Below are 72,089 nucleotides of genomic sequence, written 5' to 3'. Positions count from 1 at the left end.
CTGGGCTCCGGGGAACCCCAGGTTCACACCACGGCTCACGTGACAGGTCCCTATGTACACACAGGGATTAACTCCCTTCACTTTGCCACAGCCTGCTGGGAAGGTACTATTATCCCCATTTTTTACAGACAAAGAAATGAAAGCCCAGAGAGATGAAGCCACTGGCCAAGAGAAAATGGCATGGGTAGTACATGACAGAGCTCGAACTTGAACCCAGGAAGTCCTGTATATGGCACCTGTATATTGAAGAGTTGTTCTCTTCCAGCAGAAAGAAGAGTTACGGGGTAGATGTTGGATTGTCTCTGGGTCCCAGTGCCTAGTCCAGGCCTGGTTTCAGTGAGCCTCCAACACTCAGGAAACATGTGAATTGGGGCCTTCCTGATCCCACCCAAGAGCTATTTTTGCAGAGTGAGCCCTGATGTGTGGAGAAAGGAGAAAATGGAATATGTCTGCCCTTGGAAAGTAAAACTTCTAATCCAATGAGTTTATCTGCAACGTTAACATAAAGCCCTTTATTGTATGTTTTCTGGAAACTTCCCTTTTGGGCAACATGGTCAAGTGAAAGGAACGTGGGATTTAGAGTCCAGAGAGCTCTGGGTGGCTTGCCCCATGGGTATGCCCCTAAACATACCTTTTGTCATCTCTACAATGGATACACTAATCCCCGTGCCAGGGGCGGTGGTGGTGCAGATAAATGGGAGGCACACACAAAAGCACAGGGTGCCCGTGAACGCCCTTCCTGTCCTCCAAGTCTCACAACAAAGGTGTGCGGCGGAAGGTCTTACTCCTGTCACTGATGAGGAAACTGGCCCCCGAGCTGCGACAGCTCTCTACTCCAACATATAAGGTAGTCTGACCTAAGGACCGTGGGAGCGATCTGAGCTAGGTGCCTCCAGAAGGCAGAGGTGACAAAGGTCATCTTGAGCTGGGATGATGAGACACTCTCCCAGAGAAGTCAACCTGCAACTGTTGAAGCAAGGGGTGACTTTGATGGGGCGTGAAGAGAGGAGGGCTCTGGGGAAGAACATGTGAGCTAAGCAAAGGCACAGGGAGAAGGCCCCAAAGGGAACGGGACACTCTGAGAATGTGGGAACGTGGGGTCTATGGCAAAGGCCATGGGGTCCTATAAGACCTGGAAGCTGGATTCAAGTGGTCCAGGGGAGGTGGAGATGGTGGAGAGGGAGGGAGGGAACTGGGTGGGTATGTGGGGAGAACAGAGAGACACTTCACTTGGAAATAAGGAGCTTGGAAGGCTCTAGTCATCTTTTGTCTAACTAGGAACTGAAAGTCAGAGGGGTGGCCAGCACTGGCTACACAGAAGAATCGTCTGGAGACTCTCTAAAATCCCAGTGCCCAGGCTACGCTCTGGACCAATTAACTCCCAAGTCCTTAGGAATGGGACCCAGGCACTGTTCTGTATTTGTCAGAGGTCCCCAGGTGATTCCAAAGAACAGCCAAAGCTGAGAAGCATCACACAAGGCCTTTGGTCCAGGGCCAGGAAGCCACGCTGAGGTCATCTGGACCCCACCTAGGTACTTTCAGCCATTCCCAGCGCTCCCACTGCTCATGTCCTGGAGCCTGCTGCTTAGTCTGCATGTGCTCCTTCACTTCCTGACCTTGGCCTGAACCAGGCCTTTGTGGAGTATCTGGGCTGTGGTTTGAGGATATGATTCCAACTGTCTCATTTACCCTGTGCCAAGTCTCGAGGGTTTGGTGGCCCCATCCCAAGGTGACCCACTTGACAGGGGCTGGAGACAGGTGAGCTCCTGAGGCCTCCCCACTCCCAGCTCACCTCCGGCATGACTAAGGTCTTTCTGTGGCCAGCCCCTCGCTTGAGTGGCCCAGGGACATGGGGATTGGGATGGGGGTGCTTCTTCCTATGGCCCATGGAGAAAGAAAGAAATGGTATTTACTTAGCACTTCCTCTGTGCCCACATTGCACCATGGGCATTATCTGCACTCCAGTTAGTTTATCCTTCTTAGACCTTATGAAGCAGGTGTTTGGAATCATCCTCTTCTACCCTTGGAAAACACAAGGGCTCAGGGAAGTAAACTGACTTAGGTTTCACGAATGGGAAATGTTAGAGTTGGCTCTCACCCTCAGGTCTGCTGACTCTAGAGCCTGAGCTTTAACGCTTAAAGTTTCTGTTTCCCACCTGTGAAGTGGGGCTAACAGCATTTTCTCCCTCATAGGGTGATTGTAAGCATTTGAGAAGTAGCACGTGAACCTGTATAAAGCCGCAAATAGGGTGTTCAGAACTCAGCTGATGCTTAATAAATATGGCCCCGATTCACCTTTTAAAAAAGAACTTCAGGGGCACCAGGGTGCCTCAGTTGGTTAAGCGTCTGACTTTTGATCTCAGCTCAGATCTTGATCTCAGGGTCACAAGTTCAAGCCCTGCATGGGGCCCCACACTAGGCATAAAGCCTACTTAAAAAAAAAAAAAAAGGAATATAAGCTAATGTGTAGGTGTTTTGAAGAGATCACAGAGCCAAATTTAAAGAAAAAAAGTGGGTCGAAACCAGAGTATTCTTCACCTCCCCCCTCCCCGTTTCCACTTTGATTCCTTATTCTCCATGCTCCCCGAAAGACAAATGAGCTTGTTACCAGTACTAACTAGCTCTTGTTCTGGGCCCCAGTCCACAGGAAGACGTCCAGTGTCAGCTAGATCTGGGGTCCTCAGGATGAAGGCTTCAGATCCACGGCAGGGCTGTGTCCCCCGCTGATGCGGGGGTCCACCAGGGCTGGCATCCCCTTGGTGGCAGAAAGAACACCCGTGAGACTCTGGACATCCAGACACTGCCCAGCTGCAGTCACAGAGGTGTTGCTTTCAGTGTTTATCGTTTTGTCTGTCCATGTCTTCTTCCTGTTGTAAGCCAGTCTCCCACCAGTGGGGCATCTTAGAGCCCACAATGAGAAAATGTGTTACAAATGTTCCCAGACCTTGGACGGAGCCTGGCTCAGAGGAGGCGCCTAATAAATATTTGTCGAAAGAACATACATGTGAAAAGTTATTCTAAGTCTCCAAATTTCCACAGTGAGTGCCTGTGAGTTTTTCAGTCATTACTCACATGGGTGGCAATGGTAGCTGCTCAGAGCATGAAGCTTCCATGGACCTGAGACCAAAGAAGACCTGTCTCTTCCCCAAAGGCCGGGGAGATGAGGTCAGGACTCCAGGGAAGAAAGTCTGACCTGGGCACACAGGTTGGTCCTGGGGCAGAGCGGGAGGGGAGTGAGGGTAAAGTCAGGGAACAGAGGACAGGGACCTGCAAGAAGGTCTTGCTCATACATGTGCTGCTACCCGACCTGAGCTGGCTGCAACTATGGAGCTTTCCAGAATAGACTGCATGGGACCACTGCAGTTAGACACCCAGAGGCGACACCCACAGTTAGACTGGCCATGGTGAAGTCTTTGAACAAGAAACTTCTCTTGGACCAACACTCAAGAGTGCAGACCAAGTTGAGAGTCTCAGAATCTTTCTCTACCTTCTCCCACATTGGCCCTTCCTTTTGACCCTTCTGGAATGGCAATATTTCATTTTTTCCAAGAAAAACCATCAGCCCAAGACAGGAAACAGAATAGACAGGCCACCTTCCCAATTCTACCTAAATTTTCTACCTAAATTACCAAGACAAATATTTCAGGAAACTGTACTTGGCTGGAATGGTCGGGTAATTCATTTTATTTACCATCTAAATGCACTTGAGAGCTGAGATAGATTCATTCAAGTTGCCGCTTCTTAGTCGGATGCAATTCACGGCAGAAATTGCTGCCATCCGAAGCTTCCATAACTTCCAAAGGGTAATGGATTTTTTTCAGCCCATTTTTCTTCCCTGCTCATATTTGCTTGAGGATTCCAAATGGATTCTATTTACTGTAATTACTGTTCTAACTGCAGCTCACTTGCAATGCATCAGGTTAATGTTAACAAGATACACAGCTGATGCTGGTAATGTGTATTCATTGTTCAAACTCTTTACCCACCCCCTTTGGTGTTGTCTCAATTCTATTTTCTGAACCCAAAGGGGAAGGAGCAAAGCCAAGTAACACGGATGGTTTTTTTGTCTGTCTCATTCTTCTCTAATGCCATGGGCTTTTTTCTCAATGGATATTCATTGTTTTTGGGTTTCCCTACCCATATATTTACATGGCATTATTACAAAGGTTGTGCTCTGTTTAAAAACTGATTTACATGCTTACCTTCTCAAATTTTTTCACGTTATTAGTGTCATTAAATTTCACATTAATATCTGATTATTAATGATATGAATAACATCCACAAGGGTTCTGATAATTTTCAAGACACAGTTCTCCTATGTGTTTCTATAATAAGAAGAGAAATTCATGGCCCAGTGTATCAAGAGTCTTTATCTCTCAATTACTGGGTAGTTTCAGTTTACTAATTTGTGTCTATGGGAAAAGCACACACTTCAGAGCAGAAGACTAAGGCTTCAAATTCCAGCTTCATCACTTCTGCTACAAAAGCTTAGGTGAGCCAAATGTTCTGATTTTCAATTGTTTCATCTACAAAAGGAGAAAACGAATATGAAATTAATCACGTTGTTGGAAGTTCCCTGCCACAATAGGCACTGAAATAATATGTTATTATTATGTCCTATCAATAATTCCAATTACATACCCAGATCTTAGGACCCTAGCACACACAAGTATGAGTGTACTTGAGAATGGTCAATTTATGACCTTCAAAATAGCCTTACTGAGCTGCAAGGATCTCAGAAATGAAACCCTTACTATTCAAAGTACAGTTAAACAAACAAACAAACAAACAGCGATATGGGGCTCCTGGGTGGCTCAGTTGGTTAAGCATTTGACTCTTGATTTTGGCTCAGATCGTGATCCCAGTGTCATGAGTCTGAGCCCTAAGTCGGGCTCCACACGCAGCAGGGAGCCTGCTCAAGATTCTCTCCCTCCCTCTCCCTCTGACCATCCCCCTGCTTGTGCTCTCTCTCTAAATAAATAAATCTTAAAGAAAAAAAAAAAAACACACAGCAGTATCCGCATCATCGCAGCACTTCTTAAAATACAGATTCTCAGGGCACCTGGGTGGCTTAGTAGGTTAAGCATCTGCCTCCGGCTCAGGTCATGATCCTGGGATTGAGCCTGGTATGGGGCTCCCTGCTCAGTGGGAAGCCTGTTTCTCCCTCCCCCTGCCTTGCTCTCTCTCTCTCTCCCTTTCTAACTCTTTTTCTCTCCCTCTCCAATAAATAAATAAATAAAATCTTTTAAAAAACAGACTCTCAGATCCTTTTCCAACAGGGGGAAAAATGTCTAATTATAACTCCATGGGGTTGACAGAAAAAGAGATTGTCCCTCCAAAGTGTTCTGTCCACCTAGCTTCAGTCTGAAGGATATAATGGAGGTGAAGAGGACACATTGCCAAATGAAACCCCTCCATCCACTCTAGCTTATTCCATTATGCGACTTTGTAATCCTCCACAGAATGCTTTACCCTCTGTCTCCCTAATAGCGAGGATCATTATGCATGAGGAAAACGAGCACCAGCTGATTCAAGTCTGAGGCATAGTGCTTTGACAGGTCAGGCAGTTGCCCTCCAAGTCTGGGTAATCCCTACTGCTTCCTTCTAGCTTACCTCTTCTTTCAAATGAGGATGACCATAACTACCTCCCAGGGCTGTCCAAGCGCTCAGGACGACGGTCAGCACACGGTAGGCACTCAGAGACAGCTGCAGCAGCGGCAACCTTAGTAACAGTAACGGCACGCCTATTTGCGTGCGTACGTGCGTGCGTGCATGTGTGGGTGTGTGGAGTGGGAGGTAAGGGCTGGAGCCGCCACGGCCCTTATTACCTCCTCTGTAAAAGGAGCTACAGTGTCCCTATTCCCAAAGCCAAATTCTTAGTCACCTCCTGTCATTAGGGGGAGGCCAAAGAGAACTGGTGTTGGAATTTTTAAAAAAATCACCTTCTCTTCCTGTCTCGTACTTAACCACAGACAGTATCACTTTCCTCATCTATAAAATGGACATAATACCATTTCCCCTGACTGCCATAGGGATGAGGTTGAGGAGCTCATAAAATAATGCATCTGAAAGTGATTTGCAACCATATAACCATGCAATGCCAACTGAACAAATGTGAAAGAGCCCTGTGATCCCTGCTTCCTCCTGGGCCCCGAGCCCTGATCTCATCTGTTCTCTCTCATTCTTCTTGCTAGCCCTTTCCCACCAAGCCGCCAGCCTTTGCAGAGGCCTCCGTCTCCACACAGGCCCTCTGAAAGCCCCATCCTGGCTTTTAGTCTCTCCCCGCTCAGACCAATTTGCTTATCACTCGGGATGGATCTTTCTTAGAAACTGTCCTTTCTTCTCCAAAGTCAAAGGTGGCATTAGCAAGGGAAGGGGGACGCTTTAACCTCCATACACCTCCATTGGTCTCTGCTCTAGCCTGCCCTCCATAAATAGGCTATCCAAGTAAAAAGTGTGCCTGCAATGCACGTGAACCTTCCAGGCTGGTCCTGGAGCCCTCTGGCCTCATCCCCCAGCCCATCACAATGGTGCCTCTTCACTGGTCCGACTGAGAGATGTTCCTTCCACCTGTACCAAACCCTCATGACTTCCCATCCATTTCCTGAACAACCACTGAAGAAGCACTTAGTATGTCTATATCTGAGGACAAGGAGGTAACACTGACACAGTAAGCTCAAAGATAATGCAAGGGACCAACTTGACTGGCTGACTGGAGAGCCAGAGTTCTTGTCTTGACTGAAGGAGGCCTACGGGGATGGAAACTTGTCTCCGTGCCTCCCTCAAGGAGGACCTCACTGTCATGGCACTTGTTACACTCTTTGCAGGTGGGTCCTGCAGAAAGCCACACTTTCCAGACATTTGTGTGACCTTTGGCAAGTTACTTCTCTGCTCCTGGGCCCTGTGCTTCTCTCAATCTCTGTTTCCTCAGCCATTAAAAGAGCTTATCTCCAGATTGGTGTGAAGCTAAAATGAGGTTAAACTCTGTACAACACAGCTAGAAGAATGTGGCATATACAAGATGTTTAATTATTGCTATTCCCTGCACTTCCCCTGACCAAGCCTCAAGGGGCCCCTATCTTCCCAGGGTACCTGGACAAAACCATTTTTTGAGCTTGTATTTTTCCAAGATTTTATTATTTATTTATTTTAAACAGACAGAGCATGTGCATGCATGAGTGGGAGGGGAGGAGAAGAGAGGGAGAAGGAGAGAATCTCAAGCAGACTCCGTCCTGAGCACAGGGCTCCATCTCAGGACCCTGACATCATGACCTGTGCCAAAACCAAGAGTCAACACCTAACCGACTGAGCCACCAGGTGCCCCCTCCAATTTTTTGAACTTTTTGTACCCAACTCTAGTCATTAATCTTGAACAGAGTCATTCACTGATGTAAGAAAGATATACTGACTATCTCTCCTATTTGTAGAAGGTTCCATGCTAAGGACATAGAGGTGGACCATGGTAATGGTCTCCGATCTCAGGAAGGACCCTAGACCCTACCAGCAAGCACTGTCTCTCCAGGAACACATTGAGCTCAACACAGTCTCCTTCACTGACATCTGATGCCAAAGCACAGGGATCATGCAAGACACCTTAGAGCCAGAAGGAGGGGTTCGCTAACGACAGCAGTTAGAATCTGGTTCCATCACTTGCCAGATCCATGACTGTTCTGGACTTAGTGTTTGTGTGCCCTCCTCCCCCACCAAAATTCCTAGGTTAAAGGCCTAACACCCGACGTGAGGGTATTTGGAGATGAGGGTTCTGGGAGGTAACTGGAGTTAGATTAAGTCATGAAGTGGGACCTGAACATCAGGATTAAAGGTCTCCTAAAAAGAGGAGGAGAGAGAGAGGTCTCTCTTCGTCTGCCAGCCCAGAAAAAAATGGCATGTGAGGGCACAGCAAGAAGGTGGCCATGTGCAAGCCAGGAACAGAATCCTCATGAGAAACTGAAGCGGCCAGCACCTCGATTTTCGGACTTCCCAGCTTCCAGAACGATGAGAAATAAATTTCTGCTGTTTAAGCCACCATATGGCATTTTGTTACGTTATGTTAGTCAGCCCAAGCTGACTAATACAGGAACCTTAATTACTTATCTCCATATGCCTCAGTTTTCTTACCTGGAGAGGGGGGCTAATTGCAACCCTATCTCACACTGTGCGAGTGAGGATTAGATGAAATAATATAAAATGCTTAAAACAGGGGCTTGCTGAATAAAGAGCAGTGATTATCCTCAATATGTCCAATTAAGAATGCAAATCATAGGAGGAGGATAGAGCTGGAAGGAATCCTGTCAGCCCCCTTGCTGAATGGAGGAAATGAAGCTCTGAGGGGAATGGTCTGCCCAGGCTCTCAGTGAGGGAGAAATCTCCTCTGGGGGCTCTCACCGCCGCTCCAGGTCTGTCCCGCTCTAGGGCCCGGGAAAGTCTCCCTGTCCCTTCTATCACCCACCTCAGCACTGCGCTCATCCCTGACACTTAGCACACCCACTTGAAATTGTCACCTCTCTCACGTGGTGAGTGGCTCCTGTGTGAGGTTGCTAGGAGATGAGGATCCATCACTGAATTCTGCACCTGGAAATTCTCTTAAATTAGGTTGTCAGAATTCTTTGAAGAAAACCCAAATAGGAAAAAAAAAAAAAATTCTCACTCATGTTTGCCTTGAAAAATGCAGTGGGAAGAGTCAGAGCTGGGCTAGCAAGTGAGGCACATTTATAATAATAGCCAAACCCCTTCCACTGGTTTTACCCTTTATGGTTTGCAAACTGCATCTCCACAGACTGTTGACCTGAGACCCCTTGTCTGTTCATTCGTTCATTCATTTATTCATTCATTCATTCATAAATACAAGTTTAGCCCCTTCCATGCACCAGGCACTATTACAGGTGCAAGGGTTTAGCAGAGAATAAGACAGAAACCTGTGACTTCATGGGGTTTGCACTCTATCAGGGGAAACAGATAATACATAAGCAAATTAATAAATAACATGTTTTCAGATACTGGCAAGTATTATGAATTTAAAAATAAAGCTTGAGGGTCGCCTGGGTGGCTCAGTCAGTTTAAATGCCCGATTCTTGATTTCTGCTGAAGCTGTGATCTCAGAGTCCTGAGACTGAGCCTCCAACAGGCTCCCCACTCAGCAGGGAGTCTGCATGAGATTCTCTGTCTCCATCTGCCTCTGACCCCCACACCCCTAACTCATGAGCATGTGCAGCTTGTTCTCGCTCTTTTGCTCAAAAAAAAAAAAAAAATTAAAAAACAATAATAAAATTGGAGAGGGGAGAGAGAGTTGGGGAAGCTGTTTTGAGTGCCCAGGAAAGCCTTCTCTGAGATGCATTCTGGATTGTTAATATTACTGAATGAATGAGTGGACCCTCGTTTTACAGAAATGGAAACACGGTCCAGACCCATAGCAGTAATGCAATAGAGCAGGAAAGAACACATTTTCTGTCCACCCTCGCCTGTGACAATGCCGAGGCTCATGTCTGGATCCATGAAGCCAGACCCGTGGATGAAGGAAACTCAGACCGCATGGAGATCGAGATCCATGTCCTTTCCAATCACACCGCCAGTATCACTGAGAGCCCAGCTCTGGCCTGGGCACTAGGACTAAAGAGATGAGCAGATATGGTCCCTGCCCTCAGGAAGCTTCCAAGCTAGTGAGGAATGTAAAACAAGTTCACGGATAACCCTGAGTCTCACTAGAAAGCACGTATCTGTCCGCACAGGTCCTTCAGAACAGGGCTGCTGTTCGGCGCACACTAAGTAAAAGCACTTCAATCGCCTGGATTTTCTCTTCCCTTCAGTCAACTCACATGAATGAAGTGCTAACTCCAGGTTGACCACTGATAGTGATCACCTGGGCACTGGGCGTGTCTTTGTCACCCAGCACGTCTACCCCAGGGGAGCGCCTGTGGGCTGGAATGCTGGAATGCCTGTTCCTGGCCCATGACCATCATCCCCTGCCAGCACGTTTTCAACAGTGCAGCCAGAATGATCCTGTTGAAACTTACATCGATCATGGCATTCCTCTGCTTAGAACCCTCCAATGGTCCCCAACTCATTCAAGGTAAAATTAGATCCTTACGTTGGCCTATAAGACACTACATGATCTGCCCCCACCTTACCTCATTTCCTTCTTCCTACTCTCCTTGCTTCCTTCCTTCTGCCACACCACCTTCTTGCTCTCTTCCCATGCACCAGGCACAGGCCCATCTGCCTGGAACATTGTTCCTAACGGTATTCACAAGACTTGCTCCCTTACCCCCTTCTGGTCTTTGTTCAAGTTACACCCTATTCTGATTTGCAGCTTCTACCCCACGCCATCCCCACATTCCTCAGTCCTTGCTTTCCTGTCATTTATCACCCCATCTATATGGTATAATTTCCTCACCCATGCTGCCTGCCGTCTGTCTCCCCTTACTAGAATGCAGGCTCCAGAAGGACAGAGAATATTGTCTTTGTCTCGTCTTTTTAAGTGGCCAGAGACAGTGGCAGGCATACAGAATCACAGACCACTTTCTCTACCACCAAGCCTGGTTCTCCTCGGATATCCCTTCCTTCTGTTAATGGCATGGTCACCTCCGCCATCACCTCCTGGCTCAGGGCAATGGTTCAATGAGCCTGGACTGGAGCTGAGGAGAGGACAACTATGCTAAAAGCATGGGAACAAACGAGAACCTGGAAGTCACTCCTCAAACCCAAACTGAACTTGAGCCTTCTAATCTGTAAAATCAAGATAATAGTCCCTGTTTCATAAAATGAGATCACATGCATACAGGTCCCAGGAAAAATCCATGCCACACAGCAGATGCCTAATACAACATAATTTAACTGGCACTCAATTCTGGGTAGTCTGGCTCCTGAATATCTCCCACATACATCAACCTCTCACCCTCATTCCCAGCCCTGCTGCCACCAGGGTCAGTCAGGAGGCTGGAGGGAGCAGTGCTTGGAGGAGAAGGGGGCACCCAGGGTAGGAGAGGCTTATGGCAAGGGTGGCCTGGACTATCAGCAGCTGTTTGGTTTTAGCCCAATGCCCGACCCAAACACAATCAGCAGTCATGGGCACAAGGAGCCAGACCACAACTTTCTAGGGCACAGAGCCCCGGGCTCCCATGGAACCATGGGTGCCCTCCTCCCTTGGGTCTCCCCTGCCCCACTCATGCCCAGTCCCCCATTAAATAATCCCCTCTCTCCAAATGGCTTCCTCAAACACCGCTGCCCGGTGACATCTGTGGGAAGAGAGACCACACAGCATGACTGTCTGCAGCTAAGTGATTGGTGCAAGTGGATGACAGCAGGACATGCAGCCCCCATGGCAGATTAGGGGCAGATGGTTCCAGGCAGACAGGGAGAGTGAGGCCAGGGTGGACACCTGCCTCTTGCCCTCTCTGACGGCTGCTGGTTAGTCCCACCACAGCCTCCATGCTGGCCTCTGAGTGCTCTTTCCACAGGGACAGAAAGGAGAGAGAGAAGGAAGGGATGGAAGAGCGAAGGGAGGGAAGGAGCAAGAAGGAGTTACGTGGACAGCAGAGACAGAGGAAAGAACAGACCTATAACAGACTTACCACCATGCACCAAACCCAAGTACCCTGTGAAGTCGTAGGAAGGAAAAAAGACAATGCAAGGGACAGAGAAGATGATGGGAGCCCCCCATGGATGGGCACCCCCTCTGGCCTGGCAGCATGAACAAGAACAGTCCTACATATTGGGATAAATCTGCCTCTGGGTTAGGGGGTTGGTGAAGGGGAAGGGACGTGGAGCTCTGTGGGCCCTAAATACTTTACTTGACTGGGGAGACAGGCAAGCAGTAGGCATCATGAAGGCACAGAGGAGCAATGGCCACCATACCATAAGTGAGAGAGCCACACATCTCCCTCCCTGGGCCAGATCATCTCTGACATCCCATGACCTTATTATCCAGTTTAATTTAGTTTACATTTGTTTTCTTTGGCAATTTTCCTTCCCTTCAAATCTATCTGCTAAAACAGATTTTACAGGGAAGGCTTCTGATTGATGATTTGGAGAGAGAGTCTTCATTGTGATGGTCAAGCCCGGGATGGTGTTCTGACCTAAGCAATCTCACTCTGGACAGACTTATAATGTGGTTTCTGGGAGCCGAGGTCGGGGGGGCTGGGGGTGGGGAAATAGCCTTCGCCTTGAATCTGACACACCAGACTCGGTGAATTGCCTGACTTCCTAAGTCTCATCTGTCACTCCACAAACATGCCTCCTGGAGTAGTGACGACCTCTAATGCATCACAGTTTATAAATGAGTCTGACGTGCCTCCTGCTACATGAGAAACACTTATAATCAATCAGGCAAATCAGAAATGCTGTAAAAATGGCTTATAGCTTATGGACCTACTGCCAAGAAATGCTACAAAGGAAATACTCATGATCAACTGCCCAGAGATATGTAATTAAAGTAAAAGAACAAGAAAAAATAAAGGGGTGGGGACTAGACAGTGCACTACAATGGTAGGCAGCAGGGGCTAGCAAACTCTGGCCTGGGGGCCACACCGAGCTAGCTGGGGTTTGTGAATAAAGTTTTATCGGCACAGGGCCATGAACATTTGTTTACACATCATCTCTGGCTGCTTTCCTCTATAACACAAAGTTGAACAGTTATGACTGTGCAACCTTCAAAACCTTAAATATTTATCATCTTGGGCCTTTACAGAAGAAGTTAGCTCCAGGATACAACACAGATCTCCCACTTTTTGTTCATAGAGGCTAAATCCAGGGCCTGTTGTTTGTTTTCAGTGTAACTCTGGTTTTTCCATGTACATAATGGATTTATACTGTACATTTGCATTTGAGAATTAAGTTTAAAAAAAGTGACATAAAAGCACTTTACACTCTGGTTGGCACATCAGAAGGTCTCATCAAATGGCATCCCTGTATTATCAACATTATGTTGCATTAGTAGCACAGCATAATCTTATGCTATTTCTGAGAAACAGGTAAGTTCAGGGAAGGTGAGGCTAGTTGACAAACTGTACCCAGGGTCATGATAAATAAATCCCAGGGAATCTCGAAGGAAACTAAGGGAAATGGACACTTAGTGAATGGTACTCTCTGCCAAGTTTCTATTATTTCAGTTCAGATTCTCATAAGAACTTGGTGTCATCTCACCAGGGAGGATGATGAGGCTGAATGAGGCCACATGAAATTATAAAAAGCCAAGGAACGCATCAGCTCTGCCTGCTTCAAAGCTTCTCCATTGTTTTGTGTAGTTCAAGGAGCTAGTGGCATTTTACTTAGAAAATGGTGACACAGTAGCCTCCCTCCAAATCCTTCAGTGTTTCCGTGTATAAAAGGACCTTAATTTATAGTAGACCCAGAAGACAAAACCAGAACTATTTCTGATTGCTACTGAAAAATTAAAATTTCAGGGATACATGATAATTCTCAATGCAAAATGTGCAAAAAACCACAATAGAAAACAAAAAGAATTTTTAATCCAAAGGGTATAATTCTGTCCAAAAGATAAGATGGCATGAAGAAAATAATAGTCTGTGTATGCAGAGTATTGGTGAATTACCAAGAATTTCCATATATATGACTTTATTTGATCTTGACAAAAATCACAAGGTGATGACAGTTATCAATACTGTACTGTATGCTTGTAATTTACTAAGAGGACAGATCTTAAAAGAAATCTTCTCATGCCCCCTTACACACACACACACACACACACAATGGTAACTACAGAGGTGACAAATGTGCTAATTACCTTAATTGTGCTCATTTTGCAAAGCGTATGTATATCAAAGGTATCTCAATAAAGCTGTTAGAAATAATTCATGATGCAAATGTACAATATAAATATTTAGAATTTTTTAAAAGGCCCACAGAAGATTCATTTAAAATTTCATAAAAGTACAAAAAAAATTAACATGGGGAAGGTAAGTCACATGTCCTATCCTCCCATTTTACAGAGAAGGAGAACAGAGACCTAACAAAGGGCCTTAGCCAAAGTCACACAGCTAGCAGGCTATAATCAGAGCTTTGGCTCAAAGCTGAATTATCTGAGACAGAAGTGATGAATCACGGGGCCTCAGCAGAACAAATTTACACAATTGAGTGTTTGTCAAGATGAGAAATGAAAATTACTCTGATCCTTTTAGCAGCCAGAGTCAAAAACTTGCAGGGAAAAATAAAAAAGCATTTTCTATCTCAAAGACCCAGATCTGGCAGAACCTCTTTCGTATTGCTGAGATCTACAACTCTGGAAGCCTTCGGAGTGTAGCCAGCCGGGGGAGGGCGGGGGGTGGTCTGTGAACCACCTGGGTGGTGGGTCTTTTCAGTGGTCAGGAGCATCTGGGCAGAGCAAGGGCAAGGTGTGGGTACCAGCCAGTGTGTCGGGTCCCCATCCCTGCACCTAGACATGGACCCAAGGAGAGGAGAGAGAACTTTCCTTTCTCCACCCTCAAGCTCTTCATCGACTTAAGAGGGATAATAATTGTTCCTATCTCTTGGGTTGCTGTAGAGACCAAATAAGTGAATGCATGTGAAATATTGTCCAAGCTCCTGGTGCAGAGTCAAGAGTAACACAGGGCAGTTACCGCCACCAGCAGCACACTGTCTACAAGACAGCACAGCAAAAGAACAAGACTACTTTTGGGGCTGCTCAGACTCCCCGTCTGACTCTACTCACGACTTGACCCCAGTTAAGCCATATAAGCCCCTTGTGCGTCAGGTTTCTCCCTTGTCAAATGGAAATAATAAGCCCCGTAATATTTGTCTAGTGGGGTCATGAGGAAGACCAAGCAAGATAATAGATATAAAAGGGCTTTGTAAACAGTAAAGTGGTATTCACAAATAAATCAAGGTCATTACCATCATCACTATTGTTAGTTCTGAATGATGGAAGTGTTCTTGTACTGGATAAGGCAATAATCTGCAGAACCTTTTCAATTCATGTTTAGATCTAACAGAAAAATGTTTTTGGTGGTTTTGGGGGTTTTTTTGGTTCTTTGTTTCACGATCTGGTACTTGCTCTCAGAAACCATTTCCACTCTATATCCATATATATCCATTTCCATTATATATGCACAACAGATATTATAACATAATGAGAGCTATTTTTTTTTGATGCCTACTTATCTTAAAAGATTCTTCTTCTGTAACATCAGAATGCTGCTAGCGAGTGGGTGTTAGCCTTATTTTACAGACAAGAAAAAGCTGCCCCAGGACCCAGGCAGAGACCCTCTCCCCGTCCTTCTCCTTGCCCCACCCCAACAAGCCAGAAGACAGAGTGGATGCAATGCTGGCTCTGCCATGTGGGAGACAGTCCATCAAGTGAAAGGGCAGCCCCCTTGAAACGATCCACTGCACAACACAGTAACTAACACGCCTTGGCTGAGGACCATAACCTCCTATTTAGAAGTTTCTCGACCAATGGCATGCTCTCAAAGGCAACACGTTCTTTATTTTTTTTTTTTAAGATTTTATTTATTTATTTATTTGATACAGAGAGAGAGAAATCACAAGTAGGCAGAGAGGCAGGCAGAGAGATGGGGGTAGGCAGGCTCCCTGTTGAGCAGAGCGCCCGATGCGGGCTTGATCCCTGGACCCTGAGATCATGACCTGAGCCGAAGGCAGAGACTTAACCCACTGAGCCACCCAGGCGCCCCACAACACGTTCTTTTAAGTGTCCCCAAAGATGCACATGCTGCAGATTTGGTTCGAGATATTCCTCCCTCTGTTCTGGGGCCACTTACATCGCAGACTCTGACATCAGCCTGACTTCAGGACAGCTCTTTGGAGAAAGATATACAGAAGAGGCACACAGCCTGGCAGGAAGTAGCAGGGCAATCCCAAGCCAGGTCCCAGGGCATACCAGGAGGCTTCATATCACGCGCAGACGTCCTCCACTCCCACGGAGCATCCCCGCTCAACTCAACTAGGAGGACCCAAGTTCTATGGACATCTTTATCAAGAGCAGAGTTGATCATCCCTGATCAGGTAAGAACCTGCCCTGACCAAAACCCACTGCCTTGGCACTTCCCGAAACATGTGTAAAGCAGACATTTTAAACAGCCGAGTGACTACTGAGAGCATAACTGCAAAGTGCCCCCTCTCTGGAGCGCAGCGAGTACTAAGTCATTCTAGGAAGGACCGCTTGACACCAAGCTCCCCTTCCAAAGGAGGAAAGGGGAGAAATGTAACCGATGACTTTTGGGGGGATCAAATTTATGCCTTGGGTGGATAACCCCTTAAATTCTCTGCCCCACTTCTAGCAACCGCTCCCAGAGTTTCATGTGTCCGAGTGTGGTGTGTGTTTTCGGGTAAATGCGTGCTACAAGACGCACCACAAGAACACTCAGTTCCGGGAACATCAAAATAGCTCCTGTATCACTAAGCATTAGGTTAATTTAGAGATGGAAGTAGACTAAATGGAATGGAAATGTTTCCACTTTGAAATGTTAACACAGTAATTACCATGCCCAGAGACTGATTTACCACGATTTGGGGCTGCCCTCAGAAACATCGCTCCTTCACAGCACTCCCCTCTGAAAGGCTTCAGGACACAGCGAAAACCAGGGCTATAATCACAGCAGTCCACTAGATGAAGAATCTTCCCAAATGCCTTAAAATTATTACTTCTTCATCCACTTAGAAAACTGCCCCCTCTAACATGGGGTTGACAATTTCAGGAAATTAAATGATAAATATTTTAAAAATGACCTTTAGCACAGTGCCAGCTGTGTAAATGCCAGTTATTACATCGTGTTGCTCAGAGGCCCGGGAAGCCATGATGATGGGGCAACCTGTGAGGTGAAGGTCTCTCCCCAGGGGGCTCTGGCCGTGACCAGGGCTGGGGACGCTCAGAGGCTCGGGACTCGAAGCAGAGGCAGGGAGTCCTGTCATTCACCCGTGGACCCAGTGAAAACTGTTCACGTCACCACATGGGGAAAGCAGGATACATAACTGTACATGAGGTATGGTCATGGGAATACCAAATTATGTATTTTTTTAAAGGTTTTATTTATTTGAGAGACAGAAAGCACAAGCAGGAAGAGGGGCAGAGGGAGAGGGAGAAGCAGACCCCATGTTGAGCAGGGAGCCAGATGTGGGAATCTGATCCCTGGACCCTGAGAGCATGACCTGAGCTGAAGGCAGATGCTTAACCAACAGAGCCACCCAGGCGCTCCCCAAAATTATGTATTTGTAAAAAGCTGCATTCAAAAACCCGATGTGGGTAGTGAGGCTGGAGGTTTAGGTCTTCCTTCCTTTCCACTTTCTGTTCTAACTTCCTAAGCTTCCTCTCTCCCTACTCCCCTCCCCTCCCTTCAGTCACTAAACACTAACTGAACACCCATTATGGGACAGGCGCTATGCTACATACTGATGATAATACAATAAAAATGAAAAAAAAACAACAACTTTATTTCTCATTGTACTTTTATGCATTTTAGCAAGCTGGATTTCTTAAAAAAAAACAGAAAACAAAAACAGGAAGGTTCATTTTCTTTTTATTGGCAGAAAAAATAAACCTATTATTAAAAATAACTGGTTGTGGGGCATCTGGGTAGCTTAGTTGATTAGGCCTCCGACTACTGATTACAGCTCAGGTCATGATGCCAGGACTCTGAGATCGAGCCTGGCCTCCAACATGGGGCTCTGTGCTCAGTAGGGAGCCTGCCGTAGATTCTCTATCTCCCTCGCCCCCTCCCCGCTTCTCTAAAACAAATAAATCTTTTTTTAAAAAATTACTGGTTATGAAATTCTATAAGACAATCAGGCCATTGAGTGAATAGCTGATGTTATGAAGGCCTTCTTGACGATCCGTGACACCTGATCATAGCTTTGGTTTATTTTCATGGTGAGGAAATCTTAAGTTTTTAGAAATGCATGCTGAAGTGTTTACAGATAATATTCCCAGTATAATCCAATGGCCACATATTGGTAATGGTCAAAGCTGGGTGGTATGCACACAGGGGTGATTATATTAGGCTCTAGTTTTGTATAAGTCTGAAATTTTTCATAATAAGAGCAAAACAAAACAAAAACTAAAAACGTCATATAAAAATAAACGGGACAAAGTCTGCAGGGAAGTGCTGAGGTCCTGGAGCATGGGGGTGGAGAAAGGAAGGGTAGGTACTGCAGCTAAGACTTAAAAATGGTGAAAAAAAATTTTTTTTTTTTTACCTCCCTCTGTTTGCTCATTTTGATAAAAATTATCATCATCAAAGTCTCCTCAAATAGAAAATAATCCCTCGGCTACTCAAAATCTCCATACAGAACCTCTCGCCTTGCTCCAAGGGTCCCCACAGTACTATGTACAGTTCGAAGATAGTATTTATTTTTCCATATCGTAGTTTATTTATGTGTCTGACTTCTCTGTTAACTCTGGGAGGGCAGAAGTTCTATCTTTCCATTCCCAAGTCCCACTTCCTCACACTGGGCTGGCCATACAGTGAATGCTTTATTAAACGGATCTCCAAAAATCCTGGTGCAGCTCGTAAGTTTTAAAATGTCTCCCTTGAAATTTTAATAATTTAGGTGGTAGGTCATCAAAAAAGAGTATGTGCGGGGCGTCTGGGTGGCTCAGTGGGTTAAGCCACTGCCTTCGGCTCAGGTCATGATCTCAGGGTCCTGGGATCGAGCCCCGCATCGGGCTCTCTGCTCAGCAGGGAGCCTGCTTCCTCCTCTCTCTCTGCCTGCCTCTCTGCCTGCTTGTGATCTCTCTCTGTCAAATAAATAAATAAAATCTTAAAAAAAAAAAAAAAAGAGTATGTGCATGAAATACAAAAGCTGACTGGCCTTTGTTTCCACTTGGGATCAGCATGTTGATTCCGCCCACACAAAGAACCTCTCCCTTCTCAGCTGAAGTAGGCATGTGTCTGCTGGCAAGTTTGTAGTCAATGAAATTACCAAGGACCATGCAGGGCTGTGTTATACCATCTACTGACCCTCAAAATTGAGGAACTAAAATGAGGATGACAGTTAGCATTCATGCCAAGAGAAACCACTTCAAGTGCAGAAGCAAATCCCAGTCAGTCACAACGGTCAAGTTGAAGAGTCTCTGGGATAGGAGTGGCTAGATGGGCTGTCCGATTTTCAGCCATCTGAAGGTCTAATTTTTTTGAGACTTTATTTAAAGGTAACTTTTTACAAACAAGCTAGTAATGAAACCTTCTCATTATCTATAAGGTATCATCATAAAGTAAGAAGGGGAATTTCTTAAATTAACCCTCTCATGCCTACTTTGCAAATGTATTCCAGGAATCTCACACCCATTATGTCCCCAAATGGACTAAAAATGGTCCCCAAGTGATCTCTGTCTCCTGTGGCCTTACCTGGATAAAGAGTGGCAACTACCCCACCCCTGTTGGGTGGTTGCCCTTGCCAGGCCTGCCCTGCCCAGTACCCTCTAGGCCTTGTGATATAGCAGATCAAACCACTGTGCATGCCACAACTTTGGGTCACATTACAGAGCTGCAGGTGACTCTGCGTGAATAATGAATAATGCCTAACAATCATGGTGCAACCTGTAACAGCATGTCGAGATGGCACCCGGGGCATCAATCCCAGAACCCAGATGTCAGACCCCAATGACATTTAAGGCGACTTTATGGGACTTTTGGAGTACTGTGGATGGAGATAAAAGGTCTGAGGGATGTAATGTCAGAGCCGCTACTGTGAAGAGTCTGGGAAGCTTGGAGAAGGGAAGCTCAATGACCACCCCAGACTCCTCTAGCATCTTTAGCTGCAAAGAGATCCTTGGTGTTTATTGCCGTAAAATGTAACTTGTTGGAAATGTATGAGTTGAGAGTGCTCATTTTCACCAAGCTTCAAACCTGGTTCTCTGCTGGTCTCATTCCCTTCTGCACCATAATGTCAGAGTGACAACTCTGAAGTATGAACCAAACTGTGCTTTCATAAGCTTCAAACCCTTCAACACATCCCTATCCAGGAACTGCGTTCTCTGGTGCCAGCACTTGTGTCTCCCCTCACCCCTAGGCTCCCCGCTGTTGCCAGTGGCTGGGATCTTTGCCCCTGCTGATGGGGCCCGTCCTTGCCCACGCCTCCATAAGTAGTCCTCTCATGACACCCTCTTGGGTCACCTGGTTTGAATATGCCATCTATTTGCTGCTGAGACCCCCGACTGGCAAAAAAAAATAGATTACTTTGAAAAAGAACAACAAAGGGTCAGTGGCTCTTCCAAAGAGCAAACCGTATTACTTACTCTGTTCAAGATGGGGGTGGGGTGGGCAGATGAATATATCAACAGAAGTGAGGCCCTGCACATGTTGGATTTGATATAGGCTGGAAGCAGCCATTCAAATCAATGCAAGGAAAGAAGAGATCACTCAAAAAATGAGGTCAGGACAAGTAGCTTGCCATGCAGGAAAATAAAATCTGTACCATACCCACCAGACATATGCTTAATTACCGGTTACATCTAAACACTAGGTCCTGAATTCCTCAACACTTTTCGCATATTCAGAGACTCAAAGAAGCACAGACATTGGAGCAAAACCAGATGGATCTCAGAAGATCTTCTGGACCCGATCCCTGCATTTGATTAGGGGAAAAAGATCATTCCCATTTGATAGATGAAGAAACTAGGCCCAGAGCAATTAAATGGCTTGTGAAGACTCACTTGAGAAGTAGCAAAGGGGGCATGATCGCTAGGGCCTGGCCTCACACATCTTTGAACTCAAGGGCTAGACACGTCACTGGGAGCTCTGTACCATTTCCCCTGGCATCCCAGTTCCAGGTGCAGAGGCTTGAGCACAAGGAGCGCAGACAGCTGCTGCATTTCAGCACAGGGGGAAATACTACCTGTTCATCAGGGAGCTAATTCCACAAAGTGCACCATCTAATCGGCGCCATAGACACATAAATAGGATGCTCTAATCAGCGGGAAGGCATGAACTGCAATCTATCCCTCATGGACCCAAAATATAATGGAGTAAAATTGAAGGTTTTACGATGCACAAAGCACTTTACTTGGAAGACTGACGCTTTTCCAGGCAAAGCGTTCATTTCCAGAACAAGTTCCCACACTCTCTGACATCCAATCCTGGGGAACAATGGGCACTGAACAAAGGACGGCCTGGGTCAGCTCTTCAGTAATAACAGAATCCGTGGGAGACAATACAGGGCAGAGGTTATGGGTACAGATTTAGAACCCAGACAGACCTGGGTTCAAGTCCTGCTCTGCTATTTCATAACTCTGTCCCTCTGGGCAAATCTCTTAAATTCCCCGAATCTGTTTTCTCACTAGTAAGAGAAGAATAAGAATATCCCACAGGAGTGCTGGGATAGTAAATAAAGTAATGTAGACAGTGCCAGCACATACTTAGTAGTCAATGAGCTTTAACGGTCACTCTTAGACTGATTTCCTTCTGTGGCCCGCTGTTCTGTACCAAACAACAGTCCCAAGAGAAGGTTCTAAAATGCTAGCACTGGCAGCTGCTGGAATGAGCACAGTACCCCTCAGAAAGCAGCCCTGACCTGTTTTGCTGGACTTGTATACTTTTTTTTCTCTTCTTTAAGTCACATTAATTGACAAGAAATTAAAATCCTAGTATTTCACATAAAAATCTGGATTTTCAGTTTGTTTTGGAACCTTAACAGGCATGGTGACAAAACACCCGCATTCCCTTTCAGCCACGGTGAGCTGGAGCTGAACGGCAGCGGCTCCCTCTAGAAGGCCTCCTCAGATTCTCTGCTGCGGCAGTCCCCACCCAGCCCCCTTGCTCCACCCGCCTGATCTCGACAGGCGTTTGAGTTGGCGACTCCTCTTGATGTGAAGCTTTCTTCCCCCAACGTGTATGTAGAAAAATGTGCATCTGAGAAAATGTAACACTTCCTCAGAAGACAACTTATGATGTCAGGACTCTACCGATTTGGAATGTGGCCTGAGTTTGGCGTTGGGCTCTGACGCAGCCCAGCTGTGTGGCCGTGGTAAAAATCTGTCTTTGAAACAGCTGTCCCTGAAGTTCCCATCTGAAAAGGAGGAAAAGCAGGGATCAAACATTCCCCTCCCAGGGTTGGTAAGACAAGGAGATGAGACAATGTACAAAGTGTCTGGCACTGTGGCTGGCACAGAGCAGACTCTCACTCAGGTGTAATTATCATAGAAATTATTTGGAGAAAAAAAGAAGGTGGCAGGTCCAAGGTTATGAATAAACTTAGGAAATCTCTTCATGTTGTTTCACTGAACTAAGCTAGAAATAACAGATGGCACATATAAAAAAGGCCATTTTATCCATCTTATTTTTGTATAACATACCCTATCCATTTCATTTTCATATTCCAGTCTTTGCTAGCCAGAAACACTTCAGAATCTCCCTCCCACATTGTTTCAGTAAAATGTCTGTGGACTTTGATTAGTCGCAAGCAATACCCAAGTCAGAGGAATTTTTCTGGATCTGATCCTCTTCATAATGAATATAATGCTTTTACCTGGAAACAACACACTTGCTGGGCACTGGGAATAAAGAGGGAATAGGACAGACATGATCCTTGTGCCCATGGGCCACAGGCCCTTGCTGGAGCATGTCAGGACCTTGTCACCCTCCTCAGAGTCAGCACTTTCTATCTGCGTCTGGGCCCGCCATGGGGGACTGGGCCTTGGAGGCACAGGGGAGAGCTGCTCTTCCCCTCTCTCTCCTCTACCTCGCTCATCAACCTTAGTTTTTCCCTTCCCAAGGCTGAATTTCTCTCTTGTTTTGTTCTACGTAGCTCCATCAAGAGCATTATCAAGATGCGTATCTATCTAACTAAAATCCTCATAGGTGTGAAAAAGATACTGTAAAAATATGAAGGAGGCAATTTACTGGTGGGCAATACTTTGCTATATGATAATATTAATCACAATGACAATAAAAATAATGAGCATTTATCAAACATCTGTTCCTTGCCAGACACTGCTCTATCTCATTTCGTTCTGCAACAGCTCTTCGACGTAAGGTATTAAAATCTCAATTTTACAGATAAGGAAACTGAGGCTTAGGTCACGCCAAGGCTCAAAATCACAGTGCTGCAAACGCCAGGCCACTCTGCAACTCTTACCAGTGGCCTCATCTACTACATGAGTTGTCCTGTATTTACTCTAAAAATCGGTCTCTAAAATTTCTCTTTTCTCAAGTAGACTTACTGGGAATACCCAAAATCACTCAGCTAGAGACGTTTGCAGTACAACAGATACGCTGCTTTTTCTTTAAGATGTAGTTGTTTTGAAGAGGAAAACAAAAACCTCTGGGAGCCATGTTTCAAATCTTCCTAATGAGGTATTTAGCTGATAATCCACAATGGCTTTGATTGCAGGATAAATATGGGATTGCCACTCAGACTTTCGGCAAAAATATATGTAATTAAACAAAGATTTAGCAAAGTATGAGGAGCAAATTGTTTTTCAACTCCTCACACTTAGAATCATGGCATCAAGAGGCTTTGGGCTGGGGTGTTAAGCATGGTCTCTGCCCCCCCAAATACCCATTAGACTTTCAGTAAATGCCTCTCTGTTGTGCCAACTTTCTTCCCAAAACTGGGATAAGGGGTTTGTATGGTCTTTGAGGAAGTAAAAGTGCCAGCCCATCGTCCCTCCTCCTTCTTAAGACCATCCCAGCCCCCAATGAGTCAGCCAGCCTCAGAGCTCCTAACAGTGACTAGACTATGAATGATTCCAGCTTCTTCTAATTGGGAGAGTTTTGAAATCATGAGATTTTTAAAGCAAACAAGACCCTGGGTGTTTAAATGCTGCCAGATGGAAGGAATCCTGCAGGGGTGGTGGCTAAGTTCATGGCACTGATTGTGTGGATAGTTTCATGGGTCCGTGCTTCCTGCCAAACACAGCAAGTTTGTATGCACCAAACAGCTACAGCTTTTTGTCACTCAGATCTCAGTAAAGTGGCTTAAAAATGGGATAAGTGATTACTTGCTGGATGTAATGGTGTACCAAATGTGGTTGAAGACATGTTCCCCGGACTAAAGAAGATTCTCTTCAAGAGTGACTAAGAATGGTGACTGTCTTGTCTCTTCCCTTTTGACGGTTGGGAAAACCAACCCGAAGTAGTCCCCTAATCAAATATCTTCTGAGTAGTTAAAAAAAATACTCTTATCAGAGACAGAAGTCTGATACCCATAGGAGACTGACCTCCACTATCTTCTAACCAGACTTCACTCCATTGCATCATCTATTCTAGAAACATTTTTGCCAAGCTGTGTGCCCCGTGCCAAGGACACAGCGATGAACATGACAACCATAGTTGCTGCCCTCTGGACCTTACACTCCCAAGGGGAGACAGGTGTTAAAACAGCTGATTACTGGGTGAGGGAATCTGTCATGATAAGGACAGTCCAGAGGGAAGTAGGAGGAGTGAGCACAGCATAAGAACAAGGGCAGCTCCACCAAATCTTGGGATGTTTTGAGAAGATCAGGGAAGGAAGTGTCATTGCCAAGTAACACGAGGATGCCCGGGATGGGGGGGAGCGGAGACTGTGGTGGGGATAAGCCTGGTGGGGCAGCAGGGTGCTGGGTCCTACAAGGTTCAAAAATGTGTTAAGGACTTTGAACTCTATTTTGTGATCAATGAGAAGCCACTGATGGGCTCTGAGCAGGGGAGTCCCCTGGGGAGGTCAACATAGCAGGGGAGTGGACAGCGAGCTGGAGGCCATGGAGGGCAGCAGTGGGCCCCACACTGGAGAGGCTCATCACGAGCTCAGCTCCTCTTCCCAACTCCACACTCAGCAACATCAGTTCGGCAGCATGAAGTCAAGCATGGCAGGAATATTTGCATGACAGAAATGAGAAAACATTTCACATCATGGCTCCCCTCTGCTTCAGAGAGCTAGCTGCTAAATATTGACCGGTGCATCACCGGCTGGAGAGGACAGGGATAGTAGTGAGAAAATAGGAATAGTACTCTAGAGGGTGGCTGGGATGAGGGTGGGGGCAGGGGAGGTGAAGAAAAGGGGGTGAGTGTGTGTTTATCTATCACTGTGTCTGATAAAAGGGAGAGATGGACTTGTATGTGTCACAAATGTTTCCTAAGCCCCTCATAAGTCCAGGCTGAGGATACAAGATGGAGAACATGTCCTCAAAGAGAGAAAAGCCATGTTGCAAGTATTTTGGTTCATGGCGGGATACGCCAACCTTCAGGACACAGGAAATTCCACAAGATACATTCAAGCACTAATAGCAACAGTAACTACAATACTTACTGAGTGCTCACTACGTGAAAGGGACTACCCATTGCTTCATCCCTATTACTCAGTGGAGTGGGTCCTATCATTCCAATTTTACAGATGAGAAAATTGAGGCTCCCTGAGGTTGAGTAACGTTCCCAAGTCACCTATTGGTATTGAAAGTGTAGAGGAAAAGGATACCATTTCTCAAGGTTGGTGGCTTTGAGCACAGCCTTGAAGGATAAGGTGAACACAAGAAGACTGCAGGCAGAGGGGATAGAGTGAGCAAAGGTAAGAAGGTGGGGAAACAGGGCTCTGTGGGCACACAGTGCATTCTCTGTCCCTGCTATCTGGGCCACAGCTGCCCGTCCTACCATGGCAGCACTAGCCACAGAAGACATACGAATACACAAGTACGGCCATGCCCCAACAGGACTTTATCTGTGGGTGCTAAAGTTGGAATTTCATGTAATTTTCACATGTCACAAATATTCTGCTTTTTTTTTTTCCTAACCATTTAAAACATCAAAACTCTCCTCAGCACATGGACTATACAAGACTAGGTGGTGGCTATATGTGGCCCCTGAGCTGTCATTTGCAGACGCTGGTCTGTATCTGCACTAAGAAAAATAAAATGTGAGCTGCGTCAGTAACCTAACATTTTCTAGTAGCCACATTTTAAAAAGTAAAAAGAAATGAATGGAATTAATTTTAATAAGAGATTTTATTTGACCTAGTCGATCTAAAATTTTATTATTTCAATACGTAATCTACATGAAAAATTACTACTGGGAAAGATGGTGTTTTTTTTTTTTTAATTGGTACTAAGTCTTTGAAATCTGGTTTCTATTTTATAATTATGGAACATCTCAATTTGGACCAGCCACATTCAAGTGCACAAGAGCCATAGGAAGCAAGTGGATGGCAATTAGGACAGTGCAGGTCTAGACTCTCTAAATGACTAATCTGTTTAATCCTCAAAGCAACAGGCACAATAGGCTACAATGTGCCCATTCCATAGACCATGTATTTTCCACCAGACCTCCCCTCATTTGCTTCACCCCCAGCTCTGGCCCTGGCAGGATCTCCACTGATGACTCAGGACAGCATGTGTGAAGGTACAGAGCTTTCCTGTCATTCTTCAAGACTCTTCTCTGGAGTTGCCTGCTCAACGTCACCTTCCTGATGAAAGCTAAGGCTGGTCAGGGCTCCTACAGCCCCTTCGAGTAACTTCACCAAGGTATTTGCCACCCTGCTTGGGGGCAAGTGCATGGCAGAAGCATGTTTCTTATGCAGCTTCAACTATACTGTCTGCAGGGGCTCGCAGAGACAGACTCAAATACTGGAAGCGACCTGCCAATCCCCCAGAGCCATGCACCTGCCCTGGATTAAGCAGGTGATAATGATGGGAAATGTAAATCCACAGTTCCCTAGAACTCCTCAAGGTGTAAGCATCTCTCTTTTCAAAGTTTTCGAGGGTATTATAACCTACAGTCAATTTTTACCTCTGGCCCTGACATTAGATGTTAATTCCACACCCATTACCCGCACCCCCCCCCGTATTGTGCCTGGCTGTCAACTTCCCTGACTCCCCCACATTCACTGTAAGCTTCCTGAGGACAAGGGATGTGATCTATTCCCCCTGGTAACTCTAGGCCTTCTAAGCCAGCCAGCAACTGAAATATATCTGAACATAGGAGAAATGATGTTACGATAAATGGTTGATGGATGAATAAATGATACCAGTTGCTACAGAAAGGCCGCTATCATTCATTCCAGAGAAGTCACCGGGCCATAGATCAGTCAACAGCCGGGCACCCACTCACAGCTCCCATCTGAGACTTAACAGTATTTTCTTCTTCCTTGGATCAGAAAGCAATAATGATAATAAGGTGGGTATCATGTACCCTGCTCTGGCAAAGAAAGAAAGAAAGAGGAAGGGAGGAAGGAAGGAAAAGGAAGGAATTCAAGGTAGAAACAACACTTGGAATTCTCAAACCTGCGTTCACACCCTGATCCTAACAAAGGCTGGTTGACTCACCTAAGATAAGCTTTGCCTTGGGCCTTCATTTCTTTATTTGTGAAATGAGAGAATCAGGGTCTAATTTGCCTGGCAAAATTGGGAAGCAAAAATGAACAACTCTATGGGTAAACATCTGCAAAGGAATCCCTGCTCAATAAATGTTGTTTTTTCTTTTTTTCCTTCCGACCTTAATATCTGCTTGTCTGCTAGAAGCTCTGACACTCTCATTGGACGATGGTTTTACAAGCAGCCACTTCCCGTGAGTCAGCCAGAAAGAGGACATTTGCACAGTATGGTGCAAGATTATTTTCATTCTCTCTCCCTCCCCGACTCCCTCCCTCTCTCTCTCTCCAGGAGAGTCTAAGCAAATGGTTCCTTTAAACATCTACTCCTCTTGCCAGGAGTTAATACCTATCACACGTTCCCCGATGAACATCTGCTATTGATTAGGTACAATGGAAGAACTGCCATCATTACATCTATAGCTACTTGTGAAAAAATATATATATATAATTTATTTGCTTATAATTTTCTTGGCTATATGAATTGGGGCTTTGGAAATAACTTATTTATGCTAATCCAATGTGTCAACGGCCTGCTGAAATCATCTGAAATGGAGCAATTTTATCATCACTCTGATCCAAATTATGGGAAGAAAAGGAAAAGGAGACCGAACAAATGTGACATTCAAATGGCCTGCTTTGACCAAAAAAACAACCAAAAAAACCAAACTTCTTTCTTGAAGGCTTCAGAAAGCCACAATGTGGATAGTTATTGATCTCTCCTTTTGGGGGGTCTTTTATGTCTTAGGATCAAGAGTTTCAAACCTTCTTTGTGTCAGATTAATAGCAATAATAATAGAGATATTCTCTTGCTGTAACTAGATCTGACTGAAGCAGGTGGAGGCTGGCATTTCTTTAGTCAAAAAGAGCCAGCATGATGTTAAGAGAGGCAGAGTCCTGTCGTTTCTAGCTTGCTGGGTCCTGTGGGAAGAGGGGAGGTGTGCCAAGGCCAGAGCTCTCCCTACCCCCAAGACTAGGGCTTCTCCAGGGCGAGAGCTGGGCAGGCCTCATCCCTTGTCCCCCAGCACAGAGCAGCCTGACCCACTATTTATCGAGCTGATCTAGCCCCCAGGAATGGGTCCATAAATGTAATGAACGCACCAGCAAGTGAAACCATTGCACTTAGAAAGGGACCCAGAGCCACAATTAGCAGTGTGATCTTGGGCAGATCACTTGACCTTGATGAGCTCCGGTCTCCATCTGCCTCAACCAGAGACAATGAGAAGGAAATATACAGCACCTGTGAGCAACAGGAAGCGTGCTCACTCTGGGCCAGCGCTCAGTAAACAGAGGCCTGTACTGTTACTTGTAAGTAGTGTCCTTATCAAGCAAACGAGTGGTGGGGTATGGTCGCAAAGGTGAGGATTTTTAGAGTATATGTTAGAACTGCTTTCCAGGGCCGCCTGGGTGGTTCAGGGGGTTAAGGCCTCTGCCTTCCACTCAGGTAATGATCCCAGGGTCCTGGGATGGAGCCCCGCATCAGGGTCTCTGCTCCGTGGGGAGCCTGCTTTCTCTCTCTCTCTCTCTCTACCTTCCTCCCTGCCTACTTGTGATCTGTCTGTTAAATAAATAAATAAAATCTTTAAAAAAAAAAAAAAAAAAAGGATTGCTTTTCAACCCCCAAACTAATGGACAAAGCATGGGACTTGGAGCCAATCTGTCTGTGTTTTAATCCCAATGCTGCCCTTTACTAGCCAAGGGCAACATCCTTAACCTCCCTAGGCCTTACTTTCCTTACCTGAAAAATGTGCATTCCAACAGCACGGCGCTTACAGGGTTACTGCGAGGACTGAGCCAGTTCATCCACGGCAAGAGCTTAGCCTGTCTGCAGATAAATACGAACCATTGTCATTATCACCCGCATTGTCCCGGGCTAGTTAATTAAACTAATTTCTCTACCTGCACGATGGGACCGACAACATCTATAAGAACAGACTACATTCAGGGGCGAGAGGTACCTAGTACACACTAAATGCCAAATAAATGTTCGTTGTTGTTTTGTTTTGTTTTGTCTTCCCCTCCATCCTTTCCCACTTCCAGCAACGAGTCAGCTCCATCAAGAAGACCAGCGCTGGCACGGCATGGGAACCCATTCCTGCCTGCTTTCATTTCTTTGCAGGATCTCTTCCCCACCCTCTTTTCTCTGAACAGTTTCGGGTCTCCAGAGAACAAAAAACAGGTCACATCCTAGCCAGGAATGATGTTTTTGACTGGGAACCGTCCTTGCAGCTGGCAGGGCCAGGAGTCGCTCGAAAGGACGCCAGCGAAGGACCAGCTGGTCTCCGAGGTTTCCGGGAGAGGCTTCAGAAGCCGGGCCAGGGCTGCAGCACAAATCCCCCCAGCCCTGGACCTTCTTCCACAGCAGCCGTCGCCACTCCCCCACCCCCCGAATTAAGTAGTGAATGAAACCAGCATGTGTAACTGCTCATCTTCTGACGTTCAGAGAGAAGCACTCCATTTCAGCATGATGAACGCTGCGTTCCCTCTTTTTTCCCCCCTCTTTTGCATTTTCTCTTCCCAAGAACCAGTGGTAGGGTTCAAAGAAACAGACAGGGACAGAGGAGAGTCCTGTAATAGAATAGGTGCTCAGCTTTAAGTGAAACACTCAAAGGATTGATAGTCAAGGAAAGAGATCTTGCTTTCCTTCCCCTCTGCTGACTTTATAATTTACCAGCAGGCCTCCCTGGGCTGAGAAAGAAAAAGAACAAGGTGGGGAAATGACTAACCTCTTAAACCCAAGATCACAGTCATCCATCCAACATCCATCCATCCGTCTGTCCGTCCATCTACATCATCCATCCATCCATCATCCATCCATCATCCATTCAACAAGCTCTCCCTTCTCAACTAGGTTAGGTTATGCTCATCTGTAGATTTCAGCTCATTTTCCCCCCTAGAACCTTCTCTCATCTGAGTAGGTCCTATTCCTCCAAGATCTAACAGCTCTAAGCATATCTCCTTTAAAGTAGTGACTACACTGGTAAATACACTTATTGATATAATTATTAAATTAACAGCTGTTACTAAGGACTATCTGTCTCCAAAGCCTGGGATCTTTCTAAGTGGAGCAGTCAGAGCTCTGGCCTGCATTTAAGAAGCCTGGGTTCTAGCCCCAGATCTCTAACTCACAAGCTGTGTGGGGTTCCACAAGGAATCTCACCACTTGGGGTCTACAGACAGGGTGACATTCAAACTCCCTCATCCTGTTTTGACTTTCTAGGATTTGCTGTCATGTCGAACTCACGTGTATAAGTAACAGGACCTGTGCGTGAAGGCCAGCAAATAACGAGCCCTTCCAGTTCCCTGAGCTAGGCTTCTGCTCACATCCCATGTGGCCCTCCTGCCCAGAGATGGGCCCACTAAGAAGGACTCCTGGGCCCACCACACCATTACCAAGACAGCACAGGCCTGTCTTCTCCCTCTTTTCCACTAACCTTGAATTTCATTGTCCCTGCTGTGCCTGACACCAAGGGTTATCAGATTTGAGTAGAGGTAGGGGCCACAGGCCTCCTCATCTCAAGCTGTTATCGCCGCAGAGCTCCTAGGGGACACCTCCAGTCATTAACCATTGCCTCCATGATGTGAGGTATGAGCACCCCTGAAGTTCAGAAAAATTAAAAAATGGAAAATTTAATTAAAGTCCTCTCTGCATAATTGCCTCCCTATTGGCTTATGGGGTCCTTTGAAGGAAAGAAAACAAAACTCTTTACCCTCAATTTCAGCCTGGGATTCATAAACTTGAGCCCTCTGCTAGCAGGAACACAAGGCTGACGCTCTCTCTGCCTCCATCAGTTTTTCAAAGAAAATATAGTATATCTTTGTGATCTGCTGATAGGAAAGCAATTCTCAAAACCCCCAAATGCATACATTCTAAGATGAAAAAGTGAGGAATTGGATAATCCCAGAATTAAAGTATTTGCTCAACAAAATTAATAGAGGAATAGAGTATGGGAGAAGGTACTTGTCTAAAAGTGACAAGGAATTAATACTTACACTCCACTAGAAACTCCTTCCACTGAACAAAGAAAAATGTCAGGAACCCTACCTGACACATGGGCAAAGGCTATGGAGAATTCAGTAAAGAGAAGCCCAAAGGGCCAGCATGCTATGCAGCTATTCAGTTATTTATAGTCAAATAAGTAAAAACAAACAAACAATAAGCCACATCTGCACCCATCACAGTAGCAAAAATAAAAAGTTCTACCCAAAGTAGCAGAGAGTTTGAAGGCATGTAGGAAGTAAGGAGCCTCATAGGAAGGTGAGCCCAGATCAACCAGGGCAGCCTCGGAAGAGAGCAATCTAGAACTCCTCAGTCGAGCTAAGTCCGCATGTGCTCTCTCTCTCTCAGTACACAGACTTCAACAATGCACAATCCCACACAGGCCCGTTAGGGGGCACGTGGGAGGAGGTCCATTGTAGCGGCAGAGAGTGAGATGCCATCCCGGTGTCCCTGTCTGGGGGGATGCGTGTGGAAAGGTAGTGAACTCACATGGGGTCGCAGTTAGAAACAACGGGCTGAAGTGTATACACGGCAACACAGACGGACCATGAAGACCAGGTGCTAAAAGCAGGAGGCAGAATGAGGCCTACTGCACAATAGCATAATGTAAATCAAAAATGTCCGAACACAAAACAATAGCTGTTTGAGAGAACACACATAAACAAAGGGATTCACTTCAAACATGTGGGGGAGGGAAATAAGAGTGAGGAATGGGGATAACAAAGAACCAATATGTCAAAAAAGTGGGCTTTGCAAGGCCCAGTGCTGTTGATTCGTACCAGGTGAGGTCTGAGCGTGGAGCTCCACCTTCAGCACCTGAGCTCTGAGAACAGCAATAGCACGGACAGGTCTGGGCTGGGTGCTTGGTGGCTTGGTCTTCTCACCCACCAGAGGTGGGTGGAGACAGGCACTCAGAGAGCAGCATGGACTGGCTCCCAGAAGCCTGCAGCCCTCTCAGGATGTTCCAAGGCAGCTCCTGGGCCCCGGGGGCACAGGAAGGGCCTGGAAATCAGACTGACCCGGTATCAAGTCCTCTCCGTCATAAGACAGCTATGGTACTTGGCCACGCTACTGAACCTCCCCTAAGGCCCACTTTCCTCCTGGGTTGGGGGCGGGGGTGGTGGTGGTTGAGCCCACCCCTCTTTGAGTGATTGTGAGATTAAAATTAGATATATATAAAGCACCTGATCCATGGCCGAACCCTGGTCCACGTAAATGGTAACCTCTCTCACCTCTAAGATGTCCAATGTCCTCATGATTTCCACCCCATTCCCCATCCCTAGCAAACCCACCTCTCCAGAAGGATCTAGAACCCACCCTAATCACCATGATTACTACTCTCTTTGAGGCCCATTAATCCAAGGGTATAAAAACATCAGGAAGTCGGTAGTGTCATCTCTACTCTGTGCATGAGGAAATGGGATGACAGCAGTGAATTCAGTGACTTATTCAGACTGTACAATCGGTTCATCACGTTAGCAAATCTCCTGCGGGAATGAGGCTGGGAGTGAAAGCTGCTTTCTCGGGACCACAAACTCCAGCCGGCATCATACATGTCTGTACCTCATGAGGTCAGTACATTTTCCAGATTAAGCTTCTCTATGCTGGGAAGCCTTATTTGCTATTGCATCATTTCCCTCTCAGAGAGGAGGCTTCACAGTAAGGGCAGAACAACAATGCAGATATTCTTTCACTCCACAAATGATGGCTGAGCACCTACTGTATTCTGGTAGACACAGTTCCGGGCACTGGGGACATAGCAATGATCAAATGATCATCCTTGGTCCTGTGGGGCGTGGATTCTAATGGTGGATGGCAGACCATGGGCAACAATGATCAGATAAAAATCCAATGTCAGGGAGTGATGATTACTACGAGGAAAAGGAAAACAGGGATAAAGCCAAAAGAGGGTAAGTAATGGGTACTATTTTAGAAGTTAGGACAAAACCCTGACCAATTAAAAACAAGAAGGGCAGGGCAGGTGGAAATGAAGAGTGGAGGGGGTATGACTGTACTTCTCCACCACTAACTGATTGAACTTATAGTACATCTTGCAGTAAAAATGCTTCTCCCTCACCTCAGGCGTGTTCACGGAAACTTCCTCCGTTGGCAAAGTATCTTCATTCTTATGTTCCAATCTGATCCAAACAAAGCCCCTCTTAGTTAGAAGTAGTCTCTGCTTTACAGGTGCAGGAACAGAGCTCAGGAAAGAGAAACAACTTATCCAAGATCACCCGGTCACTAAGCACCCATCAGAACACCTGCGCCAGCCTCCCTTCTACCAGCTCACACTGCCCGACTTGCTGATCCATCAAACAAAAGTGGTTTGCAAGCTCGGCGGGCCGCACCCAGGACAAGCATATCAATGATCATCATGTTGCACAATCACCTTAGCACTACAAGGTGTTTTCACGGCACAAGTTCACTGAACACTTAAGGAATGGGCTGGGCAAGGGCCAGGCTTGCTCTTGGCACTGTGACTGGAAGCGTCAGGGACTCAGTTCTAAAGCTCCAATGTGCAGAGAATATATCAGCTTTACCAGTTTGGCACGGGCCTCACTGCCAAGACAAGAGCATAGGAAACCCTTAAACACAGGGCTCACGGTTGGCTTTGGGCAGAGGAAGCTATCTCCTAAGATTCATAGATCAGCTCCTTCCACAACCCCCCACCATGGGCTTTCTTACCTCCTCTTCTAGAAGCAGAAAATCTACATGAAGGGTTGCCCTCCACCACAGCCCAGCACTTTTGCTCCTGCTCTCCTAGCAGCTCCTCTCCCTGATGGGTGAGCTGTGGTGCCCAAATCTGTGGGTTTCCTTCGAAAAGGCACAAAGGAAATAAGAGCTGTTATTAATTCAATGATGGTCCTTATTAGCGAAGGCAGAAACCTCTGGACAATGCAGATAGAAAATGTGATCACCCAGATCCCTCAAGCCTCTGTAATCCTGAAGAAAAGAGACTTCATTGTAGCCCCCAGGCTCAGAACTATGCTTTTGTCCTGATGACTGGAGCAAATGGTCCCTAAACAACATTCAGCAAATGCTCAAGGATGAGAGGAGGCCAAGAACAGCAGTTGCCATTAATCGAGGAAGAGCCTCCCGATGTCCGGGGCCAGAACTTGGATTTGGAAATGGCAATGAATCTTTTGGGAGCTACACCAGCCAAGGCTCCTGCTCTGCCTCTACTCCCCGAGATGCCCAGATGAACTTCCTGGATCTTCACAAGGGTCACAAAAAGTTGGGCATAGACAGATGGACTTTTGTATCATTATCCCAGCTTATGAAATATGTTTTGAGTGGTGATTTTATTTTTATTTTTCCAATCTCAGTCTCAAAAGGTCAATCCAATACTTAATAGATGGATATCCCAGGGTCTGTAATAAAGCCAGGATCCATATGATGGGATTTGGATGGCAGGACCATTTTCTTTTGCAGTAAAATGTAATAAGAGAATCTGCAAGAAGGGGAGGTTAAAATTATGTGTGGAAGGTATAGGATAGCTCTGCTGTGTCAGAACCAGCTCCTTTCCAAAGGTTCCTGCAGTAAATCAGCAGGGCACGGGATAGGGAGATGGGCCGATCCCTCAGCCCCTAATTACTCAGGTGTGAAACCAGAAGCCAATCTTCTCAGAGCTGACAATGTAGGCACAGAGGACTGCAACAGAATCAGTTAGTGGGCTGCATCCACCAACTCTGAGAACCTGGACACGTCATCTGACCTCTCTAAGCCTCAGCTTCCTCTGGCACAAAATGGGAACAAACTGCTTCTCTGGCAGGATACACAAGCTCATGAAGAGGGGCTCAGCACGGGGTAGGTCCTCAGCAAAAGTCAGGTTCCACATGACTCCCCTTACTTTTGACAAATTCACTTACAGGGTCATACACAAAAGAGACGGAGAGTAAGCCACAGCAGTGTGGATACGAGCTGACTTGGGCAAGGGTCCTGCTTCCATAGCCTGGTGGGCACTCAGGCATGAGGCCCATGACAGGAGAGATGGCTAACTGCTGGGAACAGGACGTTTTTGGCTATCTTGTTCATTAGGGAAGATTTTTTTTTTAATTATAAAATATACATGTACAAAAAACCACATTAAGTATATAGAAGGAAGAGACATTTGTCTTTTTTTTTTTTTTTAAGATTTTATTTATTCATTTGACAGACAGAGATCACAAGTAGGCAGAGAGGGAGGCAGAGAGAGAGGGGAAAACAGGCTCCCTGCTGAGCAGAGAGCCCGTTACGGGGCTCGATCCCAGGACCCCGGGATCATGACCTAAGCAGAAGGCAGAGGCTTAACCCACTGAGCCACCCAGGCGCTCCAACATTTGTCTTTTTTGTTCACTATTGTATATGCAGTGGTTAGAATAGCTGCTGATACAGTATAGTAGCTGCTCAATAAGCATCCACGGGCTGTATGTGTGGATGAATGAATGAAGGAAGGTACAAATGGACCGATACGGGTGAGTGAATGGTTGGGGGTGGGGGGTTGTTTCAAAGAGGAGGTGACTGCAAGTCAGCAAGGAGACACAGAGAAGGAAAAAAGGAAGAAAGCAGGGAGGGCATACCAGATGACCAAATTCCTGCACTTTCTCAGCAACACAAATGATCATTTTATAAAATAAAAAGTATTTTGTTATTCTAAAAGATGGTGAGGTGGCTGATTCCTAAAATAGTTCTTTTATATAAAGCTCCAACTCACCAAGGAGTTCAAAGTAATCTCCAAGAAACCATTATGTTAAAGGCCAAGATATTTACTTCAAATCTCAGGGGTATGATTGTTACTGATTATTTTCAACTTCATGGATTCTCAGGTAGAGGGAAGGAAGTATTCCAGGGCATTCAGGGTAGAGGTCTGGCCGAGGCTGGGGAGCTGGGTGCAGGTGGGAGAGAGGGGGGCATGGAGGCCAGCCAGGGGGACAATCAATGCCCATCACCAAATACAACAGGAGAGAGATCATTTCTGTGAATTCACACCAGAGCCAAGGGTTGTCTGATGATTACTGAGATGAAATTCAGGGAAATGATGGGTACTCCTTGAGGACCAAAATCTTCAAATATTAATCTTTCCACTCTGTGACCACATTGACTGGTCCAAGTCACCTCCAACACAATTACATGGTTATGAACATGTAATTAATAGTGACACCATGTGCACTTTGGCAGGGATTATTAGGTGGGTGCAGAGAGGACATCTGTGTCCTTAAATGACAAAGACATAAATCTTTACACATAAATCTACATACATCTACACACCAACACAGAAACTAAAACTAGGCAATAAACATTTTACATACTATCTCCTGTTATTTAAAACCATCACTTCCAAGGGTTGCTTTTAGTCTACTGACCGAACACAATTACCAGAAAACCTACTCCCTTACTGCTAGAGATTTATTTATTATGTTTCCAACTTTTCTCTATTATAGTTGGCAGTGTAATACTACCTTTAGGTATAAAATCTGTTTATGTGGGTTTTTTTTCTTGGATCATATCCTTAAGGTAAGGGTTCAAAAATGGCATTATTGAGTCCAGGGTATCGATCTGTCAACCAGTTTTCCAAAAGGGTTGGGATAATTTATTTTATATAAGGATGCTAATTTTGCTACAGACTCACTAACAGAAATTATTACTGAAGTTTTCTTTTGGTAGTTTATTGGGAAAAATAATAACAGGCAAATTTCTATGATAGCTGTAATATGAAAGGCACAATACTACAAAAAAAAAGTTTTAACAAATTCTAAGAATGCATTACAAAGAAGGTAAATGCAGTTGAAAGTCTAGGATAATTAGTAAACATGCACACGCTTCAGGGGAATTCTGTTCTGGCTAGAACTATGGCACGCCTTGAACTCATTCTACTTTCAAAGACTCTAAAGCCACTTTGCCCTTTTTTCTGGGCATTAGTCCCTGTGGGAATTCCATGAGAAAGGCTGGAAAGGAATGAGAGAGAAGGATTTCAAATATTCCCTTTGTCCAGCTCATAATAAGGATTATTCTAAATCTTTTGTCCAGCACATAGAAGATACCACAGCAGTTAATGAATAAGTTAATTGGTTAAATCATTCTAGTGGGGACCTCCAATTCATTCCCAGTAAGCCCATAATGTGTGTGTAAAAGATTAGGACTATATGCAAGAAAGGAGCAAGATAGCAGATGACCTAAAGTAGCCTTATTGATATTTCAATTTTTAAAGTGGTAGGTTCTCATTAAAGAAAACTTGGAAAAATTTTAAAAAAGGAAAACAAAACAATCATCTTAGAGCTTCACAATCCCTAGCCAATATGTGGACAGGTTTTTAAGCAAATATACATGAATTTTATAAAATTGAGATTTGGTAGATTTTTACTTTGCCTCTTCCATTCAACATTATAAGCTTTTCTTTTAAAAAATAAAATAAAATAAAAAATCTTCCCAAACATATTTAAGGTGAAAGACAATCACCTAACACAGATGTATCATGAATGTTAAACCATTTACTTTATGAAATACTTTTGAAGTTTTCTTTAGACATAGAGTTATGGAGTGGTATGGACTGGGTCAGCAAACAGCCTGAGACTCCTGTTCTCATAATGAAAAACGTTAAGCAATTAAAACACCTCTGTAAGCGCATGAGAGAAGTGCCTTAGGGTGAGGCAGTGAGGCTGGGAAGGGATGGCAGGGGCTGCAGGAAGGGGTGGTGGGGGAGCCTGTCTGGGCCGAGGGAAGTGCGTGGGCAAGAGCTGCGGCTGTGGGGTGGAAGGACACTGTATATCTGGGGAGTGCAACCTCGTGGGAGGAACGCGGGTCATGCTGTGCTAAGTACGCTCTCTCTACTGAGCATCGCACTGCCGTCCACCCGGCCAGAAACACGGGAGGTACTTTCAGATTTTAAAGGGAAAGGTGTGTTAACACTGAGAACACAATGGGGCTGGATTTCTTAGAGCTGACGAGCCTCTAATGAGCAGCCAGTCGGCGTTCAGATTTCGCGGCTGCCCAGTCTGCTCGTCCGTCCACTACAGGCCACCTGTACGGGACGTCAGCGCAGCATCCAACTGGGAGACCAGCCCGGCCATCCCGCAGAATCTGTCTTTTTATTCTCGGGGGGCGTTTCACCCAGAAGGACGGCTGTGAGGGAGGAGGATACCAGGTACACTGCAAACAGGAACAAGAAAAAATACCTGCTTTCCATGCCCTCATCCAAGATTCACTTCTCTCTGAAGGGGACCACGGGGCCACCTCCACAGGCAGAAGGCAGGTCCAGGCCCCATCACATAGCTTCAGAAATGCTGCTCTTTCCCTCTCTGGGGTCCACCTGGCCAACTTCTACTTATGGGGCAGCTTCTGTTCAAGCAGCGCCTCCTCCTGGAAGCCTTCCTAGGCAGGCCTGAAAGGCTCTTGTCAGCGGCGGGTTCCTCTATCCCAGCGCTTGGAGCAGTACATCTAATAGTCTCTTGACCAGCTTCCTTGTCTGGAATGTGGGACCCAGAGGGCCGGCCAAAGGATTTCTGCTCAGTAACTTTTTGATCAAAGGAATGAGTGAACTGTGGTCCCCATATTTCAAATTTAATTCCCATTAGAAGCCAAACACAACTCCCTTCATGAGGATGACAATGTCTCCCTGCCAAGGTCTTGCCCTGCCTTTACTGGGGCTCAGTGTCCCTTCCGAGCGGCTCACATTCGGCCCTGCTTCCCCCCCAGCCACAGGGGCTCCTGGAACAGGGTCTGTGCGTATTCCGTGTGCAGCCCCTGGAGCCGGCGTGGAAGGCGGAATAATGACCCCCTGGAGCCTAGAAATGTTATCCTGTTTAGAGAAAGAGTTTCTGCAGATGTGATTAAGAATCTTACAATGGGAAGATTATCCTGGGTTATCTGAGTATGCACTAAAGGCCATCACAAACGTCCTTGGAAGAGAACACAGAGATATTTCACTTTGGCGTGAGGAGACAATGATGGGAAGACAGGAGGAGGGAGAGGGGAATGATGTGGCCACAAACCCAGGAAGACCTGCAGCCTCCAGAAGCTGGAAGAGGCAAGGAACAGACACTCTCCTAGAGCCTCCAGAGGGAGCCCAGCACTGTTAAAACCTCCATTTCAACCCAGGGACACTGATTTTGGACCTCCAGCCTCCAGAACTGTAAGAGAATACATTTCTGCGCTTTGAGCCCCCCAATCTGTGGTATAATTTTAGTGGCCACTGGAAACTCATACAGCTGGGGAGTGCAGAGCTCTGTGGGTCGAGACACCTGGGGTGTCATCCCAGCTCTGGGTTGCTCTCAGCAAGCGCTCTCAGAGCAAGGATTCTCAGCCAGGCTTCCTCTTGACTGACAGCCCACCCAGGGCAAGCTTTAGCTCGCTAGCCAGTGGGATGGGAGAGCAACAGTCACCTCTGGCTGACTGGCTGGGGGTCTGAAGGGACTGCACCCACCAGCCCTGGGCACTCACCAGTCACTCCACACAGATGCCTCCTGCTCTCCCTTTATTATCACAAAAGTCATAGCATGGCATGGGTTAAGCACTTACTGTGTGTCAGACACAAGCCAGGAGGAGGTTCTAGCCAGCATTTCTTAGAGGGGAGTCTGAGACTTAAACGTACTCCTCAGAGAGAGGTGTTTTGACCTCTCTAGAAAGCCCAAGGACAGAATGGGATTTACTGAAAAGCTACAATATTCCAGAAAGAAACACAAGCAGACAGAGCCCTGTCACAAAATACAGAATTTTTTTTTTCCTCTTCTGGGGTCCCCTTCCCCATCCTTTTGTCGCCTGCCCAGGGTATTTTCCCAAGAAGCGTGTGTGTGCTGTAACACAGAGGTGACACTCAAGACACCACACACAACTGAGCATCTTCTCATTTTGTTACCTCTACACTCTGTGCCTTCCTTGAGAACTATTTTGGGCTCACTGGTTTAAAAGGAAAAAAAAATTTTTTTTAAATAGCAATAGAAAGCTTCTGGTATCGCCCACAAATTTGGGAGCTAAAAGGAAGACCGTTTCTCCCCTACATACTAATACTTTGCTCTCTTGCGGGAATTCTCACTCCTGCCCTAGATCCTAAAGATGTGGAGAGAACCTGTCAAAGCCCCAAACCTGTCCTCACCTACAGGCTGTCTGGCTCCTTCTCCTGCTTGGCTTGTAGCCTGAATGTGGGAGCAAGTCCTCCCACGGGGCAGAGGCAAGCAACGGAAGCAGATGGATGAGATCAAGGAAGACAGGCAGGGAAGTAAGGTTCCATAACTGCCCAGCTAAGCGACTGGTGTGGGAGGAAGGATCCAGCTCTTTCTTCAGGATTCCAGTCCAGACTCTCACTCTGGTGCAAGCCTTGCTCTGATCTGTTTTCCCACCTCATTTAAGTTCAGGTTCAGCTTCCCTTAACAAAGGAGACAGAAGAGCTGGGTGGTTAAAGGGTGGATTGCAGCCCCCCCGGACTTCCTGGGTCCGAATCCTAGTCCTTGGGAAAGGAGCTCAGTTTTCCCATCTATGAAATGCGGATGATAAAAGGAAGATGGGAAATGTGTGGCTCTGCCAGGCTTTAACTTACTCCGCCTTTATCCCTCCTTCTGCACATATTCTGGGAACAGCATGGTAAACCGAAGACCCCATCCTCACAGGTATTACAGGGCTCATAGGTGCTTGACAATACATGAAAAAAAAAAAATAAAGTAACGACTACTATGAGGAAATGCACATTTTGTTGAAAAAGTCACAGAGGAAGGCCTGTGTGAGACAGGGTGCTACAGATACATGAGAGAAGAGGGAGCCATTCAAGAATGGGCCAGCAGTATGTGCAGATTCTGCTACATGACCAGGGGCCTGGAGGGGTTAAGGAATGGAGCAGAGGTCGGAGTGCCTGGGACAGCACAAGGAGGGTGAGAATGGCACAAAGAAGGTCAAAGAGCTACCTCACAGGCCAGGTCACATCTGAGTTGTTGAAATTTCATTTGAATTATGATGATAAACCTACTTGGACTATTGTGTGCAGCAGAATGAGGTTGTCAAATCTGTGCTGTGAAAAGATCGCTCTGGTTGCTGGGTAGAAATGGTATTAGAATAAATGGGACCTGTTAGGACACTATTGCAATGGCTCAGGGAGAGAGGACAATGGTCTGGGCCAGGGTGACACCAATCAAGACAGAGAGAGGAATACTGATAGTATCTGACATTCATCTGAGTGCTGCCCAGCACCGTGTAAAGCACTAAGCATTCACTCTCTCATGCGATCCTCCCAGCAGCCCTGTGAGGTCAGTCCTCCTATTATCTCCAGGTGAGAAAACTCCAGGCAAGGACCAGAGAAGTTAGGTAACTTCCTGAAGACCACCCAGTTAGGATGTGGCAGAGACAGGATCTGAACCAGGCCATTGTGATCCAGAGCCCACACACCCAACTGCTGTTCCTGCAACCAGGCCTGGACAGAGGATGGGCTGAGGAGGGTGAGGGAGAGGGCAATCCGGATGCATTGCACACTTCGGGCCTGAGGAACTGGGCCGCTGGTGGTGGTGTTTACAGATGAGCATAAGTTGGGTAAGATTCTGGCTTGCAGGGGCAGAGTGGGGGGCCAGTGGAGTTCAGGGCTCTGCTTTGGCCATGTGGCAGTCCAGCTGCCTGCCTTCATGTGCTCCTTTCCCCCTTCCTGTTGTCTGAAAAGCAGTCAGTGGTAGAGGACAAGGTGGGGCACAGGGAACTGCGACAACTTATCTGTCTACATGACCCTCTCTCCCCCAACACATACGTGTGTGAGCCTCCCCATGTCCCTTTATAAAAGGAGGTAGGATGGCAGACATGTTTGGAAATGCAGTAAACACTTAATGAGAAACGCAAATCAAAATCCCCCAAACGAGTTCTGATTTTTGTTTTTCTTATAAGTTCCTGGTAGTTCTTGGGAGCCCCATAGATGGGCATTTTCCATATTAAGACAGGGTGGAACCACTGGCAATGAGGGATGATACATGTTTCCGAATCCCAGAAGTGGGAGTCCCAGGCTCTTCCAGGGGCTGGGCCGCGTCAGGCAGGGTACCCATCCCCGGGGGCCCTTGGGCTGGGTCAGATCTTGGGAACAAGGCTGACATACCTATTTCAGTCTTTACTTAGTTCTGCAGGAAGTGAATAGAAGTTAACAAAGGTTCCCGGTCACACAGGCTTGGGGAAAGCTGGCTCCATACAGCTTCCTTACCGTAGGTCGTTTCAGAATCTTGAACCTGGGAATGTGCACTCTGACTCTCCCAAGAGGACAACTTCCCAAACATATGTGATCACAGAATGCTTACAGTCAAGCACCTCATGGCACAAGTGTCCCAGTGAAGAGAGCTGGGGAAATGGAGCTCCTCCCGTGCATTCTTAAGGGAACAGCAGCAGACCCGTTACTCAGAATTGGCTACTGAGGCTTCCTCAGTGGGCTCCTGGAAGTCTAATAAGGAGTACTGAGGAGTAGAGGCCATGCGGGAAGGCTTGGGCCCAATGCGTGATGTGTGACCACCGGTGGGCTAACGGAGCACCCCAAATCTGGATTTCTCAGCTGTCTGTTGGGGATAAGAATGACACAGAACAGCGTTCTGTGAGAATTCAAGGAGACCACTTATGCCAAGGCCAGCTGCGGGAGACCAGCATGCAGTAGGCATCTCCAGAGGCTCTGAGATCCCAGGCAGGCCCCGGACCGTCCTGACCCTGAAGCACAGAATAGTCCTGCTGACTTGCCGGCAGTACCAGTGCCACCTGTCCTTGGCGACAGCCCTCTTCAGGTGGCCCAGCTCCATGCCATCAGCAGGCTTCTCAAATGGTCAGTCCCGGGCAGCTAAGTCCAACCTGGAACTTCCAAACAAGGCCCCTCAGGCAGGCAGGGACTGTAGCCAACAAGGCAATCATACTCCAGTGTAAATGGCCTGAAAATACTTCAGGAGGAAAAGAGCCAGTATGCACAGCTTTCTAAATGCATCGGGTTTTCTGGAATGCTACAGGGCTCCTCGTCTAGGACAGCCAGAGCTTCCTCAATGGCTCAAAGACGTAAGAGCTAGCCCTGAACTTCAGGAATCCCAACCATTTGCTCACCATTCTGTCATTTGTTCAACACATCCTGACGGCTTCCCTCTCTGTAGGAAACACAGGGCTGGCCATGGGGGTACAAGGACCTGCCAGGCTAGTGGGGAAGGCAGACAAGTGAGTATGTGGCTCCAAAGTCAGCTTATTTACGAACATTTGGCATATCCCCAATGATAGAAGATTTTCACATCAATCATCTCAAAGCAGACACAGGAGACAAAGGAGAAAATAGAGAATCAGAGAGGGAAGGGAGTTGCCCAAGGCCACGTAGCACATTAGGGGAGGGCTGAGATTTGAACTGAAGTCATGGGCCTGGGCAACTCCTGAGCCAATTCACCTGCACCCCTGCCAGGGGCTTCTCTGAGGATTAGAGAAGACAATCTTGGTGAACACCTTTCCTTAACCTGGGGGCTCCAAACATATATCCTTATTTTTCTGCCTCCTTTTTCTTCCCTCTGCCTTATATAGGCTTTGCTTTTGGTGGAGTAAAAACCTCCTACTTATGCACGTTCCACCCTTAGTCCAGAATTCAGTCAAAACGAGCAAACACGAAGTTCCTAAAGAAGACTTCACCATGCTCTGAGAGTTCCGTAACTCCTTCAGTAACTCCACCACCAACTCCCTGGTAAGACTTCCTCAAGGAAGCTCCCCACGAGGCAGAATCGAAGGGATCCCGAGATCCAGAGCAGCTGGGGCCAACACACCTGAGCCCTCAGTGGGCCTGGAGGCTGGGGGGAGAGGACCATGAGATCTCCTCCCCAGAAGAGCCTAGGAGCCTCATTTCCAAAGGCTTGGTGTTGGCTCCAGGCCTACAAACAAAACCACTCCTCACTTGTGGGGAGATTCCTTAGAGGAATATTTATGAGACATTAAAACCACTGCCATCAACTCTTAAAAAAAATTCCTGTACATGTAATTACGGGTCCAGGATGAGATTCCTGGATATGATATAATTACTTCCCTTATACTCACATTCCCCAGGGACTGAGGGCAGGAACATTCTGCCTACAGATCTATCTCCTTGACCCTGGGTCTCTCCTCGCCCCTACAGACTTTTTCCTGCATATGTGGGGCTGCTTCTCCAACTGGCCCCCACCCCAGCCCTATATCCAGGGCCCCCCTCTCTCTGCCTTCACAGCCAGGGAGGATGTCCCAGTGGGTGCACCTTCGGGGACTTTGCAGGCCAGCAATAGCACCTTGGGCTGATGGGAAGGTACCAGCAAGAGATGGGAGAGCAGGAGACCAAGGGATTTCTTACCTGCTCCCTCCCTGTTTTGGTGCTACACCCTCCACAACCACAGGTCCTGCCTACAGCCTCTTCAATGGGACACCCCTCCCCCTCTCCTGCTCTCTTTGGCCTCCAGAAATTTCACTTTCTGTCCTCACCCCTTTAGACCTGGGTGGTTGGGGCTCTACCCACCTAGATGTTCTCAGCATCTCTTACTTACTCCCTCGACCCTGCCTGTCCCATATCTGCTAAACAGTTCCTCCATTAAAGTCTCCTTATTTGAACCATCTGGGATGAATTCTAATTTTCTGACAACAGGCAAATTGGGAACGGCCATATTTCAAGCTCACACCACAAGCGAGGTAAGTAATACACTTGCTCCGTCACCACATCACTGGGCTCTGGAGACACAGGTGCTTGGCAAGAGAGGGTCGCCTACAGCCAGGGAGAAGCACCCGTTCTGTCTCTCCCTCCTCTCTTTTCTTCCCCTCCCTACCACCCCCAAGTGCACATATATGTTCCTGTCTTTTACCCTCATCTAAAGCAGAACCACAATACCCACGTCTTTGGTCAACAAAATATTAGAAAGAATAACAGAGATTGTTCAATTCCTCATTCATTCAGCCAACCTGCCTGGAGAACCTTCTGTGTGCCAAGCCCAGTACCAGCCACCATGGTACAGAGCTGAATGGCCAGAGAAGGCAGGGTCCATGCCCTTGAACCCGGCCAGACTATTGAACTTCCTATATCTACTGACTGACCGAAGAAACCTTCTCCACTAGGATAAAGATAACCCGCCCCTCACTCTACCCTTCCCACTGAGTCATCTGATAAAACACAGCCAACCAGACATATACATGCCCACGTGCCCTTCAGCTGAGTGACTGAGGATCCTGGCCCAATGCCACAGCAGTCCTAACCGGCAGCCTTCCCGACCCAGGCTTCAGGATGACACATGGAATATGCACATAGCAGAGGGTCCTGGGGTGCACAATTCTTTTGCTTTCCTCAGTAGGACCTAGTCAGTGCTTCTCTGGTGAGCAGAGTCCTAACATAATAGTAATGGTACGAGGCTTTACAGGCATGCCTCGTGGATTCATTTAGCATCAATCACAGGTCATCTGATTCACGCCCAGCCTTGGGCTTGCTCCTCACACGGAGTTTCTCTGTTCAGCGTCCCTGCATCCAGTGAAGGGCACCCAGTTCTCTCTCCTGCTCTTCATCCCTGCCTTCCTGCTGACCCTTGCCAGGTAAGGAGCCCCCGTCTGTGACTCAGAAGGCGTGGGTTTCAGTCACAGCCCATCCCTGGCTCACTTGCTGGATGGACACGCACAAGCCACTCCCTTTCTCCGATCCTCCATCTCCCACCTGCACAACACGGCGTCTGAAGGGATGGTCGGGAAGAACCCCTTAGTGAGAAATCACTGCACATCCCGAAGCCTGCGGTCCCTGAACAGGGACCACGGAGAATGAGTGAAAGCTGCCTAACGACGCAAGTGGGGACTGCCACCCAAAGCAGCATGGACTGAATGAGAAGGCAAGTCCCACGAGAGTCAAGTCACTCCATTTCAGCTCATCAGGTTTAACTGCGACCGTGTCTTCTGCTTGCCAGGGGAGTTTTTAGGAATCCTGATGCCCAGGCTGCTCCCAAGAATAATCAGATCAGAATCTCCAGGGCTGCCATCCAGAAACCTGCTTTTTTTTTCAAAGCTTTCTTTGGGATTCAAATGTGCAGCCTTGGCTGAGAACCACTGACGTACGTTCACTGTACATATTTTGGGTGTGTTTCACCAGATGGTCAATAATGTCCATTTAGAACATATAGTTTCAACTCAGACAGTAAAGAATTTTCAATCATCGAAACCTGGAAGAAGCTAGGTTATTAAGGGCTCTTTACTTATTCCTCATCTGCAGAAAGTATAATCCTCTGTTAAGAAGACAATATATAGGGATTAACTTCTATAATCAAAGAATGTAATTAATAACCTGGTTAGAACAAGATTTTGAAGAGCTAATAATCCCTAAATACAAATTATGTACCCTCATTAAATCTGTTACAACACTACTTAACAAATAACCCCTTGTTTACCAATCTGCTTTACTTTTATAGCTATAGGAAAACTAGTTTTCCCCTGTCCTATGAGATTACCTCCCTAAAGTTTTTCAAAGGTCCTAGGTCATGGGTTTCAACCTGGTTTCGTAACACCTCCCTCTTAGTGTGGAAGCACAGGCTCTAACGGTCCTTCCTTCCTCCTGATTACCCCACACCCCTTGCCCAGCCAAGCCCCGTTTGCCATTTGGACTTTGAGCACCTGCCATGTCTCTTAGATAGCACTCCTACCCAAAGACAGCATTCTATGACCTTTCATCTTTAGCTTGCTCCGAAATCACTTTCTCACATTCTTTCCATTACAGAAAAATGCAAAGAAGATACACTTTGGAATCAGCTCTGGCCAAAAACTTTGAGCCTAAGAGTCCAGAAGGAGACTCGCAAATGTGCAGTCACCTGGTAGCTGGTAAAGATGACACTGAAGGGCTGTGAAGGAAAGGTAGTCTTTTCCATCAATGTTGCTAAGTCAATTGGGTATCCATATAAAACAATGAACCTTGACCTCTATTTCACGCCACACAAGAAAATCAATTCCAGATGGACAGCAAATCTAAATGGAAAAGGGAAAATAATAAAACTTTTACAAGAAAACTCAGGAGAACATCTTCTTGACCCTGGAGTAGACAAAGTTTTCTTAAACAAAACATAAAAATGTGCTGACTCTACAGGAAAAAAAAAAATTGGAAAGCTGAACTTCATCAAAATTAGGAACTTCTCCTTATCAAATGATACCATTAAGAGAACAAAAATAGGGATACCTGGGTGGCTTAGTCGGTTGAGCCGCTGCCTTCGGCTCAGGTCATGATCCCAGGGTCCTGGGATCGAGTCCCATGGCGGGCTCCTTGTCCAGCAGGGAACCTACTTCTCTCTCTGCCTCTGCCTGCTGCTCTGTCTGCTTGTGCTCTCCTCCTCTGACAAATAAATAAATAAATAAATCTTTAAAAAAGAGAGAGAGAGAGAGCAAAAATACAAGCCACAGAATGAGAGAAGAGAATGTCAATATCTGACAAAGGACTTGTGCCAGAATATGTAAAGAATTTCTACAAATAAATAAGGGGAAAAAAGCAGACGATCTCATTTTAAAAAGTCTTAAATAGGATATCCAAATAAGTCTTAAATAGGATATCCAAATGTTCCAATAAGCACATTAAAAAGGGGCTCAACTTCGTTAGATACTAAGGAAGTGTCAATAAAACCACAATGACACGCAACTATACAACCAGCAGCATGGCCACAATGAAAAAGGTAGCTGTTTGGAACACACAGAGCAATCAGAACTCTCATACACTTCTGGTGGGAGTGGAAAACTCTGGAAACCAGTCTGGCAGCACCCACAAAATCCAAACATATGTCCTACAACCAGCAACGCCAATCCTTGGATGAAATCAGTGCCAAAAGACATGGAAAGAATATTGATTGAAGCACTATTTGTAACAATCCCAAACTGGGAAGAAACCAAATGCCCACCAACAGTCCAGGGACTGAATTACTCTATGTTCACAGAGGCGAAACTACAGTGTCCTACAACCATGTGGAATGACATGATGCGTTTCAGACATAATGCTTAGTCCACACAACAGACATGGAGGAGTCTATGGCCCATGACTCCATTTCTAGGAAATTAGAAAACAAGCAACACTAATCTGTAGCATTACAAGGCAGGAGAGCAGCCATCCTGGCTGGGACTGAGGGAAGATAGGATGAGAGGGGCCAGAGGAGGACCTCGGGAGGTGCTATGTTTTTTCGTGATGCAGGCTCTGGTTACACAGCTGTGTTCACTGTGAAAAGTTCCCTGAGTTATGCACGTATGGGCAGTGCACTTTGGTTTGTGTATATTATATATTGGTAAAAGGTTTACACACACACAGAATTTGGCTGCTCTTCCCTTTAATTATGTGTGACTCTGGGCAAGGCACTTAATCTATCTGGTATTCAGTTTCCTCTTCAGTCAAAATTGAAATTAAAATACCACCTACCTTGCAGGATTGTTGCAAGGATAAAATGGAAAAAAAAAAAAAGGGTACACACATACGCGGCACCTGGTACACAGAGCATGCACTCTGTCAGTGAGTTTCCCTCCCTTCCCCAGTGTAACTCGGTGACGGTCTCTTATAACCTGGGACCTCAAGGGACCATCACTTTACCTTTAGTGTATTTAAAACTAAACAAGCAAAACAAAACAAGACCCGGACAGAAGATATGCTGAGGACGAAAGGTGGCCAGGCCCTTCCACAGGCAGTCTTGAAATGTTCGGAGAGCCTGTGTGTGGATGGAAACAGTCCCACCTCCGGGGATGTGAGAACCAGGCGAGGGTCACCACCGCGGAGCTGTGTGCCAGATCGGGGAGAAGCCAAGACAGTGACGGCGACGACTGCATTGAGATGACAGAAAGAACACAGCAGGATGCTGCCTGCCAACAAGGCAGCCACACTTTCTTTTCTTCTAACCACACATGGGCTGAGTTTTCCAGCAGCAACATTCTTCAGAGACGGAAAAAAAAAAAAAAAATCAAGGAAAAACCACTGTTTCCTTAAAACAAGCGCCAAGTCCCAATGTGAGAAAGTGCAAGTCACAGAAAACATGAGATTTCCAGAAAATAAACTTGTGATTACCAGGAACTGGAAAGCAAGCGCTGCTGCCCCCTTTGTCCCTAGAGCATCCAGATGCTGTCCTCTGCTGGGGGCAGGCTTTCACAGGCGCAGGGGCAGGGCCCACCCCAGGGCCTCCGGAGCTGGTTCCTGCCTTCTTCCCTTTGCCCAGTGAACACTGATTGAGTGTGGGTGGATGGTGGCCAGCCTGGTGTTGGCTGGACACTGAGTATTCCAGGGAAAAGAGTGCCTGGGCCCTGTCTTCCCGGGGCAGACAGTCTGGAGGATTCCAGTAGGTAACCGGCAGTGACAATGCAGGCACTGCTTGCTAACATGCCCAGAAATACAAGGGGCTCAGGAACCAGAGAGGAGAGGACACCTTCCCCCAGAAGAGAGCACCTGGGCTAAAGCATAAAGGATGAAGAATTACACATGGACATTCCCAAACAGAATGTCAGTGTGAGCACCAGTGTGAGCAAAACCCAGAAGGAAGAAACTGCCCTTGGTGTTACCAGAATTGAGGAGAAGGCAAGGAGTACCAGCAAAGAGGCTGGAGAGGTGGGTGGCACCAGATGGAGGTGGGCCTTCCACAGACTCTGTCCTGCAGGCCAGTGGTTCTCAGTCCTGGCTACACATCAGAATCACAGAGCATCTTCCAGACATACTCATGTCCCAGCCTCGTGCCTACAGATGCTTGCTTAACAGGCCTTGGGTTGCTTCTAAGAAGAAGTTCTTCCAGCATGCAGCCAGCATGGAGAAGCATTGCTACAGTTCAACAGTGTGAGGACTATAGACCTGGGGCCAAATCCACTCCTTGGTGCTTGAGAACTAAGAATGGCTTTACCAATAAACAACTACCATCAATTCACGGTAGCAAACATTACTAACTCCAATTAAGCAAACTTTCATTTGAACTCCTATTAATCAAAATGGTCTCTCTCCTCCGACAAATGAAATTCCATCCCTCTCATCCACACACCTATATTACAAAAACGATATTCAATTATTATTATAGTCTGAGCTTCATTAATAAAAAAAAGTATATGAAGATTTGTTTTCTCTCTTGTTACGTAAGTATTCACATCATATCCTCAATGTTGCCTCTTGGATGGCCAACTCCAAAAGATTTGCTATCTGGCCTTTTATAAAAAGAGCTGCTGACCCCTGCTATAATTGATGGGGAGAGATGGAATGGTTTGGAACAGAAGAATAACATGTGGGTTTGTGTTAGGGAGGCCAGGGAAATGGCCGTCATTTTAGTGTTGGTCCAGGAAAATATGGCATGAGCCAGAGCAATGGGATGAAGGTGGGGTAGGCAGGCCCAGACTGCAGAGGTTAGATGAAAGGTGGCATACACAGGGCTTTGTGGCTGGACAATAAGGAAATCCAAATGTCTTGGGTACCACCAAAGACCATGCAGAACCATCAACACCGCAGTGTCTCCATCCTGGCCAGGGAGGAGAACCCTGAGGCTTGTCCCAACACACGTAGGGGGAGACAACTAGAGCCCCCTTGCCCTCTACTCTTCTTCTGAAATATCCCATTTGGTCTTTGCCACTCTCTTAAACATAGTTCTCTTCCTGGTACATCTTTGCACACACAAAACGCAAAGAACCAAACCATGCCTTAAAATCCTTTAGCTCTCTGAACCCCAAGTACCACCCAGTATGGCAGGGAGGGTGGGTATTACTTCCCGATTTTACAGATAGGAAACAGGCCCAGAGAGGAGCTACACTTTGGCCAATGTGGAGTCTTCTGACACCCACTCTATGTGCTGATGTGTCACCAAGACCACCTGCCTGGCCCCTAACCGTTCTCAGAATGCCCTCCTTGTCTCTGTGTCACACACATAAGTCCCTGAATCTCCATGTAAGTTCCTGGATGCCAGCACCTCTGATCTCACTCCTCGAGATCCTTGACTCCAGTGCTGGTCGGCCCTGGGTTCAAATCCTGCCCCTGCCATGTCCTTACTACTCTGAACCTCAGTTCCTTTAATGAGGAGGTGAAGGTTGTGATTCTTCTGCGTATGGTTGTTGAGAGGCTAAAGGAAGATAATACAAAGCGCTTAGTCCAGTGCCTGGTGCAGGACAAGGGCTCAAAACGCATAGTATTTCATTAGGACAGTTCCCCTTGGTGTTCTTAGTTCCTATCACTGCTTGAGTCTGGCTGGAGTAGACAACGTAGAGAGGCAGCGCAGCTGAAAGTATGAACTGACGAGGGGCGCCTAGGTGGCTCAGTCAGTTAAGCATCAGTCCTTTCAGGTCATGATTCCAGGGTCCTGGGATCGAGCCGCACATTGGGCTCCCTGCTCAGTGGGGAGTCTGCTTCTCCCTCTCCCTCTGCTGCTCCCCCTGCTTGTTCTCTCTCTTTCTCTGTCAAATAAGAAGGAAGGAAGGAAGGATGGATGGAGGAACTGAGGAGCCAAAATGCTGCAGACCCAAGCCTTGCTCTGCCACTGACTTCCTGTGTGATCTTGGGTGAGTCACTTACAAAAATACCTGATCGTGTCATCATGAGAATTCAGTGAGTTAAACTATGTAGGACACTTGGAACAGTGCCCGGCACTAGTAAGCGTTCTGTAAGTATGAGCTGTTGTCATTGTTTGATAGTTATTTTCATTTTCTATGGTAATTTTAACAACTCGGCCAGCTCCTGGGATCCAGTGGGTCTCGGGGCAACAGTGAGCCTGCTGGTGCATGTACCCGCCCAGCAGTCTGCAGGTCCTGCCTTGGTGCTTGGCCCGCGATGGCCTTCAGGGATGCGGAGCTGAACGAGGCTCCCCCAGGCATACCTGAGTTCCTTGCGCCTTCACAAACTACGGGAAGCTGATTTATACAGCCTTGCACGGCCAATCCTCATCTCTGTGTGGATTTATATAGTGAGGTAGTAAATATTTATCATAGAGCCACAGGCTCTTACCAATCCTGACCCTCCAAAAAATTCTCAGCCCGAAAGATTTTTCATTTTTTTTTTTTTAATTTTATTTTATTTTATTTGAGAGAGAGACAGTGAGAGAGAGCATGAGTGAGGAGAAGGTCAGAGAGAGAAGCAGACTCCCCGTGTAGCCGGGAGCCCGATGCAGGACTCGATCCCGGGACTCCAGGATCATGACCTGAGCTGAAGGCAGTCGTCCAACCAACTGAGCCACCCAGGCGTCCCAAGATTTTTCATTTTTTAATAACTCATTTGGTGACAAAACCTGACTTGAAGTGATGTGAAGCTATTTATTGTCTTTATTTCTCCCACTTAGTATGAACAGTTCACTGCAGAAAATTAATGGGTTTGATTATGGAGCACTGCCCAGGACTCCACGGGGGTATTACATAATATACAGTATACGCACCCTAGTTCCTTGCTAAAATCTAAAACCATGCCAATTTCCAAAACACATCTGACCCCGAGGGCTCAGGATGATAGACTGTGGACATGCACTTATTATTTCCATGGGACAGCTGTAATCACTCCTCTCATCCCTTCAACCAAAAGATACAGCAAATTGGTGTTTGCCCATAACCAAATGACTTTTTATTTCTCTTGGAAAAAGAAATCAATAAGGAGTGTTTTCTGGAGAGAACCAAGAAATAAAATCGGCTTTCCTCTTTCTATGCAGGGGATGGTTCAAAAAACATCTACCTTACAACCAACACAGACGCCAGCAGACTGTTCTCAGAAAGAAAGCTCCAGGCCTGAGGTCAAGGGCATCCAGTGTCTCTGTGGCTTAGCCCCCAGCACTCTGCAGGATGGGTGTGGAGGTGGAGCAGCGGCTAGGGGAGTGGGAGCCTTCAGCTCAGTCTCACAGCCCTGCGGTCTCACCCTCTCCTACGGATGTTTGCTTGCTGGGAAATTCGGGGTGGATAGAAGGCTTGCGCGGAAGGAAGTGGGGCAGGAGGGAGGCAGGCTGTGCACTTGGAGGCAGAAGGAGAAAGGCAAATGAACAATTACTTCATAGGCCAATTGGGAGATACCCACTCTGTAAATTGCTAATAGCCTTGGGGCATTGAAGTGACAGGCTAAATTAGCAGGCAAGATGGCTGGGTTGCTTGCTAGTGAAAGCCCTGTATAATGATTCTATATATGCTCCCGGATCACAAAGGTTTGGGGTAAAACACACACACCCCAACCAGGAAGTGGACAATATAGGGCCTCTGATTCCCAAAGCACTATCTCCACCAGCACCACCCCCACGTCCAGCCCCAGCACCAGCCCCACATCCCCTGACCCCATGGCACACAGGGTACAGGGTACAGGGTACTAAGCTGGCAATGGGAAACATGGGTCCTGACGTCTGCTATTCACTTGGGGAGTGACTTGGAGCAAATTGGAGGGTAATCTGCACAGCACCTCCCCAAGCCCAGAGCACCAGGCGTAGATCTTTGTGCTTCCTCCTCACGGAACAGCATTCATTCTTGGGTAGCTTCAAGCACCCAGCCTGCCCCTTCATCCTCCCTTTTCTCCCTTCTCACCCCAAATGCAATATGGAATCGCCAGCACTGTAACACTGGCATAGTGATTCCTACCTGATGCGGGAGCGAAGAGCCAGGAAGAACTGGGGGAACATCCACGCTGACTCCATGCCTGTCCACCCAGCGGGGCTCCGTGGGGGACCCTGGCTCCACCCGTACTCTCCCACCCGCCCCCCAGTGCCAGGCAAGTCCTGTCGTTCCTTCCACCACACCCACAACAGCCCAGCTTCCTCTCCTTGTAGGAAACAAAGGTTCCCTTTCCTTCCACTGTGAAATCCAGCTACAATGGACTGAGCACTTACTCATGCTCACAGAGGTCATTGGGCCTGGTCCTTCAAAGAGGCCTGTGCAATAGAGGTCATCCCCTTGTAGAGAAGGGGCCCCGAGGCTCGCAGACGAAGCGGCTTGCCCAGAACGACTTGACTGGCAGGTGGTCGCGGTCACAGGCAGACTCAGGCCCGCAGGACGTTGCCAGGCATCTGTGGGCCCCCATTCCCCATCTGTACACCACGCCGGTGCTACCTCCTTCTCAGGGTTCTGTTCAAGACTAATGGGGATGTCGCCAAAGCCAAGCATCCGTCCTCGGCGGCTCTGAGTGTCATTGTCTCCCAGGAAGGGGTGAAAGCACGGCTTCTGTTTCCCATTTGTGGAGTCTCTGCATGGCAGGACTGTGCCAGCCCTCTTGGCAGCTCCTCCATCATAAGAATGGCAAATGAGGCGGGAATGAAAGAAAGGCAGGCCTAGAAAAAGGGCCCTGGGGGAAAGCTGTCCCACAGGAGCAGAGGTGGGAACTCCAAGATGTGTATGGGAAGCAGAGACAAGCTGAGTCTGGGACGTCTGGACAGAAGGGGGGAAGGGATGTTCCAGAAGATGGGGGAACCAGGGCAATCTGGGCTGTGCCCTGGACTGTGTGGAGCTGTGTCAGGGAGTGAGGACCAGGATAAGGGTGGGCCCGAAGAGGTGAGGGAGCCCAGACAAGAGGGAAAGAAGCTTTTGAGGCCTGAATCTTGCCAGAAGCCTCAGCCTTGTTCTTGGAAAGGAAGAAAATGAGAATTTTAACCCCGGCTCCCCTCAACCTGGAGTGAAATCAGCACCTCACTCGCAGAAATGCCCACTGACTCGCTATACCCTAGTTCTCCCCAAATTCGGTTTACTCTCTCTGAGACACTCTGTAACTGTCAGGTTTGCTATTCTTGATGGCTCTTTCCGGAGAACGAGCAAGTCCTGGAATGCAATTGGAGTCAGCAAGCATTTACAGAGAGCGTGGTTCTCCTGAGGGTCCTGTGAACGCTCTGGGCACGTGCGGAAGGGTGACTGAGCCGGCCCGCCTCTCAACAGCTCCCACAGGTCGGACGCGCAGGAGGAACATGCCCGATCTGAGTTGGATTTCCCAGCATCGGGTCCCTCTGTCACTCCCAAGCTATATGATTTTTGGCAAATCACCTTCTGACCCACAGTTTTGACATCTCTAATTGGAATGATCACGCCACCTGCCCTTGGGATTTTTGCAGGAATTTAATGGGATAATCACTATTTCATGAGTTGTAAAACACCATATAAATATTTTATTTTATGTGATATGTGATAACCAACTATTGGGGTTTGAATTGTGTCCCCCCAAAACATGTTGAAGTCCTAATCCCTGGGACCTGGGTTGGTGACCTTCTTTGGAAACAGGGTCTTTGCAGAGTAACTAAGATGTAAATTAAACTGAGGTCTTAGGGATTCCGAGTGAGCCTTTAGTCCAATATGACTGGTGTCCTTATAAAGGCGAAGAGACACAGAGAGAAGAATGCTGTGTGTAGGTGCAGAGATGCACAGGGGGAAGACGGCTGTGGAGGACAGAGGCAGACCACAGTAATCACTCACGGGCCACGACCGCCACGGCCTGTGGGCAACCACCAACCTTGCCACAACCTTGATTTTGGACTTCTAGCCCCCAGAACTGTGAGAGGATACCTTTCCAATGATTTGAGCCACTCTGCTTGTGGTCCTTTGTTATGGCAGCTCTAGGAAAGCAACACAGCAATGCTACCATACAGAAAGTGCCCAAACAGAAGAACCAAGTGTTGGGGAGGAAAAAGGAGGATGGATTTCTCCCCTAATGCTCGCATCTGCTCCTGTCTCTTTTCCGTCAGTCTTTTGCCTTCCAATCCTGCACTCACACTGACCTGGCGACCAGAAGATGTCTCTGGAAATAAGTCAAACTGGTATTGACTGTCCCTTTCTAAAACGGATGCATGACATAATAGCTGAGAACCCACCATATCCCAGGGCCACGCATGGAGGGAACGGAGGTGAGCAGCACAGACCCCTCGTGTAAACCGCACTCAACAAGAAACCGCAAGCAGGAAACAGGTACTGGAGGGGAAGTGGCATGCACATGCTCTGAAGACAAGCCGCCAGAGGGTAAAACACGACCCCCTATGTGTGCCACTAGCTCACGTTGACAAATTTACACAAGTTCCAAAAGGCCACAGGCGTCTCGTCATTCCTCAGCTCAAGAACCTTCTATGACTCCTAGTGACTCCAGCAAAAGTCCCACCCTCTTATTCAGAAGTCTTCCAACCCCTGTCTTGATACTTACCACCCAACCCTCATTTACAAATACTTTATACTCATTCCAGCAAACAGAAAGGCAACACAGGCTTTGGGGAATCCTGAGTTAGAATCCTGGCTCTGCTGTATTCCTAAGTATTCCTGTATTCCTAAGCTGACTGCCTTTTAGTATCACTGAGTATTTCTCAGAAGTCTGTTCTGGGGTTCTGTGCTCAGGATACAGAGATTAATAAGACATGCTTCCCCTGTTCTCAAGCAGCGAAACAGCTCGTTAGGGCTCCCTGGCCTCAGTTTGCCCATCTGCAAAATGGAGGCATGGTCTTAGTCCTGCTTTATTGCAGATGTGAGGATCATATGCATAACAAGAGTCCAGCACCCAGCAGGTATGTGATGAACACCGGGTCCTCATGCATTTATTTTCTTGACTGTATCTTTGCTCAGACCTTACCCCTGCCTTTGTCCTTTCTTTTCATCTTAACTTCGTCATGGCTGATACATTTTTAAGGCTCATAAGAAATCCTGGTCCCATAACCTTCTCTCAATCAGCCTAACTATTTCTCAGGTCCCCACCCCCTTGGACTGCATGAGTCTCAGTGTCTCAATACTGTCCCTAGTGGTGTGGTCCAATCTGGCATCCTTCTGTGTGTTGCTTCTCCTAGCTCTTTGGGTCATCCTTTCTATCTAGTTCTTATTCAGGAGTATCTGTAGATTAGTTTGTTCCTTGTTTCATCACTGCAAGCCCTGGGGCGGGGGCTGGAGGGGGTGAAGTCAACACCCCTACCCCGTGGCCACTCAGGAGCCAGCCCTGTCAAAAAGTTGAGACAAGGAGGCTGTCCTCAGTAGAAGACTTGTGATCCCCAGACCTGAATGGCCTCATCACTTCTGCCTTCCTGGCTCCCAAAGCAGCCCTGTTCTGCCCAGGAGCAAGGAAATGGCTGTCAAATTGCAGCCCTGATTGGGAGGCAGGCAGGGGGCTAGCTAGAGACACAATAGCCCATAGGTGGCCAAGCTGAAGCATCTGCCTCCCCTCCTTCTGTGCGGTTCCCAGCCCATTAGAACACACTGTTCCCTCTGACCTACAGACATGGTAGCTGTCGGGCCTCCCAACCCCTCTTCCCCACCCCCCCACATTCCCAATCTGCCCGAGGCAAAGGAGGGAGAACAGCTCAAGTAACTTGATGAGTCACCCAAAGCCCAGAAAGACATGTTCAAAGGAAAGCTGCTCTCTGGATCTGCCGCAGGCAATGATACAGGGAGACTGGGCCACCATCACTGACAGAGGGGACTCTGGCTCTCATTCCCTCCTTGTATGACATTTCCCTGAACGATGTGCCAAGTGGCTTCAGAGCCAAGTCAAGGACACAGGAGTTTCAGCAGGGACTTTCTATTCACACAGCAGACAGATGGGGCACAAAGAGGAAAACCCCTGGCATTGGCTTGAGGGGTTCGTGGAGGACTCAAAGGGCTGACCTCTAGGGAAAAGCAGGAGCTCAGCAGTCAAGGGCCGTTGGCTAGCCCAAGCTAGGGACATGAAATTCCAGTTGCCTATTAGGTCCCCGGCAGTGTGCTTGCTGGTTTTCATGCACGATTTTATTTCATCCTCCAAACAGCCCTATGGCAGAGGTATATTGTTACACTCATCACCATTTTGCAAATGAAGAAGCCCACGGAGCTGAGTGACCTGAACAAGCCGAGAGCCGGGAAGAGGCAGAGGCAGGATTTTAATCCAGGTCTGATTGCCCCAAAGCCTGCCCTCTTGACACTGTGCCGCTTGGCCACTGGACGACAGCAAGGATGTTCCGGTCTGGCTCTTCTCTAAATACTGTTTCCTGAGTTAATCCGCTGTTCTCAAACACTTGACCTCAGGATAACTCCTTGCCAGGCCAGAGGTAAGTGCCACTCACCGTCGACAAGGAATGACCCTCTTGCAAGTAAGACAGAGAGAAAAAACAAGTGGAGGGTACCAACAGCTGGGCTCCTTTGGGAGCCACGGAGGTAGAGGCGAGGAGCCTTCAGGCCTGGAGGTCACAGGACTCCTACTGAGGACAGGCCTCTTGTCTCAAAATGTTTAGAGAGGGCTAGCTTCTGGTGCTCCAGTGCATGGGAGGGGTGGGGGTACAGGACTTTAATTTTCTCCCTTCTTCTGAGCCTTACATGTCATGAGCAATTATCATATGGTTTCACTTATTTGTGGAACGTAAGGAATAACATGGACGACATTAGGAGAAGAAAGGGAAAAAGTGATTGGGGGGCGGGGATTCAGAGGGGAAGACAGAAGATGAACCATGAGAGATTGTGGACTCTGAGAAACAAACTGAGGGTTTCAGAGGGGAGAGGCGGTAGGGAGAGGGGTTAGCCTGGTGATAGGTATTAAGGAGGTCACGTACTGCATGGAACACTGGGTGTTACAGCCAACAATGAATCGTGGAACACTACATCAAAAACTAATGATGTACTGTATGGTGACAAACATAATGTAATAAAAAAATTTTAAAAATAAAAATGCAAAAAAAAAGTCATCAGCAAACTAATCTATAGATACTGTCAGAGGGAGGCTGCATGGTGGAGGGTTAGAAGGGAAACATCCCAGCATTTAAAAATACCAACCGTATGCTTCCACGCAAGGCCCATTTATATGTGGTTTCACATTAAACGGCTTGACAACCTCGCACAGAAGGTATTACTGTTATCATTCCGACTGAAGAAGAATTAAAGCTCAGAGAGACTATTTTTTAAATTAATGAATTTCCTTATGCATCTTTATTTACATTTACCCCAACTTGTACAAGAAAAATTATAAGGCGTCCCACACGGAGAGAGGTTACACAATCGGAACCGCGGCCCAAGACGGCTGTAAGTTCTATGCTTTTCCTTCTTTCCTGTGCTTTCCAGCACCCCACCAGATGTGTCCTTTAATCCAGGACGCCCCGACCCTTACCCACCATCCGGGGTTGAAAACAGGATTTGATACACAAAACAGGATTCCATTTCACCTGAGAATTCTTAGAAGCAGGAGACAAGGTCGGGTGGGGGCGTCTCATCTGGGTGGAGACTTAGGTTGGGTGCTTTTGAAAGTCAGCAATAATCACCCAGCTCTACCTCTCAGGGCCCTGACAGAGATGTGGACGGGAGGTCACAGCTGCACTGACGTGACCCTGAGCTGATGGTTTAATCTCCCTGTAGTTTTGTTTTCTCATCCATATTGTGAGAATATTAATAGCACTTGCTACCCCTTGCTGACAGGGATGTGAAGGGGAGGGAGTGGGGAGAGGGATGCACACGCTCTCTGGAAGCCATAAACTGCTCAACAAATGTGAGGGCTTCTTTTCATTGCTACCCAGGTAATGGCGTCCCGCACTCTGGACCCAATACGACCTGACCTTAAATAAAACGGGCTCTGGGCCGACTGCAGAATTTATTCAGCAGCATTCAATAGACATATTTGAGTGCCTGGCTCTGTGATAAAAGACAAAAGACAAGCAGTGAAAAAAATAAAAAGCCACATTGTGTTAGATTCTAGAACTGAGGTGGGGGTCCCCCAGGGGTGGGGGGGCTGGTAAAGCAGACCTGGGGTAGACAAGAAAGGAACTGCCAGTGAGGGGATGTTGGAACGAGGTCTTGAGGAATAAGTAGGGTTTGGCCAAAGGGGATGAAGAGAAGATGCTCCAAGCTGTTCCCTCTGCACAGAGGACTGAACAGGATGCCTTGTAGAGGGCAGTGTGGTCATTCTAGGGGGAGGAGGGAGCCTCAGAGGTGCCACAGGGGCCCAGCAAGCCTGGCCCCCATCCTTCATCAAGAGGGAAGAGGATCTGTTCATCAGTGGGATGTCACTGCGAGGGCCCTGCATGGCATCCACAGCAAGGTGCGTGAAGACTGCCCCAATCTCACTGACCCAAAGGACTGCCAGAATTTCTTTGGCCATTTTTCCCTCTGATTTGCTAGCAATCTGGGGCACCTGGGTGGCTCAGTCGGTTGAGTGTCTGCCTTCACCTCAGGTCATGATCCCAGGACCTGGGATCATACCACCGCCCCCGCCCCCCCCCCCCCCCCCCCCCCCCCCCCCCCCGCCGCATCTACATCTGAGCTCAAGCTCCCTGCTCAATGGGGAGCCTGCTTCTTCTCCCTCTCCCTCTGCCTGCCATTCCTCCTACTTGCGTACACACTATCTCTCTGTCAAATAAATAACTAAAATCTTTAAAAAATTAAAAATTAAAAAAAATATTTGCTAGCAATTTTCTGAAGTCAAACCAACCCCCTGGGCACATGAGTTCCAACTATTTTAGACAGCAGAAATCTACGGTTCCATATTCTTCCCTGGGGAAAGAGAATCAATTGAAATAAGTACTTGTTTCCATATTTACATGGTACTCTCTTCTCCCTTGGAATGATTTATGAACAAGGATTAATCGTAGAAAGGCAGAGAAACATTGTGATCTCGGCCACCATGGCTAGGGAGGAGGGACTGGGGAGTGACATGCTCTGTTTTCTCAGAACAATTAAAGTCTTTGATTCTTTGAAATTTGAGAATAGAACTTAAAGCTAGAAGAGATCTCAGTGGTGACACTGTCCACCATGCTGCCCAGGGTAAGTGCCCTTTATAAAACAGCCTGGCCGACTGGTAGGCACCAAGTCTTTGCTCCAGTAACTTTTGCTTATTAATTGGTAAGTTCATGGGTCATACTTTGGTGGAAACACACATACTGCCCATAAAGAAAAAGAGAGAAACAGAGGAGGAAATGTGGCTTTTTGGAAAGAGAGTCAAACTTGGCTCCTCTGCTTACAAGATTAAAGCTGGTATGACCTTAGGTAAAATGTTCAACCTCTCTTTCTCCTCTGTGGAGATGGGCTGTAAAACCTTCCTTGCTGGGGTTGTTATGAGGATTAAGTGGACTAGTGTATATAAAGTGCCCAGCAGAGTTGCCTGGCATGTAGCCAGTACTCAATAAATGGTAATTATTATTATCCCATTAGCCCTAACTCCCACACAAGGCAGAAATCCTTCTTTAAACAACCCTGACAAACTAGAGAGCTATCAGGTCTCTACCTGAATAAATATTTGTTGATTGATTTGGTAATCAGTTGGTTCTAAACACCCAGACACACACAACCACACACACACACACACACACACACACACACACATACACACCCTATGATTATTTCTCCAAGTTCTCAGAGATGCTTTAGCAACAAGATCGTATCTCACTCTGCTGGGTTGTACTTAATTACTTAATGGTTAAATCCTTCCCAGCGTGGAGCCAGGCTCTGTCACTACACCTCTTCTCCAGCCCATGGTTTTCTTAACCATATTTTTCTAATCACACAGACTCCTTTGAAGAATTTCCCAGAAAACTGCACATACTATGGAACCCATCGCCTACAACTCCAGGGGTGCCTCAGACCTCATGAAGGGCTTTGTGTACTCCAAGCTAAGCACCACTATTCTAGAACCTCACCAGACAAGGCTCTGCAAGTGCAGATGCCCCTCCTCGGGTTCACCCAGCATGCCCTCATCCTCTTCCTTCAACCCTCCCCACTAACTTCAGAAAAGGAAAGTGACACTGGACTCAAGGGCTGCAATCAGCAGACCACAGTTCCCCATGTGGTTCATCATTAAGCCTCAGTTTCCCCATCTACAAAATGGGGATAATAATAGTATCTACCTTGCAGGGTCATTTTGAGGGTTGAAAATGATAATGCATGCTGATGCCTAGCACAGTGCCTGGCACAGAGTAAACACACAGTAGAAGTGGCTGTTGTTAGTCTTCCTCTTATACCTGTTCCCTTGCCTCCCCCTCCTGTAGACACTATAGTTTACCATTGTTCACCTAAAGAGATGCTCCAAAACATAAACTGAACGGCAGAATTCCACAGCCCTAAGTGGAATACCCTGGGTTTCAGGTAGGGGGCGCTCTGCCCAAGTCTGGCTTGGGATAGTGCTTACCTGTGCCAGACTCCTGGGAGAGCAATGATCGGCATTGATACCATCTTTGATTAATAAAAATGAGAAATATTTGAACCACTGCTTTCAAAATACATTGGTTCAATATACCAAAAAAATAAAGGGTCTTAGAGAATAAAAGGGATCTACGGAAATTATAAAACATGAGAACCCCCCTTTCTCTTTCCCTCCCCTTCTTTCACCCTTTTAAAAAAAACAAACATGTATTGAGTGGTTACCTGTGTCAGCCTTGTGCTAGGCACTGAGAACACAAGACAAATAAGCCCTGGTTTCTGCCCTCAAGGGGCTCACAGTCTAGGTGGGGAACCAACTTACAAAGAGAACACAGTGGGACAAGTCCCCCAGCAGGAAAAGTACAGGTGCTGATGTTGCGGGTAAGACTCTCAGACTCCAGGTGGGTCACAAAGACATAGGGATACACTGCCCACGAAAGGTGACACTCAAATGGAGATTTTTAAAGCATTTCTAGTAAACATTTTGCTGATTATGAAAGTAATACATACTTATTGCTCATTGCAGGAGATTTAGAAAGCACAACAGTGCCAGAAAAAGAAAACATCAACCATTTCTCACCACTACAGGCAACTACTGACACATACTTGAGCATTTTTCTATCTTCCAATCTATGTTTTTAACATAAATGAGCTCGTTATATCTAAACAATTTGATAGGCTCCCTTTTTACTTAACATTTGAGACATAAGCATTTTTCCATCAAGCTCAGTCTGTTAGAGTGACCCTTGGATCTTTGATTTGGGGGACAGAGCCCCGGAGCCCCGGGGCCAGGGTTGGCCTAGAGGAGAGAGGACAAGCTGGGTTTCGGTGAGCAGGTCGAGTCAGCAGTGCCTGTAGAGCATCCCACATCCCACGACTGTGGATGGTCGGAGAGCGGGCTGTGGCATTCGGGAGATGGTCCAGGCCTAGAGGGTCCTCAGCACACAGGTGGTGGTTGACGCCATGGGATGGATGAGGCCCCTCAGGGAGGGTGTGCAGGGTGAGAAGAGAGATGACTAGGGTAAGGTCCCTGCCCTCTAGAAGCTCACAGTCTAGTTGCGTTCATGTGCAAGCCGTTCACCCCCAGCTAGATTGTAAGCTCCTTGAGGGCAGTTACCATTTCACACACAGCAGTCCCTCGCCAACCATGGGGGTCAGGTTTCTGAAATCCCCTGGGGCAGAAGTCAGGCTTGAGGAATTTAGGACCTTACTGGGGAAAAAATAGGGTTAGGGGAATGAAGTCACGAGTGAACTTATGAAATCATCATACTTTTCACATTGACATAGAGAAAAACATCAACAACAGCATATTCAAAACATCGAATATCGGTGATAATTAAATCATCAATGTACTCTTAATCTTAAATTAGCGACATATACTTTACAATTTATCTTCACCATCCAGGAGAGCCCTCCCTTTTCAGTTGTTAACAATATGCTTGTAAATCCATTTTTTTCATTGCTGGAAAAAATATACTTGGTAAGAGTCATTTTCCTTTGTATGTCTCCCCATGCAAGTGTTCAACGCCTTTGGGTTTTTATGACTCTGAGCTACTGCTTCCTAACTCTTGGTCCTGCTCCCAAGTGCATACCTCATCCTGACAGGTGGGGGTGGGTTTCTGACAGCTGATGACATCCCTCCCACACTTCCATCTCTCCCACTTCACTGCAAATACCTCTGCTCTAGTCTGCCATACACTTCACCTACTTCCCTCTTCCCAACCTCTGGGTAGATTTCATCACTGCCCTGGGGTTGACCTTGATTGCCATGGCTTCTGAAGGAATATGCAAACGGAGAGTTTTCATTGTGAGAATTCGGAGTATTTCTTCTGCAGACCCTAGCACCTCGTGCACTCCCTAGCTCCCAGTAGGTGCTCAAAGAATTCTTGCTGAACTGAGCGATATCCTAGCTCAAAATAAAGGATGTGGATTTTATTTCTCTTTCCACTCACTGCTCCGGATGAATATTAAACCTTGCACACAGCATAAATATTGAAATATTTGTAGGCACATTTAATTTTCCCTTCTGACAGGTCATGATGACAAGAAGGAACTAATAGATGCAATCTATCTGCATTCACGAAGGCAATTTTGAGTTCCACATGACATGCTGTCAATAGACTCAAAAGATATGGCCCTTTAGTGAAGGAATGCTCCATCTTTTCCAGCTCAGAGACCACGTGGATAAAGCCAAAGACCTACTAACCTGAGATTTCCCCGTGCATGTTCATGACACAAAGGCTATCATCACCTTGACTCCAAACAGAAAGGACTAGCACTAGTTTTGATGAGATACCAACAAGACAACGTCTTTTCAATGAAATAATAATCAGTTACATTTACACAGCACTTTACAGTTTACAAAATGCTCTCAGGTACATTTTTTAAATCCCATTTGTTCTTACAGCTACTCTGGGAAGTGGTTAGAGAAGGCAGTGATATGTCCATTTTGCACATGAAGAAACTGAGGCTTGCCCTAAAGAAAGGGGTCACAAGGTGGGGCAGGGCAACTCATGAATGAAATTGAGGCCCCCTCCCATTATCGTTACCAGCTGGGTTACATACAAAAAAATAAAACTGAACCTCGATGCTGTTCCACTGTCTTGAAATGAATCAATCGCCGATGCCCAAGACGCAGGCTGCACCTAACGCCTGCACACCCCCTCCCCACCGACCTGTCCTCCCTATCCACTAGCCACCCGGCAAGTTCAGTAGCCAGCCTGGCCCATGAAGATGGTTGAGCTCATGACCTCGGGGAAAGGTAATAAACATTCATTTGGTGCCACGTGGATTAGAAGTGGCGCTCGGCACCTCATATTCAGGACCTCAGTTACCCCCAACTGCCCTGCAAGGGAGGCTGTGCTGTTCCCATCCTACGGATGAGGTTGCCAGTGCTTTCGTCATGGGCCCAAATCACAGGGCTTTCAGTGGAAGAACCGGCTTGAAGTGAGTCTGCCCACTTTTCACCTTCTTTTCCATTCGTCCCCCAGGCCCATGCTTGGTAAGTTGCGGGACTAAAATTTAAACCCTGGGTCATCTGACTCTAGCTTCTTGAGTAATGTTTCCAACATTGTCCTCTACTTCCAGAGAAGCAAAGCAAAGGTAGGATGGTAATAGATCCCTGGGGGACCTCCCACAGGCCTTATCTCATTTAATCCTCTACAAAAAACTCACAGTGATGACTCCCTCAGAGACGCAGACACTGGGACTCACGGAGTGCCTTAGCATGACCAAGGTCAAATACCTAGAGAGTGACAGAGCCGGAATGTGAACCCAGGCTCAGTTCCTGCAAAGCAGGGTAGTCCCAAGGAACCAGTTCACCAGCCAGAAAACCCCCTCCACCTTCCAGCTCAGCACTAAAGAGGCTTAGTAGGAAGCAGGGGTTGAGTCTACTCCTGTATTTATTCCACAGGGATCTTTAACCAACTGGCAAAGGGCAACGACCAGTGAGCACCAGCCAAGAGAAGGCAAGGTTCAAGTGACACACAGTTCCAGCGAAGACAGAAAGTACAGCAGCAGAGACAGAACATGGCCTGGGGGCTGCCAGGAAGGGGGAAGGAGGAACCATGGCTTCCTGGGGACAGCGTTTCCTTCCGGGGCAATGAAAAGGTAGATGGTGGTGATGGGTACACTGAATGGGGAAAGGACCTAATGCCAATGAGTTGTACACTTTGCAACGGTTAGTGGTAAATTTCACGTTCTGTGAATTTTACCTCCGTTTTCCAAATGGTGGGGAGAGGGAAGGTGCCTGGTGCTGAGCAGAGTGTGTCTGATAGATGATGCTTCAGGAAGGAGTCTGTTAGCTGAAGCCAGTGTTCTTGTAACTGAAGCTGTGGAGACAGGGACTCCTCCCAGAGCGAGTGCTCGGCCCCGGAGTTGGGCGTGCGCGTGTACACACATACACACATTTGTTCACTCAGAAAGGGTGCACTTGTTTATACGTTTATGCAACTGGCTGAGGGGACAACCTTCAGAATTAAATGTTACCGCTTGGTGCTACACCTTCCAAATTCACCAGCAGTCGTAACAATTACAAGGACAACAGTGACAATGAGGGTGCTCTCAGGGTGTGGCTATGGGTAAATAACACCAGTTCTCTTTATTGAGAAACTGCTAGGAGCCAGCCACCTGGATAAATGTCCCACCTGCACCATCTCATTTAATGCTCATGACAGCCCACAAGAAAGGAACGCGCTCCATCTTTCAGGTGAGGAAAATGACACTCAGGAGGTTAAGTGCTTATCCAAGGTCATGTCTCAATAAGGACAGAACCAGGATTTTAATCAGGTCCATCTCACTGATGCCTGTAATGTGTGTGCATGGGGAGGGGGCGGAGGGGAGACAGTATATTCAGTGTTTAAAATTGTGGGGAAAGTCTTAAAATACAGACAAGCAGTTTTAAAAGACATCATCACATTAGCCAGAAATAGCCACTATTAACACTCTAACATATTTACTTCAAATTGCTTCTGCATTTTATATAGTCAAAATAATACTATCGATGCAATTATGTATTGTGTTTTCCCCTTACATTGTACTCTATTTTCCCACATCTCTACCAGCTCCCATATATATAATTTTGAATAGCTATATATATTCTGTCCCAGGAATGCCATAACTAACTTTTATCTTACTGGTGAGCCGGTGAGTGCTTTCCAGACATCTGTGCATATAAATAATGCTGTAGTGAACACTTTGCCAGTCAGCTTTCTCTGCATTTCTGGTTCTTTCCTAAGGATTTTTAGATTCTACACGTGCACTGAACCTTATGTCCTCATCTAGAACACCACCCGGCAACAGTGTCATTTCTAGAGATCGCTACAGTCCACCCTACAGCTAGGACCAGAATCTCCAGGGTGGGATTAGGGCTCACTTGGGTAGCTCTGGTCTTCACCCCCGGGGCTGGGACTGATGCTCCCCACCTCCCTTCCTGGCCTGACTGCACTGACATTCCATCTTGACCAAAGAGAAGTTTGCCCTCCTCTCTACATTAACTCCTGGCTGGTAAGCCTGAGGTCTGCTGGCTTTCATCTCCCTTCCAAACTTCCTGCTCCATCTTCACGGTTCTGCCATGCCTTCGCACTGCCTGCAGCGTTAGTAACCCGATTTTTAAAATCAACTGACTTTTTGTTTCTTGATTCCATTTATTCAGAAAGGGAACATGCTCCTCATTGTGATAAGTGGAAAAAAAAAAACACCATCTCTTCATGGATAGAAGAAAAAGCTTAGAAAAAAGTAAAAACAATGAGAGGCGCCTGGGTGGCTCAGCCAATTAAGTGTCCGACTCTTGGTTTGGGCTCACGTCATGATCTCGGGGTGCTGAGATCAAGCCCCATGCTCGGCTCCATGCTCCACGGGAAGTCTCTCTCCCACCCCACCTTCACGGTCACTCCCTCCCCCCACTCACCCCGCCCTTGCTCCCTCTTTCCCTAAAATAAATAAATCTTTTAAAAAACAACGAAAACAAAACAAGGTAAAATATTGTTGCCCCCTTATCCAAACTCAGGGCTTTGTTAAAATAGATAGGCAGTGACCTAGGAATATTAAATACCTACTAGTGGCACAATCAGGCTCTCTCCTTGACTAAATCAGAAGATTGAAAAGGAATTGAAACAGGGCTTTTTGACCATGTGATTCAATGCTATTTAATACTCTGCCTAGGTAACACATCTCTCACCATTCAGTATCAGTCCCCGTTGGCAAACACTCATCTAGTCCAACCTTCTCCACTTACACACAAATAAAAGAGGTTGAGGGTTAAGTGACAGGTCTTTGTCACATCTAAGCCTGGCAGCAAAACAGAACCAAGAATTCAGGTCTCCTGACTCCTAAGTCTTATTTGATCACTCTTTGAAAACTTCATTAAAAAAAAAAAAAATTGGGGGCCATGGAGTATCTAGGGAGAGAAATATACTTTTACTTTGATCTTTGCTTATAAGATCTCAAAACATATTACTGATAGAAGAGATTAAAGATATAAGCATTTCTTTAAACAAAAAAATTCAAGAAGTAATTATTGACCATCTACTTGTGTGCCAGACCCTACGCTGTGTGCTGGGCCTATAAGAGAGTAGTAGACAGGGTGCCTGGGTGGTTCAGTGGGTTAAAGCCTCTGCCTTCAGCTCGGGTCATGATCTCAGGGTCCTGGGATCAAGCCCCACATTGGGCTCTCTTCTCGGCAAGGAGCCTGCTTCCCCCCCTCTCTCTGCCTGCCTCTCTGCCTACTTGTGATCTCTCTCTCTCTCTCAAATAAATAAAATCTTAAAAAAAAAAAAAAAAGAGTAAGAGACAACTTCCACCTCCCACACCACAACCTGACAGTGTGTGTGGGCAATGTGTGGACTAGACGTTGCATCTGTGTGTTGATCATTCATTCAATTCATCACTCCGCAAACAAGTATGAGCACCTACTATGTGTCAGATTTCCATAAATGATTTTCAAGGTACCACTCATGGTTTCCTCTAGGCAGTTACTCGGGTAACTATACTTACTGCTAAGATTCAAATATAAGGAATGGCAGGGTTTAAAAATATCATTCAAATCAGCCATAGAAAACTGTTATATAAAACTTGGGCACATCTCCTTAATGAAGAATGCAATTTAAAAAGCATTACACCATTTAGCTACTATTACTAACAGCTAGCATGAGCGAACCAATCATAAAATTATTAACAATTAGCTAATATTTATTGGATTCTTATGATAAGCTTGACATTATGCTCACCACACTGCAGACACTGACGCACTTAATCCTCACAAGAATCCTGTCATGGCTTATCATCATTTGCACTATGCAGAAAGTGAGACTTACAGGGTTAAATCACTTCTCCAAGATCACACAGCTAATCAGCAGTGAGACCTTGATTCGAGTCTAGAGAGCTGAGAGTTTACACCCTTCCAACTTTGAAAGGCAGGCATACTTCCTAGAGAAAAAAAATAAATGTTCATTGGCAATTTCCTCACTTTAATTATACTGACAAAGAGGGGAGGAAATTTCACAGCTCCTCCAAAGTTTAAATGTATATAAGTAGTTAACAAATGGGTGATGACAGTATTTCCCCAGCTTTGGACTGTACCAGAATCACCCACAGGCTGGAACCCCAGCCCCTCGAGTTTGCCATTTGCCACTGATCATGTCTAGAGGAGACCCTGAGAATCTGCTTGCCTAATAGGGTCTCAGGTGATGCCAATGCTGTTGGTCTGAGACCACACTTTGAGAACCACCTGGTTTGGGGATCATGGGCATTAAAATTAGACAGGCTTGGGTCAGAATCCAATCCTTTCTCTGCCTGATTTTTCCACTTGCTTTATCTGTGACCTTGGGCAAGTTGCAGAGGCGAAGCTCCTCCGCCATAAAGGAGAATATCACTGTTGGGTGGGAGATAGTCGTTGTAAAGATAACATTAAATGAAATTAGGTGCATGATCTGCCAAATACCTGGGGTGCAGTAGGTACTCAACAAATTGGGTTGTGGATACACAATGCACAAGACAGAATACATACTTCTATGCACTATGCAATAGAGAAAGAAAAAAAACTGTATTTTGGAGGATAGAGATACTTCATCCCAAATAATCATGTTTGTCTCTTCTATGCATGCGGATGTTAGAAAACGATGCCTGATAAGAAAGGAAGATCTACGTGATGGGAAACACATCCAAGTCCAATGTCGGCAGCTCAGGGAAGGTCACTCGGCCCGGCGCTGCCAACTGTGTGCCAGCACCGCTGGACACAGAAGAAAACCCTGGATGACTTGTACCAAAACCAAAGGTGCCTGCAGACACCTGGGGTTTTGGGGGAACTCACTGCAGGATTAATAGTTATAAAATAACAATATAATTGCATGGGTTTTGTAAAGCACTTGACTGTTGAATGGAATAAATGGAAAGTATTAAGTAGTTCTTTTTATCTTCCTCTGCCTGATTTATATAGTGTCGTCTGTGGGGGATAATGTGTGTGTGTGTGTGTGTGTGTGTGTGTTGTTTGTTGTTTGTTGTTCGTTTTAAAGTAAGCCACAGAGACAAATCTTGTTTTGAGGTTCTCTTCCAGAAAAAAAATAGAATATATTCAGGGCTGGAAATTGGCCTCAGGGCTAAATATAGCGGTGTGGCAGAGCTGTAGAGGGACGCGACACATTTCGAGCTATTCCATGGGTATCTGCAGCATTGAAAGGGGGATCCTGGCATGACTGCGCTGGACTTAAAGCATCTAAGGAGCGTCCATTTCTAAGGCCATCTGTGAGTTCTTTGGCTAAAGAAGAGTCAGCCGGTTTGTGTGATGCAGAGAGAGGGGTCAAATGAGAGAGAGGATGGCAGAGACCCAGCCCAGCCAGCGATCCGCACCTGCGGGGCCGTGGCTGATGAGGATTCGCCCTTGGAAGTTCAGGTTGCCCCAGAGCAGTGTGGAAGAATGGCTCCAGGAAGCATCCTGGCTGTAAGCACCCTAGCTCCTTCAGGCCACCCCCTTTCATTCCAGTCTCAGCTCACTCGGATGCTGCCCCTCTGACCATGCTGTCTTGGGCAGACAACTACAGAGCCCCTCAACCTGCCCGCAGCTTCCACGGGCAGTCCCCACACCATGAAGCCTTTACACCTCAGGTCAGGAACTTGCTGGAAACTATCTGATTGTGGAAACCCATGTGTGGGGCAGGGTAGAAGCACCTGGAAGTTAACACCCCTGGAAGCAATCCACAGCCAGTGAGGAGCACAACTTGGCAGAGGGATACCCCAGCTTTCTTGCCACCTGATGGAACAAGGGTCTAGAAAGGGCTTCAGTGTGTTTCTGCCCTGGCCCACTGCCCCCAGGGGTGACCGGGTCATGCACACTTTGTTAGCTTTTCTCCCTTTGGGTTTCCCTTCCCTACTTACTCCCTTGTCATGCGTCCTGAAATCACCTCACAATTAACCTATTTATACCCACATCCTTTCCTCTGGGTCTGCTTGGGGAGAACCCAAACCAAGACATTATCCCAGTATCCCTCACTCCCCCAGTCCTTCCTTCTCATAGCACCCTGTCTAATTTCCTTTCTCACCACCCTCAGATTCATCCTCTCATTTTACTTTCCTACCCAGGAAAGGGCCTGGGTCCGCTCCATCCCCACCACCTCGCACTGTGCCTGCCTGTGCTCGGCAAATATTAACTGGCAAAATGAGTAAGTGTTTGCCATTTGGAAATGGCTTCCTCCTACAACAGTTTATATAAAACGATTACACTCTCACCTCTTGGTATCAACTCCTTTTCTTTCTCAAAATAGAGTCCTAGCTAATGCGTATCTACGAACGGGCAAAGAGGTTTCGTGGAAAGGGATTCGGAATTCATAGAGTTGTGTGTATTTGGGCAGATTATCTGCTTTCCCTGATCCTCCGTGAGGCCATCTGAAAACAGGGAGGAGTACTGGCTGCCTAATGGCTGTCCGGCAAAGGCTGTGAGCCGAGGGGAGCAAAGTGCCTGGAACATGGCGGGCCCTTAGTCAGTGTGAGTTCCTTTCACCGTTTCTTCCTCTTTTCTCCTGCCTCAGTCTCCCAAGTAAGTCCTACGCTCCATAGAGAAAGGGGAGACTTGGAGCACCTCTCTCCAAGCCTGGCGCCTCTGTCCCCTCCTCCCTTGCTAATCATCCCTGACCCTTCTCTCGCACGCATGCGCACAGGCACATGCACGCTTGTGGGTGGAGTCACTACATTACGCCGTCAACCCTCATAGTCCATCTTGTCTTCTACTTCCTACCTCCACCTCCAGGTAGGTCCCGACCATATAGGCTGGTTGGCCATTTCTGTCAGGGAAAGTGAGGCTGGGAGACGGTAGGTGATTGCCCAAAGCCTGAGTGCTAGGAGGACGCAGAACCTGACTCCTAGCCCTCCCAACTCTCCAGGCCCTACTGCCTTCATCAGGCTCCTAGAGAACTCCAGAGGTTGCAAGGCTGTGACATAGGAATGCCCTAAGGGCCCGCTA

The sequence above is a fragment of the Enhydra lutris genome, unplaced genomic scaffold, assembly GCF_002288905.1.
Source record: "Enhydra lutris kenyoni isolate GAN:26980312 unplaced genomic scaffold, ASM228890v2 scaffoldscaffold37, whole genome shotgun sequence".
Lineage (NCBI taxonomy): Eukaryota > Metazoa > Chordata > Mammalia > Carnivora > Mustelidae > Enhydra > Enhydra lutris.
This window is presented reverse-complemented; position numbering follows the sequence as displayed.